Here is a 55,005-nt window from a genome sequence, read left to right as displayed (position 1 = left end):
ACATGTATGGCCCTCAGCTATGAGCACAACATATGTGTTAAGGAAAGCAACTTTATATTCCTGTTAAACCTTGAAAAATTGCAACAATTTTCTTTGCCATCATCCCTGGTCATCCCTATGATAAATCTTGCATTGCTGTCCATTGTTCTTGCAGAAAGATGTTTCAATCTTAGTTATAATGCACCCTTTGGCCGTGGGGAAAATAATACCAAGTTTCATTAGTATCCAAGTCATTAAAAAGGTCTAAACTGGATCAGACTTTGCCTATCCTAAGCCAGGAACCTGTAATCCAGTGGCTGTCAGTGGTTGCTGTCTGCCATATTGCGGTATTTTCTTCATTTTTGTAGCATAATTCAAGCTGTTGGCCATCATTTTTCAATTGTTCTACATTTTCTCATGGTGGTGGCTTAACGCTGTATGGTATAGGGTTTGCTCATTGTTGAAGACTGCATGGTTACCTGTTATTGTTTAAACCTTAGTCCTTTGGACCAAGAATAGTGGTGTCAATGGCAAACTGTCTTTAATTTTGCATAATTGCTAATAATGCCCCCATCCATGCATCTGGAAATTGATTTCCGTTATCTAACTTCCTTAACCAAATGTTATTAAAGTTATACAAAATGCTTATTTACACAAAACTCAGATCCTCTTTTTTGCTGTTCTTGAGTTATGTCCCTTTATAACATTATACATGTATGCAAGTGGATACTTTCCCAGTTTTTTTTGGTATGCAAAACATACAAACCTGCTATTATGGATTCATTATTATTCATCAAATACAAATTTGTGGTTTTCATGGATACAGGTGAACGACAAATTCAAATATTTAACAAATTACAAAAGTTTTTATCGGGTTGTATGCAGATTTGGGCAAAACCATGCAATCTCATATCTATGAAAAGGCAAGTTTTACGCTATCTACAAAAATTGGTTTCCACGAAAATGAATGAATCCACAGCATTTGCGAAATATCCTCTTGTGGCTCTTATAACAATGATATACAGTGTAACCTGCATTATCCGACACAATTAGAGACCAGAAAAAAATGTTGGATTAAGCATGGTGTCAGAATACTCAGATGTTTTCTACAAGGATAGGCATATTTGGGACCTTGAAAATGTGTTGGTTAAAGCATGATTTTGGAAAACACAGCTGTCGGAATAGACAAATTACACTGTACATGTACAAGTCTCATTTATATCATTCATGGCATTCAAAAGTTTTGGACACAACTTTCACAGACTAACAGAGCTTTTACAGGGGACTTAACTATCATACCTTTTTCCTAAGGTTGTGAGACGCAAATTACCCAACATGTCAGAAAATAACACAAATAAATTAAAATATTTAATGTCATGTTAGACAACGTTGATAATGCATTTTATTTACAGTTTATATAAAATTAATATGGTTAAAAAGAAGGTAAAACATTAAAACATATCTTATATGCTATTATACAGTACTATACATCACAGTAAAAACTAAACAAAATGTAATAAATGTATCACATTGTAGCAACCATTTGTATTGGACTACAGTAAAATCCATTGTTCTTAGTAAATATACAAAAAATAGCTTTTTTTAGATGATAATATTAATGCTTTTCTATGTTCATTCAACTGCAAAATGCAACCCTAAATTAGAATATATTAACGCTACAAACATTTCAGCTTTTTGTTCTAATTCAAAGATGTTGAGAAAAAAAATCAAATGTTGGTAGATAAAGAGCTTTACTTGGCCATAGTACAGGTAACATTAATAAGCGGTCAAGTTATCTCTTAGAACATATGAAATTCAATTGGAGGTCATATGACCTTAGTACAGATGACCTCAAGTCCTGGTCAGATGACCTAAGTACAGATGACCTCAAGTAGTGGTCAGATGATCTTAGGACAGATGACACCAATGGGATGTCAATTGACCTAAGGAATGATTAAATTAAAGGGATGTCGAAATAAAATATACAAACAAAGATAAATGAAATGAAATGAAATTGAAATAAAAGTGAAAGTGAAAGTAACATAAGATATAAACTATATTCCTGAAATAATGCCATACTCTTTATGAGGGAATAATCAAAACAAATATGTTATATGGTAAATAAAAACCCTGATTTGATCAGAAATGTAAAAATATCTATGCATAAAATAATAATAATTCTTAATATAATCTGCTGCCATTTCTCATTTCTAAACTTTTATTAATAAAAAATCATTAAAATCTTTTTAATAAAATATCATTAAAATCATTTTGATAAAATATCATTAAAATCATTTTGATAAAATATCATTAAAATTATTTTGAAAAAATATCATTAAAATCGTTTTGATAAAATATCATTAAAATCATTTTGGTAAAACATCAATAAAACTAAATTTGCATTGAAGATAATCACAATAATAATACAATTGTGACTGCAAAAAAAAAATCTTTAAATCTAGCAATATTCAAGTCTATGCAAAACTTAAAAGATAAAGTTTTCATCTTATGATAACTCAAATGGCTCCATTATATAGCATGCTTAAAATTTTACATCAAAATTATATTTAGCTAAATAAAAACAAAGTGCATCCACATATGTGACTAAACTTTATCTATCTATGTGATCCACGGTTATCCTGTTTTAAATTGTCTATGATGATCAATGATCAGGACATATTTTCACACAATTTCAGTCATTTTGATGATCCTATCGTGTAAATGAATTGCATAGTTGAAATGTATTAATGTAATATGGATTTTGGGCGTCTATGTATGTTCTTTTTTAATCCTGAGTTAACGACTCTTTCAAAATTCTTCTCAAGATTTTACCACTTGGTGCTTTGGGAATAAGATCAATGAACTGGACTCCTCCTCGTAGCTTCTTATAATAAGCAGCATTATCTAGAAGAAAAGATAAAGAATATTTATAGGTCTTTATTAAAGAAACAATAAACATGTGACTTTTAATGTTAGAGATAACTATTTACCTCCCTTTTTAAGTCAGTTGATTTCTCAGTAAGTAATGCTTGCATGCAAATAAAAATAATAATAATAATTCAAAAGTGCCCAAGACATGATCATTGATGAAAATGGTAAAAAAAATCTCGGTTATTCATATAATGTTGATCAATCTGTTGTATTTCAATGTAAAGTAAAATTCAAACTAAACAGTCAAGGGATACAAAACTGAAGAATCATTTGTTGACCTCATTGAATAAATTGAAGATTTTTTTTATGGTTGCTAAATGTAGGAAAACATTGCTTGATGGACCCAATTTATCAAATTCTGTATCCACCACATTGTTTGATAATGCTACAAGGAGCAAGAATGTTTCCAAAGTACAAGGATGCCTGTCATACCAGTGGCGGATCCAGCCATTCGAAAAAGGGGGGGGAGGGGTCCCAATCCAGGACAAAAGGGGGGGTCCAACTATATGTCCCATTTAAATGCATTGATCGTCCAAAAAAAAGGGGGGTTCCAACCCCTGGAACCCTCCCCCTGGATCTGTCACTGCAAACTATCATTTCTATGTTCATTAAACATGAAATTGAGGTCAAAACTATAATTTGGCATTAAAATTATCAAAATCATATCATAGGGAACAGAGCATAAATTAGAAAACATAATTGGCAGTTAAGTGTGGCATAAAAACCTACCTTCTACATATTGAGATATCTCTCCAGCTGATACATCAGAGTTTGGTTTCTTGACAATGTATGCTCTCGGTACTTCTCCAGCCTCATCATCAGGCATACCTATCACTGCAACATCTTGTACTGCTGGGTGATTGAGGAGCAGATCTTCTAACTCGGCTGGAGCAACCTAAAACAAAGAGTACATTACTAGAGTTTGATCTTCATCTTCAGAGTTTTCTGCTATGTTTTAAGTCTGGTTAAGCAGCAGTAAGTAAAATATTAGAGTTCAACTTTGTTCTCCTGAATATATTTTTAGACTCAAGAGAAATTGACATATTTTATATATACCATGTACATTGTTTTTTGGCCAACAAATTGTCTTTTGAATTAATGTCGCATTGCTCACATTCCATTTGACGTATACTCCACATCTCTATATGTGATGGTCCTCTAAAATCAATATAAAATGTCTTTATTTTTTTTATTGATTAATTGTTTGTGTTTGTACACCACTTTTAAATGGTGGAATCCAGAATGCCTGGAGAAATCCACCAAATTCAATAGGAAAACTGACAATCCTAGTCAATTAAGAATGGAGTCAAGTGCACCCAAACCCATAGTGGTTGAAACTCTTTTGTTTGAAGTTCACATATATTTAAAGTATCTAAATAATATATAAGTGTATTTACTTACTTGATAACCCTTATATTTAATTAATTCTTTCAGTCTGTCTGTAATTACAAAACTTCCATTGTCCTTCACATAACCAATATCTCCTGCAAATAAAAACAACAGATTTTTAAATAATGGAGGTAATTCATGAAATAAATGTCTTCTGTGTATTTTCTACGGGGTCTAATGGGGGGTTCTGATCCTGGATCCCGCTTTCCGTTTAGTCAGATTCCCATATCCTGCTTACACTATGTACGTAAGCAATTCTCATTTTTTTGTGATTTCCCGGGTCCCAAAGACCTTATTTCCCGTTTACACGCCACAATAATTTGACTTACACATGTCACGCTTACAAAAAAATCGTCAATCCCGTGTCACGCTTAGACCCAAATGAGACCCACTGTACTAATTTAATAAAAACCTTGTTTAATTATCTCCCCTGAAATGTATACTTTTAACCAAAATTTGTATTTGCCTCTTTCAAATAAACAAAACTAAGTTTATAGTTATATATTAACATAGCTTATACTATTTTTGTGAATTTATTATAAAAAAAATATGGAATTTGAAATAAAAGACACAAAAAAATGTTTTTGCAAATTTCATATTAAACCTCTTTCATTAAATTCCTTCCATATTACATGAGAATATTACACGTCTGCCATAGTCATGACTGAAAATAATGACTGAAAAATCAGTACTGTAATAAATAGAAAAAATAAATTTTAGCACCACAAAAGTGGTTATATCTGCCAAAAAATCTGCCATTACAAGGAGGACGCACACGTTCTCAATTCCTGTTTACTTCATACACCTCTACTCAGTTAAATTTTAGTTTTTTTATAACTAAATGAATAGTTTTCATTATACAACTTATGTACAACTACATATACATTTTTTCTGGGGAAAATTCTTTAATTTGTCCACATATAGAAGAAGTTTACTTATTTTTAATTGCTTGCTTCCAGGAAACAATTCGCCGACATATTTTCAGTATGCATAGTGACCCGAGCGTAACCCGAGCGTAACCCTCGTAGTAAAAATCTGGTGACCACAATACGCATTGAAATAGACAAATATCTGATTATACATGTTAAACACGTGCTCAATACCTATGCTTTGTGTGATTTGTTTACTATAAGGTGACAATCGGTAAAACTCGTCTTCAAAACACAGCATTTAATGAGAAAACCATATTTAGTCTCATTGGGGGGTTCTGATCCGGATCCCCCTTACTGTTTTGTCAGATTCCCGTATCCCGCTTACACTATTTACGTAAGCAATTCTCATTTTTTTGTCATTTCCTGGGTCCCGCAAGACCTCATTCCCCGTTTTCACAACACAATAATTTGACTTTGATGTGTCACGCTTACAAAAAATCAGCAATCCCACCTCACGCTTAGACCTCAATGAGACCCACTTTCTAGCATAGCAGTCTCATCATAGACATCTTTTATTCATATTTTATTCATCTTAATAAGAAAATTATTATCCTTGACCTTGCTGATCTACATTCCAAACTCATGCTTTGTTCAAAATAAATACAACATTCCAAACTCCTCCTTTGTTCAAAATAAATACAACATTCCAAACTCATGCTTTGTTCAAAATAAATAAACAGGACAGATAGACAGACAGACAGTCAGGACCAGACCAGCAGACAGACAGTCAGGACCAGACCAGCAGACAGACCAACAGACAGACAGAAGTGACATATATTTGGTTTAATTTAGGAATGACTCTCATATTTTTTTTGTCTATGAAGAAATATCATAAAAAATTTGGTGAACACTGAATAACGCGTGTAGCACGCTTGGAAAACACTTCCAACTTTAAAAAAAAAATCTGAAAAGTACAATAAGTTTTCACTCTAATTTATTACATGTATGTAAAACAAATTCAGAAATAAAACTTCTTACATCTAAAGCATAACCTAGTTTAACCTTATTTAAAATGATTAGATAACCAGAATTAATTTTGGTCTCAAGTAAATAGAACTATGGCTATGAAATGTGATATGTTTGTTACATGTCTCATGTTTTTAATTGATAAGTATTTGAATAAAAATACTACTATTGGTTTTCAAATGTAAACTCTTTCATTATAAACATATATTCGTCAGATATTTTAGTACTATAGACCTTATCAATTTTCAAGTTGATTTTGGAGTTCTTAGGTGGATGTTTTTCTTCTTTTTTTCATTTCTTTATTGGAAAATATTGTAAATTTGTAATATATTACATCAAGATATTTATAAAGACAACCTTGTAAAGGAACAAATATATGTATTTGAATGTACAGAAGTGAGGACAGAGATCTGAACTATCAAATCGGGATTACCATTCTTTGTGATATTTTCTGGACGTTAAGCAACCAACAATCAATCAATCAATCTTTGTGATATTTTCTGGACATAAAGCAACCAACAATCAATCAATCAATCTTTGTGATATTTTTACATGACATCAAACTGCTCGATCTACTAACGAATTAAATGAATTAAAAGACACATTTCCATATTTACAAACAAGATAACACTATGAAGATTATCTGAATTTTTCATACAAATTTTCGACAGAAATAAAAGATGTGAAGTGCTGGATAGCAGACAGGAAAAGAAAATAAGCAGTTAATCTGGATTTAATCAAACATAAATATTGTTGACAAAATAAAAGTAAGATAGCTGACCAATTTTGATGGGACTAAAATTTTAAAACCTACATGAGGCACCATATATATTTATCTAAATTCAATAGAATGGGAAACTTGTTCTGCAAGAAAGTTCCTGTGTCAAGTGCAAGTATTGAACCTGAACATGAACCTGTTCTTCCGTGTCAACTCTGTGAACAATTTCTACTGATCAAATGGAAATGTATGAACTGTAATATTGTTATGTGTGATAATTGTGCCTATCTACATTTCAGTTCTAAAGTTGGAACAGATGCCACTCATCAAATTGTAAATACATAATAGATAAATTATATTTAAAAAAAGATTGAATATTATGTTGTATTTCCAAAAGAGGAACAAAAGGTACAGAAAAGATATTCAAACTTGTATGTTGTATGTTGAAAACAAAAGCTGTTAATTTCTGTGTCATTTTGTCTCTTGTGGAGAGTTGTCACATTGGCAATCATACCACATCTTCTTTTTTATATTGAATACAACTTATGAATACATGGCAAATGAAGAAGAGACAAACAATTATGCACAAAACACAACAAAGAAAACTAAAGACTGAGTGACCAGAACATTTGGTACCAAATCTATGAGATATATTACACATCCTTGTCTTTCACAAGTTTTTGAGTTAGAGCATTCATAATGGATGTATATCCAGAAAAGCGCTTCAGACGCCCTAAATTAATAGTATTATTTTCATTTAAACAATAAAATTATTTTTGCTTGAAGACATCAATACTCACTGTTTTAAAGGGTTAATTGTTTCTGTTGAAAAAGAAGTACTTCAAATATGAATATTAGATGATGTGGACAGTGACATATCCAGGGTGGTCCCCCTTTATGTGGATGATAAATGCATTTGAATGGGGACATATAGTTTAAACCCCCCTTTTAAAAAATGGCTGGATCCACCAAATTAGGATATAAAGTCAATGAGACAGAAACTTGAAAAAAAGCTACTGTAGAGGTTATTATTCATATTTTAATTTCCAGCCTACGTGTGTACCCTGTACAAAATCAGTAATTTTTTCATTTGGAAATAAAAAAAATAGCTCATCATACTGCTGTCAAAAATGAAATATTCAAAGGATTAACCTGTATGAAGCCATCCATCTCTTATAATATCTTCTGTAGCCTTTATATTATGGAGGTAGCCTTTCATAACTTGAGGACCTTTAACACATATTTCACCGACTTCTCCTACTTTATCTAACTGGGTGTCAGTATCTGGACAGACAATCTGTAAAACAAACATTCTTTCATTGATAAATTAGGTGACATGGCCATTTAATGATAAATTACTTGACATAGTTATAGGACATGTTTACAAACAGATAAATTATGTCACAAGTCATAATAAATCGAACTAGTTGCAGAAAATATATATAGTAAAAAAAAATAATATACTATATTAAGATAAATTGTTAACAAAATAAATTGATTGTAAATTAAGATGTTAAAAAAAAGGCAAGTCAAATAAAATTTTATTCATTTTGTATCCTAACTAAACTTTATATTTCCTTCTAGTCCTGTAGTCAAGTGGTTTTCTTTAGTTCATGTCTGTCATATTTGTTTTTAATAAATTGTTTTATTATAAAATAGGAAGTAAGTTTTCTCAATTGAATTGTTTCATATTTTTCATGTCTTTTATAACCGACTAAATGGAATGGGTTCACTGTTGTTTTCATGGTTGAAGGCAGTATCACTGTATGTTTGCCTTTAATTCCTTGCATCCATTTTATTTGAACTATGCAGATTGTTGTCTCATTGGCAACTATATAACATTTCCTTATTTTATATAGACATTTTCACAAATTCACACCCATAATATTATATAATTATCTTAATTTAAATGAAAAGAACGTAAAGATTACACTGTATTTCAAGGGGGACTGTCTATATAAAGTTCAAAAACATATGGTTTAGGCAATTAAGCAATCTCCCCATTTGCAAATGAACATAAATCATTAGTGAAAGTGACAAGGGTAAAGTTGATAATGCCTCCTTTGACAAGCAGCAGAGGCATAAAAATATTTAGTATTGTCAATGTTAAAAGAAAAAAGTAAACCTACTTTACAAAGTGTATTTGGGACAACTTTTCCCACAGATCCTCTGGTATTGGGTACTGTATCAACATGGATAACTGGACTCGTCTCTGTCATTCCGTAACCTAGGAAATAAGAAAAATAAATAAACTTCATGAGAGGATTGTCATTGGTCCTCATTTCTGTAAAATTTTTTCATTTATTCAAAATATTGAAGCACCCCATTGTTCTCTTATCTTTGCTTTTTCCTAATTTAACCCCATTTTCATCCTCCTACGTATAACATAAAACAAAGTGTAATTTAGTGTGTAGACATAAAGGTATTGAAACAAATCAGGAAATCCTGCAACAAATGATCGAAGCATATTTTCGAATAAATGTGAATTCATTTATTTTTATGGGTACTAATTTTGTAGACTGATGAACAATTGTATTTTTGTGGATACTTGATTTCATGGTTTTTCCCAGAGTCTGCTTACAAGTCTTTAGGATATGTATACTAGTTTAAAAATTTAAAGAAAATGTTCACCTATACCAATAGTTTCCACAAAAATTGGTAACCTACAAATGAATCTACCACTAAATAATGGGGGAGAACATCATATTTAAGGCTCATATATCCCTCTGAATCTTAAATCAGAGTTATAACTCACCTTGACAAACAGGTGCTTTGAGTCTCTCCATGACCTCTTCTGTCAGGGAATCTCCCAGTGGTGCTGCTCCACTGATCAACTTTGTAATACTGGACAAATCAAACTTACTCACAACCGGATGTTTGGCTAAAAACAGTATAATGGGAGGTACCAAATGTGCTTGTGTTACCTGTAGAAAAAGAATAACAGTATAATAGGTGGTACCAAATGTGCTTGTGTTACCTGAAGAAAAAGAAAAACAGTATAATGGGTGGTACCAAATGTGCTTGTGTTACCTGTAGAAAAAGAAAAACAGTATAATAGGTGGTACCAAATGTGCTTGTGTTACCTGAAGAAAAAGAAAAACAGTATAATGGGTGGTACCAAATGTGCTTGTGTTACCTGAAGAAAAAGAAAAACAGTATAATGGGTGGTACCAAATGTGCTTGTGTTACCTGAAGAAAAAGAAAAACAGTATAATAGGTGGTACCAAATGTGCTTGTGTTACCTGTAGAAATAAATATAGAATTTGCTGCATGAATATAATGTGTTAACTGTTGATATTTATAGCCTTTTACTTCTTTGCTGCGAATACCACTGTCTCTCTAATATAATTATAATCAAATTAACTATTGTCATTTCATTGTCTTAATTTTGTACGCCATAACCATTTAATGTAAATGTGTTTGTGCGAATAAAATATTGTCTATTGTCTATTGTCTATTAAAAGGGGGAGGGTTGAGAGATAAAAATAAAATAAATAAAGAATGTGTCCATGGGAAATTCTGCAGTTTTTTCAATTTACAAAGGGACATAACTCAAGACTGGTGAAATTAACACCACCCAAATTTGAACTTGATTTGTGTTTGGTAATAAGCAATGTGTATAAGTAATGAAAATTTTGATTGAGGCAAATTAAAGTTAGAGCGGAAATGGCAAATTTTGCAATTTTTCTGTTTATTAAGGGACATAACAAATGTCATGCCACCCAAATTCAAATTTATCAGTGTTAGGTGCAAATAAGTTTGCTGTTTGGTGTAAGTTAAGGCTCTGTGTTGAAAACCATACTTTGACCTATAATGACACACTCAAACCACATCTTCTTACATCTATTGTGTAGGAGCTTCATAGTATTTGAGTTAAGAGTAAAAGGACAGAAACTAATTCTGGTGACTAAAAATAAATAGTTACCAGCATAAAGAGTTTATCTTGATATCTTTTTTTTGTTAAAAAAAAAGTCTTGTCCTAGAGTTGGATTCTCTTAACAAAGGGAGAATTACACCCATTCAACTTTAAAAATCATAAAAATAGAAAAATAGGACAAGGCGATATCTGTCTACAATTGATAAAATTAAACCAAATATCAAAATATGTCATCTAAACCTTCAAATTCTAATTTGGGAATAAATAACTGATTAAAAACTAACCTTGTAACCTTGTAAAGCTTTCAGGAACATTTCCGGGTCAAATCTTGGTTGAGTGACAAGTTTACCTCCATCTTGAAGAACTCCCATCATCACAGGAGACAAACCATAGATATGGAAGAAAGGAAGAACTCCCAAACATGTATCTTCTTCATTCACACTTATTAATGGTCTGAAAAAAAATTGTTCCATATTTCAAGCCACTCTTAATTAATTCAAAGTTCTCAGGTAGATATTGGTTTTTTAAATAAATTGATTAATTTAGCTTCAACTCATAATTTCAATTTTTTTGAATATTTTTATTTTTCTTTTGTCTTCAATTGAAAAAACATAAAGCTGTAAATTTATATGTAAAATCTGAATATGCCTAAAAAAAGATTTTTTTTATATAAAATAAAACATTTTCCCCTCTAAATATCTAATTCTTGGCAGAAGATTAAATGCAATTTGAAAATAAATTTTCACTTCTTAACAATCTATGGTGAGATTAAAACTAGAACTTTTATCGAACACATAGATATATTTTAATAGGTAAAGCTGTTGCTCATAATAAATATCAATAGCAAGCTCCAAAATGAGGCTTATGTTGACAGTTTTTGATGATTTGCACTAAATGCAAAAAATTTTGTCTAAGGGAGCTACTTTTTAACTTCAAAGGGAGGGGGATATGTTCGGTTTTTATTTTGTTTGAGTCAGTAATTTTTCTCACACAATTTAAACATTTCTAAGGTTTTTGTTGCTATGAATCAAGCATGATTTGTCTCCCTTTTTTTAAGAGAATCAAATTATTTTTTTCAAAATTTAACACTACCTATCTGGATTCAGATATATTTTTTTTCTCATCTGCTTGACCACAATTTTTTTTTCTTCATTTTTGGGATCAGATTTTTTTTAAAGAAAAAACCATAAAGTTGAAGTTGAAGTTAAAAGGTCTAATTTCCATTATGAACATCTGAAGAATGTTTTATGGCAGATTTATGATACATTTTGATTTTCGAACTCAAGTGGCTAAAAAAGTGTCCAGACCTTCTCATTTTTTTCTTTAAATGTTTTTTCGTTTTAAATTTGAAATAATCTAAATGCAATATCATCATTTTTTAAATTTCAGTTGCACAGTTTATCAATTAGTACATGTAGTAACAAATAAATTTGTCCTTATTTGACTCCAATGACCTTGAATGTTGTTTCCTGATATGACAAGAATGCTGGTGATCTATTTCGTAATTCTGTTTATTTTAATGGGATGTTTATAAGATAAAGTATCAACCTTTGAGTCAATAGCTTACATATGCACTGGTTTATCTAAATATTAGTGCAAGTTCATTTGGAAAGGGAAACTAATGTATAGGGGTTGATATGACATTGTAAATTCAAAGATGAAAATTTTAATGATGCCATCTTATATTTTATTTTTCAAAATTTCGTTAAAAATTAGTGAATCTATATTAGAAACAACAATTATACTTTATTTGGGGCCCTTTATAGCTTGCTGTTCAGTGTGAGCCAAGGCTCCATGTTGAAGAAGTACTTTCAACTATAATGGTTTTCTTTTACGCATTGTGACTTGGATGCAGTGTTGTGTCATTGGCACTCATACCACATCTTCCTACATCTATTTTACAAGTGTTTTCTACACCTACCTGAACTGTAGAAGATTGGAAACTATATTACTGTGTGTCAACATAACCCCTTTAGGTAGACCAGTAGTACCACTTGAGTAAGGCAGAACCACAACATCTTCCATTGGATCAATACTGATGTTCTCTGGGAAGGCCTTCCCATCATCCTCTAACAAGGTGGAGAATGGTCGGTGACCGTCTGCTGTTCCAAACACTACTATGTTCTATAAAATAAAAAGAAAAAGTAGATAGAAGAAGATGCGGTATGAGTGCCAATGCAACGACTCTCCATCCAAGTCATAATTTATACAGTAAATCATTACAGGTCAAAGTAAGGTCTTCAACACAGAGAAGAATGAATATACCAAGAATAATTGAAGGAATAATTTAAGGGGCAGATCACAGGTCTTTAATAGTCCCTGTTACTTTTTCTAAGTTTTGGGGTGATGCAGCACAAGATATATATTATGGCTTTTTGTTGATTGCTGGAATCCTTATGCTGTTTTAATTTCTGGTTTTATTGTGTTTTGAGGTTGCTGTTTTATATCTTCTGCTTTTTGAATTCTGAGTTGAAAAATAATCTGTTGAGAACTTTTTCAGTTTCTAATGAATATCTAACAGTCCCAGTCCCAACTAATGGATAACATTACCTTAATAATACTTTTGAGAACTTTGTCAGTTTCAAGTGCATCTTTAACAGTCCCAACTAAAGCAGGAATTGTAAACAAACTGCTAGCTCCTGAGTGTTCTAAATGTCTAGCCAGTTCCCCTGTAACAAAAAACAACATTGTATACACAAGTTTAGTGAGAAAAAAAACAAGTATCAAACAATCATTTCTTATGAAAATTAAAGAGAGAAAAAATAACTGAAATTCCTGCTGTTACAAAAGGGGAAATCACTCTTATTCAACAAAAATTGCAAATTGAAAGATTTTTTATACTCCACAACAAATTTTGAGCCTGTTCCAAGTTAGGAGCCTCTGATCTTTGTTAGTCTTATATGATTTTTAATTCCAGTTTCTTGTGTATAATTTGGAGTTTAGTATGACGTCCATTATTACTGAACTAGTATATATATTTGTTTAGGGGCCAGCTGAAGGATGCCTCCCGGTGTGGGAGTTTCTTGCTGCATTAAAGACATATTGGTGACCTGCTGTTGTCTATTCTATGATCAGGTTTTTGTCTCTCTGACACATTCTCCATTTCCATTCTCAATTTTACAACATATAAAAGAAGAGTTACAGCATATTTTTTGTTATATAACCTCAAATTAATTTTTAGAGGATATTAAAATATCATAAAGACAAACCTGATGTGTAGGCTGGGTTCATTGTAGTGACAATAATGCCTGCAGCTGCGGCCCCTAACATCACCATGGTAAATTCAGGGCTGTTTGTAGAATATATGGCTAAAACATCTCCCTTCTTGTACCCCATCCTGGTTAAAGCACTGGCTACTTTAATAGCATTCTCTTTCAGTTCTGTATAAGTATAGGATTTCTCAGTGGTGCCATCTACCTGTAAAATTGTGACACAAGTGTAATATTTGAGTAATGGAGTCTTGTAAAATTTTGATATGCTTATGATATTAGGTAGAAAATAATCAGAAACAAGAATGTGTCCATAGTACACGGATGCCCTTCTCACACTATCATTTTCTGTGTTCAGTGGACTGTGAAAATTGGGGTCAGAACTTTAATTTGGAATTAAAATTAGAAATATCATGTCATAGGGAACATGTGTACTAAGTTTCAAGTTGATGTAACTTTAACTTCATCAAAAACTACCTTGACCAAAAACTTTAACCTGAACTTTGCACTATCATTTTCTATGTTCAGTGGACCAAGTAATTGGGGTCAAAACTATAATTTGGCATTAAAATAAGAAAGATCATACCATGGGGAACATGTGTACTAAGTTTCAAATTGATTGGACTTCAACTTCATCAAAAACTACCTCGACCAAAAACTTTAATCTGAATCGGGACGAACGGACGTACAGACGGACGCACAGACGAACGAATGAACGGACGAACGGAGGCACAGACCAGAAAACATAATGCCCCTCTACTATCGTAGGTGGGGCATAAAAAACCTGTAACAGTATTATTTGGGTTCAACTATGTGTAGATTCAGAGGAGGCTATAGAATTTATGCCCCTTATCTCCTTCTTAAAATAAAAAAAATACTTTGAAAAACTATAAAATAAACCTTCATTGTGTCAATATAAGCACATGTTTTTTTTCCCCTCCAGTTGTCACCAGTCCCTCATCTTCTATAGCTTGCTTATTGGTGTTGTTTATGCACATTGTTGAAGACCTATATGGTAGTTGCTAACTTTTAAACCATTTTGTCTCTGTTGGAGAGTTGTCTCATTGGCAATCATATCACATCTTCTTATTTTTACATTATCTCAGAGAAATATGTATGTATTAAAGTGGCATTTATATTCACTCACCATGGCAACATTTTTACTGAATTTGTCAAATCTTGGAAACAAGAAGTCTGTAAGAGAAACATTAGGGATGTCTATGTCTGGTATGAGACTTCTGTGTACTGCTCTTTGGTCTGATGTACTGAAGCTCTTCACACTGGTCTCCACACCAGTCCTGTCATTTCTGTTCCTTTTTGCAAGGTTAAGCAGAGGTCGACTTGACCGAAAAACTCTGTTTAAACAACTGTTAGAGGCCATGGCTATTTCTGTAAAAAAAAAATATGAAATAGTTCAACACTACATTGATTCAATAAGAGGATTCATAGGACCAAGAGTTGTAAAATTTACTAGTTTCCCTCTGGGAGTCTTCAAATCAACTTGGAACAAAAGATCTGATTGTGAGTAAATATTTCTTCAGTCAATAAGAAATACTGTTATATTCAAATCTTGAAAAGTTTTAAAATTTCAGAAATAATGTCTAGTCTTGGATTTTATTTTTAACTATTCTTCATTTTTATGAGAACCATTTAATGAAGCAGTTTTTAGGAAGATCAGGAAAATCTGAGTTGTCCAGAAATATAAGCAGATGATAAACTTCTTTGAAATAGAAGTTTTATAGAAACTTGCATTGCAACTAGCTCATTCACATTTCTGATGAGTTTTCATGAACAAATTCAAACGACCTAAAAAATATTTGAGTTATTTCCCTTCAATACATAAAATATTTGTAATGGTGGGGACATTAGAATGCTGTTCTTTTATTTGGAAATTAATGTATCTAAAAAAAAACACACATATAATAAGTTATTTTTCCCAAAATGATGGAATTTCTTTTCAAATTTTCAAGTAAATATTGTAATCAAAGGACCAATTGTCTCTTTAACAAAATTACATGATTTAATATAACTGATCCAGAAAAGAATTTGAGGGGAGAACCCATCCAAACCATCTCAAAAGTCAAATATTTCTTTCCCCATTTTGCCTCCAGTCTAGCTGAATCTACCAAGGAGCCAAGGTTTAACAGTGGTCAACTTTTTTTTTTATATATTTACACAAAATCCCCAGAGGCTATACCTTAAAAACTTTTTGATTAAAGTTTAGTTATAGCAGTCTTCTTACATTTAAAATCTTATAAAAATTTGCCCTTCACAGTATGAATTTGAAATACTGTGAGAGTGTCTTAAATCCATGTAATGTTATCTCAATGTTTATTTAATGTTTTATATGTCCTTTAAATGTCACAATTTAAATAACAATAAAGGTTTGATTGAATACAATATAAGTTATAAATATTATAGCTGTAATAATGTGTATAATGTTACCCTGAAATTAAATATTATTACATGTGTTAAATAATGATATAAATCTAAAATTTCAATGTCTTCCCTCTCCTTACAAATCAGTTGTTTATCCCATCACATTTCTTATGCTCTATTTGTTTTCTATTTTTAATAACAACGTAGTTAAATGGGTCTCAATATTTTCTAAGCTGAAGTTCACTTTAACTATAGGCTTTGGCCTTAAATAAAAAATAATATACTGAGTACATAAAGTTCAGCAAATCAATGTGTATTTCAAAAATACCTCTAAACGTAACAATTAATACATTACTGTAATAAGACATTTTATGTTAACAAAAAGTATTCATAAGTTTATTCTAGGACTTTTATATCCAATCCCAGGTTTATTTGCGCATCATTGGAAATATATCATCTAAATTTTTTTCAATCAAAAATATATGTTGCTTATCTTCCTTACTCTGTTACTCAGTATACATAAATAAACAAACAGAACTGTCAGTTCATTTTGTGTGAATAAATATATGTCAAAAGAAAATAAAAATAGGTAGACTTTCAAGTCGGATAGTTCTGAATATTCCATGTTATACTATAGTTTGTTCTATGCTTTAATAAAAAATATAAGAAGAAATCAAAACCCTTATCAAAACACACTTTCACACATAATTACCAAATGTCTGCAAATAATAAAACATAAGATTACAAATTACATGCCTAACTTACATTAAGATTAACCACACTGCAATTCTTTCATGCACTCAATGAATTTTTGTATTCAAATAAAATTTTCTGTAAAATCTAAAATCATGCATTTATAAACTTACCCAAGAAGGGTCTAATCCTCAACTAAAATTACCACAATAAAATAATGTTATAATAATAAGAGCATTCACCTGCAGGGCTATGACCGGCTGGATTGTTTATATCAACAAATTGGACTTTGACCTATTGATTTCTTCCATTTACTTAAGATTTGGTGGGAAATTTAAAATATGAAAGATCATTAGAGAATACTTTTGGTTAAATCAGTAATTATGTAAAGTATTAAACTTTTCTAATTATTCTTTTTTTAATTACGTTCTGAAGTTGAAGGTTGAAGACAATATTATAAACTGGCAATTTGACAAGTTAGACATCAGACTTGACAGTATTGCTTAAAGGAAAATATGCAATAATTCAAGTTATATAGTTATGGTCAATTGCAATATTTTACTTGTACGTAATAAAAAAAAATCTTGAAATTTTTCTCAGCATGTCTGCTTATAATTGATTATGCAGGGGAAATTTTCTACAAAGATACTTCACAATGAATTCTGATTATAATGGTAGGTCTTCTTTCAAAACATATAATTAATGTACAGCAGTATGAATGACTTTCTATATTTATCACAGACACTGCCAATAATTGCTCTGAAAATGTTGGAAAACATATTTGTATATTATTGATATATCTATATACTTGTATAACTATATCTATTTTATTGATACCACATGTTTACTTCGTTATATATATGTTTATGGAACACTATTATTAATGACCTCATGCTACACATGTATTCGTGTCCAAGTGGTGTTCAATTAAAATCTAGAAATGTTGAATATTGTCACTAAAGTGTGTGTCTTTAGTCCTTCTTTAATATGTTATGTTGTATCGACTCCATTTTAATAGACTCAAATTTAGATAGTTTATATTACATGTGGTATTTTATTTGTTGTTATTGGTAGAATGGGATTATTGCACAATCTAGAAATTGCCATTCAGTCAATTTCATAATGGAATCAAATTTTGAACCAGAGCTCAATTTATTCATGATACTTTTCATGGTGTTGTAATGAAAAAGCTATATACCAAATCATCTCAGTAAACCCAAATTTTTGTGTGTATTTTTACTTATACATCGATAATGGTTTTATTAAACCTAATAATAATTCGATAAAGGAGAGATAACTCAGAGATTTATAAGTATAGATTATTGGGTTTCACTTCACATTGATATTATAAATTATGAGCAGCTTTAAAACCTAAAAAGCTCAACATTGCGTCGAGAGGCTGATATTTTACAGTATCTATATGAAGAAATAAAGATTATCTGTTTATCCTTTTACTACTGGTCTCTTTCCCCTCCCTATGACAGTTTTACGCTTTGGGAAAGCAAGCTTGATAACATCTCCTTACACATTGTGATGTCACTGATAATATATAGCAGGACAAGAGTGCACTCTTTGAAATGTCTTGCATGTTTTGCTGATAATTGATATTACATTAAAAGTCTAAAAGATAAAAGTTTTACTACAAATTTCACATAAACTTAACATTTTTAAAAATCGATGATAATATAGTCAATGTGAGATAAATCTTGTAAGACAGAAATCTAAATCTTACAATCATTTCATACACCAAATACAGCTTATGGTATTTGAAAATCAGACCAAAACACAAAAACGTAACATTGATCCATAAATCATTACAATGAGGATAATGTAAGATAAATGTGACCAGGAAAAAAAGCAGCTTCCAATTTTTTAGTTTTTTTTAATTTAATGGTTTTTTTTATATATTTTATAATACACTTCACATAATTATTCTCTGTATAATATAATTCATTTATCTTATTTTATGTTTCTACTTACATTTCATATCCAATATATTTTTTTATTAATGTATGCTGATGATATGATTTTGATGTCAGAATCAATCCAAGGCTTACAAAATATGTTAAATACTTTATCTGGTTATACTGAGAAATGGGGTCTTTCAGTTAACACCAAAAAAACAAAGATATTCGTAAAGGTGGGAAAATTAGTCTTACTGAGACATGGATTTATAATGGTAAACCATTAGATATTGTAGATCATTTTTGTTATCTGGGTGTGTTATTTCATTATAATTGTAAATTTTATATTACTCAAAACCACTGTGCTGAACAAGGCAGGAAAGGCATTATCCTTATACCTGAACACTGTTACTTCTATAAGTTTATTTGACACTTATGTATGTAGTATTTTAATGTATGGTTGTGAAGTTTGGGGTGTTCATAGAGCACCAAATGTAGAAAAAGTTCATTTGGACTATTGTAAAACATTACTAGGTGTCAAGAGATCCACTTCTAATGTAATGGTATATTATGAATTAGGAAGATTTCCATTGTTATATGAGCGAAATTTTAGGATGCTCAAATTATGGACTAAAATTCACGGTAGTGAAAATTGTATTATAAAGTCTTGTTACAAAGAACTAGTAGCAAATAGCAATAAAAGTAAAAACTGGGCCACTTGTATTAAAACAATTTTATATGATCTTGGTATGAATTATTATTGGGACAACCAATGGGTACTTTGTTTGGATAGTTCATTTTTACAATTAACCAAACAACGAATATATGATCAAGCTAAACAAGAGTTGCATTTTACGCTTGAAACATCACCAAAGTGTAGATTATATAAGTTTATTGTGTCAATTGTAGAATTACAATTTTATTTACAAAAATGTATTCCTGTAATAGCTCGTAAATGGATAACGAGAATTCGCCTGTCCTCACATAATCTATGCATTGAAACTGGTCGTTTTTATGGAATAAGTATAAATAGTAGAATGTGTATTGTGTGTGATAAAAATGTAGTAGAGGGTGAATTTCATTTTATTTTACAATGTACAAATTATAATGATATACGTAAAAAGTTTATCAAGAAATATTATTGGACTAGACCGTCAACTTATAAATTAGTACAATTGCTTTCTGTTGAAAACACTAAGGAACTCTGTAATTTAGGAAAGTACTTACTCTATGCATTTAAGTGCAGGAATAATATTTAAGATCTATATGTTTATTATATGTAGTATGAAACTCACAAACTGTATAATATGTAACTGATATTTCTGACGTTTGTTATTTATGTGTATGTTAACGCTATACAACTTGTAAACTGTATATTTATGCATATTATACTGATAAACTGTATTGTTTAAAGTAAATAAAGAATTGAATTGATATGCAATTTAATTCTCAGCATGGATTTTGAGTAAAATGTTTAACCCTGTTAACTAATTCATGCCAATTTACTTAACATAAATGTATGTTCTTAATTATCATAATAAGTTTATCATTTCACATTTATTCTGCCAAAATCTAAAAACAATTTAATCTTTGTCAGAAAACAATATCACTAAAATTGAGCGTTGTTTGTCATGTTTCTTATGTTTATGATTGTCTTTTTTAACTTTGTATAAATTGCTGATAATTTTCATGAATAACATTTGGACTTTACACTGAACTCATAAGAGTATTCCATTCTGAATTATTGAACTATGTGTTCCAGAGTCTGAAGAGTTTTTTTCACAGTTTCAGTCCAAGAGTTGTCATTGCTATTCAGAGCATTCTTTTCGTTGTGTGATTGTGCTGTTTGGTGCATCACAGTTTCAGTAACAAGAGGTTATTTAGTCAGGCTCTTATTACACAATCCAGTACAAGTCACACAGTTCCCCAGTTACAGAAATCCTTTCAGACAGACATATAATGGTTTACTTTTTTTAAATTGTTATTTGAATGGAGAGTTGTCTCATTGGCAGTCACACCACATCTTCCTATATCTATGTACCTGGTACACCTAATAATTATTTCATACACCATATATGGTAGACATATTGATATAAGTATTTGAGAACCGGACCAAGACACCAAAACTTACCATGAAAATAAAGTCAAAATCAGATGATACCTGGCAGACAGACATGTATACACCTTAAAATTATTCCATGCACCAAATATTGATAACCTATTGCTTATTGTAATGAAAAACAGACCAAACCACCAAAACTTAACATTGATCAATAAACTATGAAAAAATAGTCAAGTTCATATGATAACTGCCAGACAGATATGTACTGTACTTTGACTCTAATGGTTCACTTTTACAAATTGTGATTTGGATGGAAAGGATGTCTCATTGTAACTCATACCACATCTTCTTATATCTATGTTCATGTTACAAGCAATCCATACACCAAATATAGCCGACATTTTGTTAATAGTACCTTTATAACAACAGACTAGAACTTGACCATGAAAATGAAAATGATCTATTCTGTAACTTCAATAATAGGAAAGACAATTATAAGAATTGATCTAATGATCAGATACCCTGCCATAACAAAACAATAAACTGTTACAGGAAATACCGGAGGTGTTTGAAAAGTTAATCACTCATTCCTGGCAGTAACTGATTCTTTTTTATTACTTATTTTACATTGAAATTCATTCAAAACTTAATGAACAGCTGGAAAGAAATGTGTACACTCTTTCACCTATGTGGTTGAATGACCAAGGAATATCTCAGTTCATAGTTAAAATGTGAAAGTTTTGGTTTGCTTTTATATATAATAGCTTATGTATATTTTGTCAAATTTTACGGACGCCATCACGAGTTGGTTGACCGTTATGGAATAACCGTTTCACAAATGATATCAGATATGTTCCTTACGTCGTAACTACAACCCCCTTCCCTTTCATGAATTTGACCTACCGAATTTGACTATTTACCGGATTTGTAATCACATAAGCAACACGACGGGTGCCGCATGTGGAGCAGGATCTGCTTACCCTTCCCTTCCGGAGCACCTGAGATCACCCCTAGTTTTGGTGGGGTTCGTGTTGTTTATTCTTTAGTTTTCTATGTTGTGTCATGTGTACTATTGTTTTTCTGTTTGTCTTTTTCATTTTTAGCCATGGCGTTGTCAGTTTGTTTTAGATTTACGAGTTTGACTGTCCCTTTGGTGTCTTTCGTCCCTCTTTTGTCAAGTGTTGTCCTTTCAGTTTTGGATAATCCAATATTATCTCCCTTGGTGTATGTATTTAGCTTCCAAATCTTTTGGTTGAGTGCTTTTAATGAAGGTTAGTTCAGAAACATGTGTTGTAAACATTGAAATTGATTGACATACCATCATATTGAGCAATTATTGCAAAACAATTATAATAGTATACAAGTCTGTCAGACAGTTTTCTTTTGAATTAAATATGCTAGCACAAACACTTACAAATAGTATTGCTTAGAATAGAAACATCTTATCTTATATTAACAGATACACTTTATAAATGAGCCAGTCTAAAAGTCTGTGATCTGGTCACTGAAGATAACTCTTGCATGGTTCATGGTCATTAGAGGCACTTTAAACTAAAGATTTCAGTTCAAAGGGAGATAATTTCTAAAATTGATATTACATTTTTTTTTTTAAAACTAAACTATGTAAACAAAACCACTTTAAATCATTACATAATTAGAGAAAGTAAACCTTATGCAAATCAGGCAATCATTAATATATTATTTTCATAAATATCATATACCAATGTCTGCTCTTCCAAAAAAAATAATGTTTTTATATAAATAACTTAAATTTATCAATAAATCATAAATGTATTCACCAAAAGAATGATATCGATAAAATATGATCTATATTTTTTTTTATATTTAGAAAATTTTGAAACCAATTTTTTTCTAAAATCAATCAGAGACTCATCTTTAAACATTTAGAAAGTCTTTGGTAAAGATGTTTTATAGGTATTTCTATTTTCTTTTAAGGTTTCAAAAAGTTCAATACTTGAGGACCATTAGCATGATTAAAATTGAGAATGGAAATATGGGGAATGTATCAAAAAGACAACAAGCTGATTAACATGAAGATTTCATTTCAACTTTTTAACAGGAAAGTAAAAAGGAAATCCAAAGTGTTTTGATGTAAATAATTGTTCTTATGCTATTTCAAAAATAACAAACACATTATTAAAAGTAATCAAAATTAAGTTGGTAAGTTTTTTATTGAATAAATAAATTGTATAATTTAAAAACATCCCTGGGATATGTCACATGTGTTGTATGAAAACATCAGAAATCACCAAGAGGCCCACCTGTACATCTCTCCAGAACAAAACATTCATCAGATTTAGTTAGGTTCCTTCATCATCAGAGTCCTATTGGTGCTTCTAAGGCTCATACAAAAACACACTGAAAAAAAAATAAAAAAAATAAAGAATTATATTTTAATCAATGATAATAGGTCATCCATTGAATGACAAAGAGAGAAGAAGATAATAGATTGACAGTTTATCAATATTAATCTTATTTCTTGGTGGGTTTTTTTTATTATCAAGATCTGCTTTGGACTACTATATCAATTGGTGTAATAGACCCAGGAATGATTTGGCAATTTTTTTATATAACTACTTGTCATTATTGTGTAAAACATTATTGAATCTACATTGTATCAGTGGTAACTTGAGATACATCCTAATCTCATATTAATTCACTGATTAAGAACTATATTTTGTTATTTATGTTAAAAAATCTCTTTAGATGTAGAAACACAATTCACTGCTAACAATTTACTGACCACAAGTCCTATCTTTGCAATCAAATTTTCTATAAAATTTTAACTTTTTTACATTTCAATTTTTATTCAATTAGATCTAATAGCAAAAAAAATCCTGTTCATTCCCAACCTATAAACCTGATTTTAGTACAACTGGTTGGCTTTTATTTTTTAAATGAAAATAAAACAAATCAGCTGAGTAATTACACAATAGCCTTGTGAAGAAAATTATAGTAAGCAATGACTCAAACATTTGCTGGGTTTCCTGTATAATTAGTTTTAAATGTAAATCCAAGGATGTTTTAATATCACTGTAGCATTTATTTCATTAAATTATCAAAAGTATTAGTACATGATTGTTTTGAAAATTTTGATTTTCCTTATCATTCCCCATTTTTATTTACCTGTGGGATTTGTAAATTACTAGTTGTCTCCCTTCTACTGATTTCAAAAGTGATTTGACTTCACTATGTGAGTTTAAGCAAATTTCAAAATATTTGGCAACTTAAATTATAACTAAATTGGCAAGATTATGCCTGGTCATCATTTCTGCAATGATCTGAAGTTTTTAATCTTTGCTATAAAACATATCTCTGTAACTTTTACTACCAGGCAAGATTTATACCCAGGACCACTTGCATAGCTCTATCTACTGACCTCAAAAGAGCATTCCATTAGCACGACTAATGAAGAGCACATAAGAAACTGCTACAAATAACTTACATGTTTGCTTTATGAGATTCTAATTCAAGACTAATTCAACGCAGATTTTACTGCATTATTTATTTTGTCCTTCTTCGCTCCTGAATCAACGTAACCATCACCATTCTGAAAATAAAACAAATATTACTGAATATTTTAAAGGAAATTCTGAAACACATTTTTATTGCCCTTGACCTTGGATTTATATAGCTTTCAACTAAAAAACAGTCTATATCACCCATGAAGTTTCTTATTTGTCCTTTCTTATAAGAAGTTTTTAAAAAAAAATTGTTAAAATTTGTTCTGCACCATTTCTTTTATTGAATAAATTAGGCCAACCAATAGCTATAAGCAAAAATGTCCAACTGCTCTGTGTTTTCATTAAATTATTAAACACATAATCTCTGACTATAATAAAGTTATCAGAGTTCTAGATAATTCCACCAAATAAAATTGCGAATGGAAATGGTGAATCTGTCAAATAGAGAAAACAACCCAACCAAAGAGCAGATAACAGCCGATGGTCACCAATGGGTCTTCAATGCAGTGAGAAAATCCTGCAGTCAGAGGCGTATATATATTCATTCTGTTCCAAGAACAAATCTACAGTATACAATACAATATTTTTATTTTCCAAATTAAAGGGCCCAATAAGAGTGTTGTGATCGTATTTCGGTACGTGATCGTTCTCCGGTATTTTGATAAACCCCGAGTTTTGAATAAACCTGTTATGTGTTTTCATTGTTGTTTAAATATGGTTAATATAGTAAGATAAGTATTGTATGAATTGATTACATTCGTCTGTGTATTATTTTAGTAACATTCAGTTCCTATGTAGAAATTCCGCGAGTCAATGTGTTTTACGGGAAAAGGGACGTGTTTTGACGTCAGCTGGAACTAGGAAAAACAAACTGGGGAGCTTAATTTTAAATGCCCAGCTGAAAGGATGTTTTTCGTAAAGCAAGCTTTATTCTAAATTGGGGATTGATTTAGATCTAGAATTTAATTATCGGAACATTATTTAAAAGTATGTATTTGAATTTTATGTACAGATTACCAGTTTTTATTTCGTCATAAAACGGTGAAATCCGTGACTGATATTTCCTGGATTCTGATTCGATGTTATTTTAAACTAGGGGGTTTCCACATTTATATTTGGCAATCTATTGATATTCTATTGATATTTATTACTATTTCAGCGTACTTAACGCAGATTATTTGATTATTTAACTATTATATTGAGATTGATTGTGATATTCTATGTTTTCATGAAGTCTGAAGAAATAATAACGTTTTAGAAAATTGAAGTACGTTCTTGACTTTTTATTGCATTTTGAATAGTTTTGACAAACCGCTCGCAAAACGCATACATTCAAAATACTGGTGGCAGCGGTATACTTACCTATACTCTTTTATTTTGGTATTTTTCAAAATTGTTTTTGAAATAAAAATAAGGGTTATTTCCAAAAAAGAATTGAAATATTCTAGGAAATAATAAAATTTTAGTTATGAAACTGTAGGAAGATAAAATTGTAATATATAGTTTTTTTTTTTAAAAAGGGAGAAAAGTAGCTGGTACATCTATAAGTAGTGAAAACTATAGATTACAATTTTAGTAGTGAAAACTATGGGTTACATTTTTTAGTAGTGAAAACTACGGGTTACATATATATAAGTAGTGAAAACTACAGGTTACATCTATAAGTAGTGAAAACTATAGATTACATTTTTAGTAGTGAAAACTACGAGTTGCAATTTAAGTAGTGAAAACTACTGGTTATAATTTTTGATATTGAAGAGATTTAACAGATTTGACTCGTAAGTTTGAGCAGTAGAATTGCTCAATTATTGAAATAATTGAAATGTCGAAAGGCGTAAATAGCAATTGGGACCTAAGACCCAGACCTTTTACCCGACCCCAATCTTTTAATGGGAGAAATAATATAATATCAGGCCAAACAAACAAAGTAAAATATCCTGGTAAATCAACAGATGAGAGTATGGATATTGATACACACTCTAATAGGTTTTTACATACTGATAACTTGGTAGCTAATGCTGAAATACATGTAGATAGTAATTTTCAGAGGAGGGGTGTTATTATATACAATAAATGTAGAAGTGAAAGTGAACTATATAAAACCGGACAAGAGCCTATGCAGGTAGAAATGCAAAATACAAGTGATTCTGAAATTCTCAAACTTAAACAAGATATAAAAGATTTAACATGCGCTCTTAGTAGAACTAGATTTGAGCTTGACCATACTGAAGAACAATTAGACAAAACTAGTGAAGAATTGCAAGTTTGTAATCAACAATTAGACAAAACTAGTGAAGAATTGCAAGTTCATAAGCACAAATTAGACAAAACTAGTGAAGAATTGCAAGTTAATAAGCAACAGTTAAATCAAGTTGAACATGAGTTGATTCAGACTAAACAAGCAATAAAAAATTATCAGAGAGAAGTTGCTGTTTCACAAAATGAATTAAATTTTGTTAAGGGTGAGCTCGAAAGCGTAAAAAATGCTGAGATTAGACAACAAAGATCGCAAATAAACAACTCTGACCAAGTAACATGTAACAGATCATTTCAAGGAAATACACGTAGTTGGGAACATGCAAATTCTGAGGAAGTGGCCAAGTTTGAATACAATCATGGGCTTGGGCAATACACAACAAACACTAGAATCAGAGATAATATGCAGATGCGCAAGTTTAATACACAAAGATGTCCTTCAAATTTTCAAAGTAATAAGTCGAATATTACTGCTTCCAATGCTGACGAACCAAAATTTAGACTTCCTTTATTCAACAGTAAAACAGATTTCAAAAGTTTTTGGACAGTTTTTCAAATCGGTGTGAGGAAATTTCAATGGGATAACGACAAGCAGATTGAACAGCTTATGTGTTGTTTGAAGGATGAAGCGTTGACATTTTCTACAGATTTACCGGATAAAATCCTATGTGATATTTTTGCATTTCACGCAGCCCTTGAGAAAAGATTTGGCGATTATGTATTACCCGAACAGCATCGTGAGTATCTTTTAAACATTAGAAAGAACTACAAGGAAACATTAGTTGAATATGCTACACGCATTGACAATTTAGTTCGCAAAGCATATCCTGGTATTGAGGATTCACATCTGTTAACAAGCTTAACTATAGAGAATTTACTTCGTGGTTTGCCGGATCAGAACTTAGCCTATGAGGTGAAAACAAAAAGTCCGACGTCCGTAGATGAGGCTATAAGGCTGGTAACTTGGCATGAATGTTGTAAAAATGGAACTAAGAAACGTGCTTCCGCCGATATTAGACAAGTGGAATATGCATACGAGAGCAATAAACTCGCCTCTGCAGAACACAAGGACGATTAAGGAAAATCCTACGAACTTTGATATGGCAATATCAGTTATTTTTGTGTAGACCTTAATTTTTATAATTTTTATAATGTAGATATGAAACTTGTGGTGATATTTTGTTATTGATGAATTGTAAAAAAAAAGTGATTTATTGTTTTATTGTGAAGAATAGTAATATGATTGTATACTAGGCACACACATGTGTAGAGTTGTGCACTTTGAGAAATACATTGAGTTATTGGAATTGTTTTGGAAGTAATATTTTTATCAAACAGGTGGAATTGGTTGGTCCTATTGGCGTTGTAATCCTTTTGTAGTAAAGCTGTCTTATACTATTTTGATGTGAAGCTGCTTTCGGTGGTGTATATTTGCAATATGGGATACTTTAGGTACCATGTGTTGTTTTGGTGCGATAATAAGTTTTAGGCGAAAGGATAGTCTAGATTGCAATATACATTTTGGTTACACCACGGGTATGCTGTCTGCACCATTTTAGATATTTTTCGGGAAATGCTGATGCCTATTTTTTATTAGTTGTACTTTTGTACTTATTTTTATACTTATGTTTTATGGTACATCAGTATCGAGGTTGGGTATATATTTATACTCGGCGGTACCCTTGATTGTGGTATAGAACTTGATAGGACGTTTGTCGGCTAAAAGGTTAGTCTGGCGTTTAGAAGAAGTTTAGAGGGCTTCTTGGTGTTTATAATTCCACTGTCTGATAGAATAGAGAATATAAGTGATTTTTATGTAGCGAGTGATTATATATTTGTACATATTTGTGTGTGTGTGTGTGTTTGTACTAAAAGAGGAGAAATCGTCAGTACAGTATACAAGTTTAGTTTATGTTAGTTATAAAATAATGTTATGTTTATACAATGAACATATAGTAATATTTTGGGGACAAAATACATTCTGAGAGGGAGGCAGTGTTGTGATCGTATTTCGGTACGTGATCGTTCTCCGGTATTTTGATAAACCCCGAGTTTTGAATAAACCTGTTATGTGTTTTCATTGTTGTTTAAATATGGTTAATATAGTAAGATAAGTATTGTATGAATTGATTACATTCGTCTGTGTATTATTTTAGTAACGTTCAGTTCCTATGTAGAAATTCCGCGAGTCAATGTGTTTGACGGGAAAAGGGACGTGTTTTGACATCAGCTGGAACTAGGAAAAACAAACTGGGGAGCTTAATTTTAAATGCCCAGCTGAACGGATGTTTTTTGTAAAGCAAGCTTTATTCTAAATTGGGGATTGATTTAGATCTAGAATTTAATTATCGGAACATTATTTAAAAGTATGTATTTGAATTTTATGTACAGATTACCAGTTTTTATTTCGTCATAAAACGGTGAAATCCGTGACTGATATTTCCTGGATTCTGATTCAATGTTATTTTAAACTAGGGGGTTTCCACATTTATATTTGGCAATCTATTGATATTCTATTGATATTTATTACTATTTCAGCGTACTTAACGCAGATCATTTGATTATTTAACTATTATATTGAGATTGATTGTGATATTCTATGTTTTCATGAAGTCTGAAGAAATAATAACGTTTTAGAAAATTGAAGTACGTTCTTGACTTTTTATTGCATTTTGAATAGTTTTGACAAACCGCTCGCAAAACGCATACATTCACAATAAGAGCATAACATTAATTTCAACATGACATAAACATTACAGAGTGATTAAAGAAACATAAATTAATAATTCAAATGCATGAGGAAAGAATCAGTGGTCAAGGGGAGATAATTTTGATATCTTTTAGAGTATTTTAGTTTACTAATTTTCTGATTTTCTAAGTTGCAGGCCTTTATCGATATAAGTATGTATCAAAATTTTGTTGAACTAAATGTGTTTGAAGACAGATTTGTTCCTTGCACAAGTTTGTAAACAAACAGAAAGACTTAATATCAACAATTTCTTTAAAACAAATTATGACATTTTTAAACTAAATCTAACCTTCTTGCTGTGTACAAGTTTTCCAGCAACCTCAACTTCGAAAAAGCCTGTTACACTTGGTGTCCCTTCTCCAGTCTAAACAATAAACAAAAACTTTTTTATAAACTTGTTATAGACATCAAGATCAGTGGTCAATAAAATAATAAAATGTAATGTAAGCTGATGATCAAACCTATTGCAACTTGCTTGACTTATAAATTGTTTTTAAAATTTGTATGCATTTAAAAAACACATATATATAATATAAAATGCATGATCAAGATGTGAATAAAATTATGTAGATTCAACAAAATTAGTGAGGATGAATTCAAATGTATAATATAAAAGACAGCTCCCCGTATACATGCATCTATCAGATTGAGCATATTACTGCATATGCCACTCTCCTTTTGGGTAAACCAGTTTTTTCGTATCATGTAAATGTATCTCTCTTAAGGCAACATTCATTTTGTAATTTAGTAATAATAAAACTTGTGTTTGTAAACATGTGCGGGAACTTCTTGCTGCATTGAAGACCTGTTTGTGACCTTCTGTTGTTGTTTTTTCTATGGTCGGGTTGTTGTCTCTATGACACATTCCCCATTTCCATTCTCAATGTTATCTACATTTAAATCCTACCTTTTAAAAGTTTCTAGTGTCTATATATCTTGAATCGGTCAAAATAGGCAATTCTTTTCAAGAAGGCGATAGAGTAAAGTTTTCTTCAATTCCTCTGTCCATATTGTAAATGTAGCTTTGGATATCATATGCTGGTTCATTTCAAAGCCAAGACATTTTCACATGTGATTCAATTTTTGGGTGGCATGTGATATTTCTTTCTTTCGCAAGATAGCAAACCGTAAATGACCCTTATGGTGTACATCTTCTTGGCTTTTCACAAATATAAAATTCTAACGAGATTCAATGCAAATATCTAATATTCTGCATTATTCAGGAAGCTCCTTGATATCTATTGAAATATTTCGTTTGACAGACCTACACTCAGATTTAAACAACATTAAATCTGTTCAAGCTTGTAATTAATATATGTTTAACAAATGTATTCTATGCATATATTTTTATATGAAAATGACATTAAGCAAACTGCATAACAAGCAAACAAATAAAAACTATTTGTATGATGATATACTTACGATTACAAGCTGGCCAGGATATGATCGCTCAAGCTCCGTCTTTAACTTACGGAACTGTAAAATAAAGCTTAAACATTAATAAAATAGACATACAGAATGAAACACTATCGAATTATATTACAGTTGTAATTATAAAATATAATTTTAAGTACAAATCTTTTTTTCTTTGTCTAGCCTTGAAAAAGTCACATTATTTTTTCATGAAAAGAACACTGCTGACCGCAGAGGAACAATTGAAATCTAACTTAAAGGGCAACATTTACGTATAAAGACTTGCATTGCTATTGTATTTATATCTTATCACATTATTTTAGGGAAAGCAGTTATAACAACAATACTTTACAGATTGCTGCAGTTATTTAATGAGATCGACATAAAATTGCAATCAAAATGTTTGTTGATATTCTTCTGCAAAATTTATTACTTTTAAACTAGTAATATGATCATTTGTATATACATGTAAAACTATGGCCATAATTTCATAAAAATTTGAACAAAACATTATACGGTTGAAAAAATGTAGGTTGACCTATAATTGCTTTAATCCACATTATTTGGACTATGTTGGAAATTCATCTCATTTGCAATCAAACCACGTCTCCTTATTATAAATAATTCATTTCAGCATTGTAACATTCAAAATTCATGTTAAACATATAATACAGCTCAACAATACTATTTTTTGTCTATTAAAAAAGTGTATTTCATATGATCGCTATATGATTATATTAAAATGTGCATATAAAGCAGTTTTACAAAAGAAATGTAAAAGTGTAAAATGTTTTATATAATGTAAGATAACATCTATTTAAAGGGAGATACATCCCCATGCATTTATAGGACCATAACCATATTAACATTTAAAATACTCTGATGTCATATTTCATTTGGTCTAAACTATATAAATATATATATATATACATGTAGCACTATGTAGAGTTAACCCTTGAATGAAGACTAATGTGTTTGATGACCTTTAATTTACTTTTTGTGGAATGTGTGTTGTTAGTCCAATACTTTTATTGAAATGTAAATTTGTATACCAATCTATTTATATTTATTTACCTTGGGTTCATATCCTCATGCTCCTCTGTAAAAGAAAAAAAATCTGTAAGTTAACAATAGTTTAAATAGAGAGAAACAAGAATGTGTCCCCAGTACACGGATGCCCAATCCCCACTAGTTATCATTTTCAATGTTCAGTGGACAGTGAAAATGGGAGAAAATCTCTAGTTTGGCATTGAAATTAGACAGATCACATCATGGGTACATGTTTACTAAGTTTCAAGTTGATTGGACTTCAACTTCATCAACAACTACCTCGACCAAAAACTTTAACATGAAGTGAAACAAACAGACAAACCAACAGACGGACAGAGGGACAGACGCACAGACCAGAAAACGTAATGCCCATAAATGGGGCATAAAAAACAAACAATTAGAATACATGTGTCAGAGAATGCTAGTCAATTCGTTCCAAATCCGATTCGTTCCAAACCAGTTCGTTCCAGATTTGGACAATTCGTACCAAGTCAATTGTCAATTCGTACCAACTGATTTATTTTATTATTAATCAGACTGAACAATTTGTTCCAACTGATTTAGTTCATTATTAATCAGAGTTAACAATTTGTTCCAACTTTATTATAATGTTTGTGTCCGTAAATCACTGTATTAGTGTAAATCAACCCACTGTGCATGGCAAAAATTGTCATTTCATGGTCAATTTTTTTATGTATATTTCATATAATAGATCGTTTTTCAATCAGTCTTAACAATTTTTTCCAACTTTCTTACACTGTTTATGTCCGTATATGGCACTGTTTTTGTGTAAATCAACCCATTGGCCCTGTGCATGGCAAAAATTGTCAATTCCTTGTCAATTTTTTTTATGTATTTTTCATATAATAGATCGTTTTTCAATCAGTCTTAACAATTTGTTCCAACTTTCTTTCACTGTTTATCTCCGTATATGGCACTGTTTTTGTGTAAATCGACCTATAGTTCACGTCAAAAATCATCAATTTCTTGTCAATTTTTATGGTTCATATTTGATATTTTCATATTAAAAGATCGTTTTTTTCAGCAATATCTTTGAAGGCTTTTATGGTTCGATTTTAACAAATATTTATGTTGAAAAACACAGATTTATACATTGTATGTACAATATTTGTTTATTTAGACATACATTTTTGGGATTTTCTCAGATCCCCAAACTTCACATCCATACAGAAGGATAGGTTTAACTATTATGTCGAACAGATCAATTTGGCATTTTATTGAAAGGTTAAATAAACGGCTTTTTTGTATAACACCATACATGGCTTTCGTTGCTTTTTCTGCAATTTTTTTCTTTGCTTTTGTAAATGTTCCTGTCCTGGCAAGATTTATACCCAAATAATTAAACTCGTTTACTATGTCTAGTTTGTTTCCTTTATACAAGAAATGTACGTTACTCGGTGGTCTTCCCTTTGAAAATATCATAACTTTTGTTTTTGCCACATTTACTTTTAGTTTCCAAATATCACAGTATTCACTAAATATATCTAATTGGTTTTGAAGATCGTCTTTATTCTCTGACATAAGGACGGTGTCATCATTTACATTATATATATTAGTACAGCATTATAAATTGAAATAATAAGGCTATGAAAAAGGTTAATATTGTTTAATACTGTTCTTGAATAAGTTGGAACGAACTGACAAATTTTGGAAAAAGTTGGTACGAATTGTCCAAGCAACTTGGGACGAATTTGTTGGGACGAATCGGAGTTGGAACGAATCATCCAGATACCGTGTCAGATAGTCATAAGAGAGAATAAACAAATCACCTAACATTAAAGCTAGTTTTTAGGTGATAAATTTGTCTTCCTTTTTTTCTATTTCTTCACAATTTGCTTTTATTTCCCTTTCTTTTTGGAATGAATTAGGTTGGATCAACTTTCAATAGTATTTAGTCCCTTTATATGATAAGAACTTTTAAAAAACCCTAACATCTGTTTCATAAGACTGCATTATTCAAAAAAAAAATATTATAGATTGATATTGTATTTTTTTGTCATGATCGATGATCATAAATGGAAAAGTTATAAACACACTCAGTGACATACACATATCAAGTCATCAGTCCTTCATGTCCTTCGTTCTAAATGATTTTTTATATATATATATATAAAGAACATATTTTAATAAATTCTGATAGTGTTGTATAGTTCACCTTTTAATACTTGAAAAAGGTTTATTTAAATTATACAAATGAAAAAAGTTAAAAAAAAAATTAAATTACAATTTATTATATTATCAGAGCATGAAGATCTTTTCTATCAAAATGGACAGTTATGCAGTCCAATTACAAATTTTAAAGTATTTATCATCAGAGCATGAAGATGTTTTTTTTCAACTATATTCAAAACAAGTTTAAAATGTACTGAGCTGTACATGTACATGTGAGGTACAGGTGGCAAGATTTGAATCTCTAACATGGTTGAATAATCTGAATCCCTACCCAATTTCAATATTCGTCAGGTTTTTTACTTTAAAATGATTTCAAAATAAAGTTTTTACCACTCGATACGATTGATATTTTAGATATCATTTAAGGCAGCAATAATCATGAAGTATATCGATCTGGCCCAAGTCAATCGTTTTCTTACAATATGTTCAGCCAACTTGGGGCCGGATTGACTTGCATAGGGGCGAATCGGTTTAGGGCCGACTGAACAACTGTACGTGATAGACTGTATCACTGGTCTATTTCGATATAGAAATTTTGTTCACGAATATTAAAACTTGTCTCTCCCACCAAGGATTTGTATGTAGAATCTGGGACTTTTAGTATAATAGTTCCAGATAGACTATAGCACTATACAAATATTTGCTCCCACATAACATTCCTTGCAGTCTTACCGGTTTCTGGTTTCAAGATTTATTAAAAAAAAGTTGCAAAGGCAACTGAATGAAAGGCAATCGTAACATATATTCTATAAATGGTAAATGTTTATTATATTGACCCTTACCAGTATACTATGTGAATCTGGTACCTGTGAATCTTTACTGTCATGTTGATTGCTGACAAAATATATCTTCTTAGTGTTTCTCTTTTCAACGCTAAACTGATTCAAGTGAAACGGTCAGAGGAAACCGAACGGACAAATTGTTCTTGAACGACTATAAAGTATTCCCTTCATGGAAAGAGTATTTATTTGTGCCAAATGAATATTCTATGAAATTGATTTTCTTCCCCACATATGACATGTATGAAGAACTTGATATAAATTGATTTTTTTTGGTTATTTATCATTTAATCTGATTCCCTTTCGGATTGTTTTGGGACTTTTCATTACTCTGTGACGAATGAGATTTGGCGCTTGTTTTCGCGGTGTTTACAAAACTGCGGACAATGAATGAGACAGAAATTTACAGTATTACTGATCTGAACTCCCCTCCAGCTAAATTACAGAGGTATTTGTGCATGTACAATAGTAAAAATCAGTTTATATGACACACATATGCCTGCAATAATTACTTTTTAATATTTTGGCTTTTTTTTTTGCTTTGTAAAAAAATTATTTGCAAGAGGGAAAAGGGTGAGGCTGTGTATTTTATTTAAGCATTTTTTTAATTTTCAAGAGTATGAGTAGTTATAATTTACATTGCTCGTCAACAAAGTAGTCTAGAATGAACCACATAAAAAATTATATTTCTATCATGTCGAGTAAATTTCAGTCCAGTGGTAGTACAAATAATTTATATAACATCTTTGAAGGCTATTTTAAATTTTTTTTCTTTGACGCCTTCCTGTCAATGTAAGGCGTCAAAGAAAAAAAATATAATTACCTTTCAAGACGTCATAATTACTTGAACTACTCAGCCGGTATAGGAGCTGTTCATCCAGAGGTCCTTGAGGGAGGATACAACAATTTCCCAAGAAATACAAGAACAACGTAATATCCCATAAGAAAACTGATATATCCTGATATGTAACAAGATTTTTGTATGGTGTTTTACTGCTTAAATTAGTTTAACAGCATACAATTATAAGGTTTAAGGCGTTCATAATTAATAATTTAGGCAAACACAATCTTCAGAAAATCTTGTATGCAAATTCCTTGTTGAAAACAATATGCTGGACTTTATAATTTGTATACAAGACATACAAAAATCGAACTCTTGAAGTGAAATGCACTATTATTGAGTGAAAACACCATAAAAAGTAGCATAACACCATAAAAAAGAAGCATAAAAATCTTGCTATCAGGATATATCAGTTTGTTTTGGGGATATTTTAAAGGTTCTTGTATTTCTCAGGAAATCGTGGTACTGCTTGAGGGAGAGTCTTTACAGGTTAACCTTCATGACAAATAACTTTAAAAAAATCTTGTCAAATGAAGTAAATGATAAGTTTTGGTGCATGACGGTAAAAAGTACACTTTCTTTTTTAGACGATAACAAAAGAATGGATGGATTTTCACAATTAAATCATGTTAAATATTTTCCATAATTGATGGTATTAACAATAATTATTTGAGAGATCTGATGAAACACCACAAGCTTATTTTGACGATTCACAGTAAATGTATGTATTTGGCCTAATTTATATGATTTTACATTGTATTTATATTTTCAAAACAGGAGAGAAGATGGTAATAGCCACTACCAGTTTATACCTCTGCCCTTACCAGATCAGATCTTCATTTTTACATTGGGAGAATGGACAAAATCACAGCAATGTATAGAGGCTACCATTACCTACAAAGATGAACCACTACAGCTTGGCAAAATAACCAGAAACCAAAGGTATTTATTTGGATTCATTATTACTAGTCGGATATTAATTTCAGTGATTTTACCGAATGACCAACGCAAATAATAAATGTGGACCTAAACACAAATTTCCTATAGGGTTGTATGTTGAGTTAATTTGAGAATCAAAGATACATTGTATCAAGAAATTTATTAGTTCAACACATATACATGTACATAGATATTGGAAGATGTGGTGTGAGTGCCAATGAGTCAACTCTCAATCCAAATAACCAAAAAAAAAAGGTAAACCATTATAGGTCAATATATGGCCTTCAACACTGAGCCTTGTCTCACACTGAACAACAAGCTATAAAAGGCCCCAAAATTACTAGTGTAAAACCATTCAAACAGGAAAACACAACGATCTAATCTATACAAAAAATGAGAAATGAGAAACACATATACATGTATGTACTGCAATATAGAATACTTAATTTGGGGTCAACTTCTATTAAATGTGAAGAATTAATGGAGGGTTGATATCATTTATTCACTCTTGTTGATTTATCAAGCTTCTAGGAAAGTACTTTTTCCCCACTGAAAACCAATCAACATTGATAAACTTAAAAAACTTATGAATCCACAGTATTTAGGCAGACACAGTGTAAGTGTGATGGGGGATCAGAACCCCCCAATGAGACCCCCATATAACAGCAGAGCCAAATATGAATTACATTAATTTTATAATGTAAGTGTTATCTCCCTTTTGGTATTTTGTAAGATATACTTCTTGCTACTTTAATTTTTGTTTGTTTGATTAATTTCTACTTTTGATACTTTAATTATAATAAAAATTGAGAATGGAAATGGGGAATGTGTCAAAGAGACAACAACCCAACCAAATAAAAAAACAACAGCAGAAGGTCACCAACAGGTCTTCAATGTAGCGAGAAATTCCCGCACCCGGAGGCGTCCTTCAGCTGGCCCCTAATCAAATATATACTAGTTCAGTGATAATGAACGCCATACTAATTTCCAAATTGTACACAAGAAACTAAAATTTAAATAATACAAGACTAACAAAGGCCAGAGGCTCCTGACTTGGGACAGGCGCAAAAATGTGGCGGGGTTAAACATGTTTGTGAGATCTCAACCCTCCCCCTATACCTCTAACCAATGTAGAAAAGTAAAAGCATAACAATACGCACATTAAAATTCAGTTCAAGTGAAGTCTGAGTCTGATGTCAGAAGATGTAACCAAAGAAAATAAACAAAATGACAATAATACATAAATAACAACAGACTACTAGCAGTTAACTGACATGCCAGCTCCAGACTTCAATTAAACTGACTGAAAGATTATGATTTCATCATATGAACATATAAGTACTGATGAAGCTATAAACACACACTAGGGTATTCAGTTTGAAATCTCCTGGTAAAATTATAAAAACAGTGAAATAACAAATGTTGGTGATAAGCTTTGAAATACCTGTTCAATAAGATGGAGAATGGAAATGGGGAATGTATCAAAGAGACAACAACTCAACCATAGAAAAAACAACAGTAGAAGGCCACCAACAGGTCTTCAATGTAGCAAGAAATTCCCGCACTCGGAGGCGTCCTTCAGCTGGCCCCATAACAAATATATACTAGTTCAGCGATAATGAACGCCATACTAATTTCCAAATTGTACACAAGAAACTAAAATTAAAATAATACAAGACTAACAAAGGCCAGAGGCTCCTGACTTGGGACAGGTGCAAAAATGCGGCAGGCTTAAACATGTTTGTGAGATCTCAATCCATACATGTACATGTAGGTAGTGAAAAATGCTGTAAAAAATAGTTTATAAAATATACATTACAGGTTTTCTTATACATTGTAGATGTTTGTGCTGGGAAAGAAGAATGATGAAGAAAGGTAGCAGTAATGTATTCTCATCTGAACAGAATGGTCTAGCTAAACTAGTGTTGGAAGTTCAGAATCGACAGACCAGTTTAGAATCAGCAGATGATTCTATCATAAAACAGGAAGAAAATGAAGATACGCCAAAAGTTCATGTAATTATATATTTTGTTACAGTAGTTACATTGTAAAAATTTGACAGGGAATATGTCAAAAAGAAAATAACACAACCAATGAGCCTTCTATGCAGTGGACTAGTGAGAAAATCTTGCACCTGGAGGTTGGCTTCAGCTGGCTACTAAATTAAAATGTGTACTAGTAAAGTGACAATGGGCATTATACTAAACTTCTTAAAACATAAATGAACTAAAATAAAAAAAAGATGCAAGACTAACAAAGGCTCCTGACCTGAGACAGGTACAAATATGTTGCATGGTACATGTATGTATCAGAATATAATTGGGAAGGAATTAAAATTTTAATGTACATGATAGGTGCTTGCAGGACTGTATTAAATGTGTAATTTTTTGTATAATGATTATTCTTGCTTATTTCACCATTATTAAAAATGTGCAAATTGATGACCAGGGCATACACAAATCCTTTACTGTGCAAATAAAACACATTTTCAAATAGTTAAATGCATTAAAATTTCAAATTATCAATAATTACAATGTTTCAAATTATCAACAATTACAGTGTTTCAAATTTATCAAAAATTACAGTGTTTCATCTGTATTTAATATTTCTTTGATAGGTTTATAATTTTTATTTTTTATTTTTTTAGGTAAATCATAATAATGAAGAAAACAACAAACCGGTGAAACAGAAACGTAGATCAAGTCTGACAAAATCTGACCAAACACCAACAGGACCCTCATCAAAGAAGCCAAAGACAAGAACAAGAAATCTCAAAACCAAGTTAAACAGCTCAGTTACTGAAGTCAATATGGAAGAGAAGGAAAATATTTCACAGACCAGAATACCTTCTCCACTTAAACTGAGTCTTTCTCCGATTAGTAAACCAGTTGTTACCAGTAAACCCACACTGGCAACTTGTAAAGATGTTACTAGTCGAGGTATGAAATATATTAGTGAAATAATAAGTAGGTTTCGTGGGAACAGGCGCTAGATATACAACAAATTTAAATGTTCAATGATTTACAAATTTACAATTGCATTTTAAGTAGACATTGGCAATTTAAGTATCCACAATTTTTTTTTTTATTAAATCCAAATAAAAATTGTATATTCACAAAAATAAATGATTCCACAGTGTGAATTTAAACTCCTGTTTAATTGGTGCAACATTTTTAGGTTGTGAAACACACAGTTAAGGGAGTTCGTCTCTCAGATTCAAAGTAATTAACTTTTCAAAACACTAGTTTATATAGATAGGGGATTAATAAAGGATTCCAAAGAGCAAAAATAAATATAGGTCACTTTGCTTGTTTTTGAGATATTAGCCATTGAAATTTTGGAGGGAAAATAATTTCTCATTGACAAGTTGTAGTTCTCAAAAACTGTAAAAAAGTAATTAAAATTTTATAAGACTTTTACAGATGGCTTGTCATCATACATGTAAAAGTTTTACAGAAAGAAAAATGGGGGTCACGGGGCAAATTTTTTCAAGGCATTCAAATGGATAAAACGAGAGGATTCCTTAAATCTGACAAAAAATCTAAAACATGACAAGCCAGCTTCCTTAACTTATCAATTATCTATATTGTAGCACCACACCCCAGTAGTAGATGGGGCCACAGTTTCTGTATGGTACATGACAACATGGGCGTTTTGATTGGTGGACAAGGTGAACGGCAGCAAACCAGCAAAGATTCAGTGTGGTCTTTAGATCCAGGTAAAATGATATCAATTACTACACAAGGGCTATTCGAGAAAAAAAATGTATGGGGGGGTTGGAAGACAGTTTTTGTCAGCACCCGCCACCCAGACAATTGTTATTGAGAATTATAGTGTATTATAATGTGAAAAGTTGCTCTGCTACCCATCACCCATGTATTATTAATATAATGTGCCTTCCAACCCCCATATATTTTTTTCTGGAATAGCCCTAATACAAACAAATCTGGTTTTATCTTTCTCATTTAGTTTATATCTTAACACTTTAATTTGATATGATTCCAATTAAGAATAGTAAGGTTCAATGTATGCAGTAAAACAAATCATGGGTTGGATTCCTGGCCACTGAAACCAGTGATTTAGTATTTGCCACTTCTCAAAATTTACAGCACTTACATCTAGGAGTGAGAGCAAGCATCTGTTAGGCCAGGATTTTTTAATTTGTTGGTTTACAGATCCGCCGACCCGATTTTGCCGATTTCCAAAATAAAAATAAAATCGAATTTTCAGGCTTTTTTTTATTCTTGCCGACCCTAACAAATGCACTATCCCTGAAAAATAATTAAAATATCCTTTTTTATGATATGAAATGCATTAAACACTAACAGATGAGATGACACTTTCTGTTGTGAAAAATGAAACTTTCAGTTTACGTTTCTAAAAATAGACAAATCAATAATTAATGACCTTGAAATGTTGTTTGCGCAAATAACTTTGCGGAACGAAACCTGTGTTTAAAACCAATTACACAATAAGTTCGTTTCCCTTATTTGTCACCAGTCTGTAAGATGCATGTTCTCATATAAATAGACTTGTCCAAATGTGGACAGGTGGAAGTTCAAGACATCAAGTTAAAATACTGAATTTTAACAAATCATTTGATATTTTCTTGTTTTATAGATAATAAAAAAATATCGTCGTCCATTTGGATAAAAAAAGTGAATGCATGACAACAGATTATTTAACCTGATATTCTCGTTTTTCCAGTGGACGAGTCTATTACGTTTTTGGCACGTGTGTTGGAACTTATTTTCGTACGACGTTTTTACTTTTTTCTTTCTTTATCAGTTTTCGTGCTTATAATTTTTCACCAAGTTTTGATTAAAAGCTAAGTCAAATAACTGACGTGAATCTTTTTCTTGTTTGCGAAATGACGATTTAATTTCGTCTTTGTCAGTGTATCCCCCCCTTTTTTTTACGGGAAATTATTAGACAATGTCATGTGATGTTTACAGCTGAGCAATAATATTTCATCAAACTAAAATTTAAGAACGATAAAAAATAGTATGACAAACATATTATTACAAAGGTGAAATATATTTTTATTTTGCATATCAGTTTTCTGTCTTGAAAGATCTTTTTTTTATATTTTTTTTCCAAATGAAATCCAAATAATAAACTGCCATAAACAAATTGAAATAACATTCATAGGAAAACACAATAACATAAAGACGAACGGCAAATACAGCAAATATAGTTAGTGCTGTAAACGTCAATAATTACAAAGAAAAAATAGCTTTTACAAAAAGCTTATTTATAGATTAAAAAATGGCAGCCAAGTGACCATGTATACACTATTAGTGCTTATATATAAATGTATCGTCTACCAAATATTAAAAATAAGAATATAAATAAATATAATTCTTACAATTGGTATTTGCCACTTCTCAAAATTTACAGCATTTACATCTAGGAGTAAGAGCAAACACTAGCTAGCTTGGTTTTTAAAATATATTGTTTCTGTTACAGTGACGAGAAAATGGAGAGACCAGGAAATTACCAGTGAGATACCAAACCAAAAACCAGAATATAGAATGGGACATACTGCAACCTATGACCCTACACTCAGATGTGTATATGTGTATGGTGGATCTAAAAACCTCAAATGGTTCCATGATGTCCACATGTTAGATGTAGATGAATTTAAATGGCAGCTTTTAAAGGTAATTTTTACAAGTGTAAAATAAAATCTTATAATCTGTTTATACCCCCACCAAAGATAGTTTATAGGGCCTTTTAGTTTTATTGTCTGTCTGTCCATTTCATATCATTAGATTTAAAGTTTTTTGTAATGGTAAATTATTATGAAGATGTGTTCACATCAACTTGGAACTGTGTATACATGTTCAATGAAGTTGTAAAATTATTAGAGTTTTGACCCAATTTTCACAGTTCTCTGTTTACACTAGATAACACTGAATCCATTCAAAGACTTTCAATATCCACATGCTCCATAAAATACAAAGTGCACTCATAAGTTTCTGAATTAAGTCATATTTTTTTTGTTACTGGTCAAGACAATTTGTAATTTTTAAATACAAATTAAAACTAATGATTTTGAATAAATTAAATAAATAAGAAACTAGTAATTTTACAGTTATTCCAGAAGAACAATTTACCCTACATTCTTATATTCACATATAAATATATATATGTAGGATTAAATAGTGTCCCTCATGAAATGATGTCCCATGGACAGATATTCACGGATATGACCTGTGAAAATTAGTCCAGGACAGAATTTTATTATGAAATATTGTCCACTACTGTGAAAAAGTGTCCCTTGAAAAGATATTCTATTTTGACCTTTGTTGGATATTTTTTTCATAGTGAAATCATGTCCAAATTGCATAAAAGTTTTGTCTAATACCCTGTTTCAGTTTGTCCTTATAAACAACAAGTTTTAATGATTTCTCCTGTGTTTTTTTGTCAACATGTATACATGGTATACAAAACATTTCATTGTTTTTAATTTCAAATTGCTTGGCCTTCTTTCTAAATGATCTTCTTTCGTTATTTTTAAACACTGGAGGGTATTGACCATCACACAAAAAGCCTCTACCAAGTAAGGAATATGACAGTTGTTGTCCATTCGTTTGATGTGTTTTGTCATTGGATTTTGCACTGTGCTTAGGAACTTTCTAATTGAATATTCCTCAGAGTTCAGTACTTTTGTGATTTAACTTTATTTTCATATAGCTGTTTATATTCACCACTTCCTATTTTTGTTTACATCTGTGTTGTCTTGATTTAAATTTTTATCATCATTTAACTAATTGATTAAAACATTTCTATGATTGCTAAATTATTTCCCATCTTTAGGGACAGAAAAAATAGCTACAATATGAAAAATTGTCTCTTGTGATATATTTTTATAAAACATCCATGAAATTATGTCGAAGTACTAGGGACAATTTTTCACAACAGGAGACACTATTTTATGGTTTACAAATGTGATATTCTGTCCTCTTTTGCCAAAATAATATATTTTTCACCACTTTATTATTTTTTCTCTAAGTAACATAACTATATTTTTCGTTTAAAATTTACCTTTTTTTCTTTTGTAAATGACAAATTTTTATCGCCACAATTATTATTTTTTGGCAAATTGCGAAAAATGGTGACCGCCAGTGGAAACCCCATATATATATAATGCTTTGTATTAAAGGTGGCAGGAAAAGCACCAACAAGAGCTTATCATAGTGCTACTCTGTATCGTAATGAGTTATGGATATTTGGTGGAGTATACCCCCGACCAGACCCTCAGCCTGATGGTTGCAGTAATGAAGTACACATCTTCAGTCCCGTTCTTGAAAACTGGTATGCACCTATAGTCAATGGAGAGAAGCCACTACCAAGATCAGGGTAAGATAAGAATTTTTATAGATGTAAATTGATAGAAAAAACAAAGGCCAGCTTGAAAAAAAATATCCATGTAGGCTTTGCCTTGTCAGAGTAAAATGTACCACATTAAATTATTGCATGCTAATTATTTTTAAATCACTTCGAGTTCTGAAATTGTGCCATAATCATTCACAACTACAAGAATACATACAAGAATGCATTTCACTTACATGGAAGAACTCCATAATTTATAATCAGTCAAAATGTTTTTGTGGAACTTACACACCCAGATTACTTCTATAATTGTATCACATTCAGCTTATTTATACATGTATGTGATAGCAACGATCACTAGACTGTTTAAATTATAAATATTTTAATTTAAATTTTAGACATTCAGCAACTTTAATTGATGACCAGCTAGTCATGTTTGGAGGTTGGGATGCCCCATACTGCTACAATGATCTTTATATACTAGATATGAGTAAGTATAATTTGTGAAGGAATAACACTTCAGTATTAGTTTCTATATTATCTGATTCTCAACTTTAACTGAAAAATCAGAATGCAATATATGTATGCATGTATTTTATTTCATAAGAAAACTAATACTGATATATTTCCACTTCACAAATTCTTTTGTATATTATAACAGAAAAGTTAGTGATTGCAATTCACAATTTCAGGAAAAATAAATGAAAGTCAAATTATTATGACATATAAATTAGATTTTTGCAATATTGTGATATATTTTTTTTAATTATGCACTTCTTTTTTAGGTATTGTGGAATGGGCGAAACCAAAAGTTAATGGAACACCCCCATCACCAAGAAGGTAAAGTTCAAAATCAGTTTAATACAAAAATTTATACAATGTAGAATATGATTGTCTGCTATCATTTTCAAAATATACATTTATTTGCATTTTTAAATGGTTGAAGATTAATAATTTTGAGTTAATATTTGAGATAAAGATATTTATTATAAACTTAATTCTATGATTTGCTTGAAAGAGGTATAAAGTGATGCACAATTTTGGTGTTTTGTGGTGGGTTTTTTTTAAATTTGAAGGACTGCCTGACCAAATCTTGAAATTTTAAACCAGTGTGATGTATCATAAAATTTTGATGAGTTTGGCATAATTTATTTCCCTTTGTTGCCTTAAAGGAAATAAATATTAATTACTTGATAGAGGTCATAACAAGAAGTGAAGGTCAAGGTACTGCTTGCCTCCACAATTTATACTTTAGCAGAAGGTTATGAAGCTTAAAATACAGGTAGCTTTCAATTTAGACTGGTTTTGGCAGTCACTGTTTGAAAGTTTTACTGTAAGCAGGATACTTTGTGAAAACTTGATAACATTATAACTTTTCTAGTTTTCATGACATTTTTATGCCCCCCACCTACGATAGAAGAGGGGCATTATGTTTTCTGGTTTGTGTGTCCGTCCGTCTGTCCCGCTTCAGGTTAAAGTTTTTGGTCAAGGTAGTTTTTGATGAAGTTGAAGTCCAATCAACTTGAAACTTAGTACACATGTTTCTTTGATATGATCTTTCTAATCTTAAAGCCAAATTAAACTTTTGACCCCAATTTCACGGTCCACTGAACATAGAAAATGAAAGTGCATGTTTCAGGTTAAAGTTTTTGGTCAAGGTAGTTTTTGATGAAGTTGAAGTCCAATCAACTTAAAACTTAGTACACATGTTCCCTATGATATTATCTTTCTAATTTTAATGCCTAATTATATTTTTAATCCAATTTCACGGTCCATTGAACATGGAAAATGATAGTGCGAGTGGGGCATCTGTGTACTTTGGGCACATTCTTGTTTTTTCTCATATAATTAGTATTGCTGTATGACTTAATATCATTACTAGCTTTTAAAATATATCTCTTAATTACAGTTGGCATGCTTCCTGTGCTTTGAAAGGAAACAGAATAATGATACATGGTGGCTATGATGGTGATCTGGCACTGGATGATTTACATATCTTCACACTTGGTGAGTATTTGATCTAAATATCTTTACACTTTGCAGGTATTAAATTGCTTAACATATTTTTACACTTGGTGATTAATTGATCACACTTGATTAGTAATTGATTTAGACGTCATCACACTTGGTTAGTTATTGATTAAGACATCTTCAAACTTGGTTAGTAATTGAGAAACACATCATCACACTTGGTCAGTGATTGATTAAGACATCATCACACTTGGTTTGTAATTGATTAAAACGTTGTCACACTTTTTGGTTAGTAATTGATAAAGACATCCTCACACTTGGTTAGTAATTGATTAAGACATCTTCAAAATTGGTTAATAATTGATTAAGACATCATTACACTTGGTTAGTAATTGATTTAGACATCATCACACTTGGTTAGTAATTGATTAAGACATCATCACACTTGGTTTGTAATTGACTAAGACATCTTCACACTTGTTTTGTAATTGATTAAGACATCATCACACTTGGTTAGTAATTGATTAAGATATCATACTTGGTTAGTTATTGATTTAGACATCATCACACTTGGTTAGTGATTGATTTAGACATTTTCACACTTGGTTTGTAATTGATTAAGACATCTTCACACTTGGTTAGTAATTGATTGAGACATCATCACACTTGGTTAGTAATGGATTAAGACATCATCACACTAGGTTTGTAATTGATTTAGACATCATCACACTAGGTTTGTAATTGATTTAGACATCATCACACTTGGTTAGTAATTGATTAAGACATCATCACACTTGGTTTGTAATTGACTAAGACATCTTCACACTTGTTTTGTAATTGATTAAGACATCATCACAATTGGTTAGTAATTGATTAAGATATCATACTTGGTTAGTTATTGATTTAGACATCATCACACTTGGTTAGTGATTGATTTAGACATTTTCACACTTGGTTTGTAATTGATTAAGACATCTTCACACTTGGTTAGTAATTGATTGAGACATCATCACACTTGGTTAGTAATGGATTAAGACATCATCACACTTGGTTTGTAATTGATTTAGACATCATCACACTAGGTTTGTAATTAATTGAGACCTCATCACACTCAGCCAGTAATCGATTTAGACATCATCACACTTGGTTAGTAATTGATTTAGACATTTTCACACTTGGTAAGTAATTGAAAGAAATATTTATCTGATGTTATAAGAATTCAACCCAGTCAGAGGGCAAAATCTTATCCTTGAGTCCTTATGTGGTACAAGTTTCCCAAAGAGTAAAATCCATATGAATCTTTTTGAAGATTTGATCTTCTTCAGCTATTCTATCCACAAAATTAAATATAACATGGAAAAAAAATGAAATAGATCATACATCATCAGCATTAAACAAATTCTTAATACAAATGACAATGATAGATTATTCTTTCGTTTTCAGCTACATCATCCTGGATGAAGATAAAACTGGAACCCAGTCCAATACCTCGAGCTGGTCACCAGGCCATATGTCTGCCATACAATCATGAGAATGAAGAACAGGATGAGGTACTGATATTCGGAGGAGGAAACAATGACGGGAACTTCTTCCACGATCTGTTGTCGGCTAACATTCCATTCAATCCTATAGAAGATCAGTCAGTCCTAACCGATGCCATTCAGAATTCATAAAGTAACTGTATTTATTTGTGTTTATATGCAGTAATTGCGTATTTTATCCATTTGTATATAAAGAAATTATGTATATGAATCAGATGCTGTATTATTTTAACCTTAGATATTATTATTGAAATTAATCAGGAGTTGTTATTAGGCCATGCAATAAAGTTATATGTTAAAAATAGCAATACTAAGTAAAATGAAATTGAATTTACAATAAATTTTGTTATCGATTGTAGATTTTGGTTTTCAGAGAATGACATTATGACATTGTTCTTTCATGACTTTATGTGTCAGTGTTTTGGTATAAGTTGTGTTCGTTAAAGGAACACTATGTCATCATATGTTTTGTGCATGTTTATCTATGTAAGTACCAATGACACTGGAACTCAAATAGAAAAGTTGATGATTGATGACAAAAATTTCAGAGTCGAAAATTTAATTGAAACTTTGAATAGATTTTAGAATCATTATCATGAATTTGAAAATATTGTATAATTATTTATTTTGAAGTGTTTTGATCTTCCTGAACCTATTATGTTGAAATATTAATAACATCATCATTATTAACCATATGATCTTATGATCTGTCTTCCTTGTTAGTATATTTCAGTAGTAATAAAATCTGTTAAACATTTCTAGTCTTTATTGATATCTGACCTGAGGTCAGGTAAAACAATTTACAGAATCTGCCATCTGGTGTTAAATTATTGAATGTCGTGAGATTGGACTACTCTTGTATTTGACTTTAATTTTAATTGACTGGAATTGCAGGGTTTTTTTCTGCAGAAAGTTTGTGGTTCTCTCCAGGTACTCTACCTAACTCCACCAATAAATATTGGCTGTCATATAATAGCCAAGGGTGCTGAAACTGAAATTAAGCATTAACAAACAATTTTTATTCCCCATTTATGGGCATTATGTTTTCTGGTCTGTGTGTCCGGACTTTGTCAATTTGTCTGTCTGTCCCGCTTCAGGTTCAAGTTTTTGGTCAAGGTAGTTTTTGATGAAATAACCTGAAACTTAATACACATGTTCTTTATGATATGATCTTTTTAATTTTAATGCCAAACTAGAGATTTTATCCCATTTTCACGGTCCACTGAACATAGAAAATGACAATGTGGATACATCCCTGTATTTGGGACACATTCTTGTTTTTAACTTTTTTTACTGCTGTATTGTGGTGTGAAATCAGGCTGTTTTAACTTTCTATTCGATTTCTTCAAGTGTGAACGTTCAATGAATGGAAAATCATCTTATTTCATCATGGTACATACAATATAATGTCTAATTTATGGAGAATACCATATAAAAAAGAAGATGTGGTATGATTGCCAATGAGACAACTATCCACAGAAGACCAAAATGACACAAATATTGCTCTCTTCACATTAAGGAAGTTCGCTTTTCATGTTATAGATTTTTGCTACATTTTTTGAAATCCTCTGGTTTTATCCATTTGAATGCCTTAAAAAAATTGGATATATGATTACATTATTATATGTTAAAGATCCATGATGGTAAATTTTTACAAAGGTCACATCAATTTGAAACTTACTAAACATTTTCTTATTTTCGCAAAAGGACCAAAATCACCAAAATAAATTCCACTAATTTAAAAGTCCACATTCAAAGGTATTGATAAAAGTTTTGAATTTACCAAAATAATAACGGGGGAAATATTTTGTATACCTTATTCAATAAAATAGTGAAATTTTACACACACCAAAAAAATAACCCGCTATATGGTATGTCTTATTGAGATTGTAAGTTTGATCACAAGCATATGGTAGGGGCATTTAACTTCAATGTTAATCAACTAAGATTTTTAGTTTTTTTGCCAAAAGTCCATGGTTCTCTCCAGGCATTTTTACATCTTCAACTAATAAAAACTGACAGCCAACAATCCTGAAAAGTGGCGTTAAAACACCCACAATCTTAAGGGTCAAAATTTTCATTTTTCATTACCAATTTTGTTGTCTAGTAAACACAAGATCAAGGCAAATATGGAGAAATTATTGACTATATTTTATTAGTCTTTACACAATCTATGTAAAGATCAATAAGGTCTAGTCAATAATCATTGCAAGGTCATTGCAGATGTTACCTGACCTTGACCTGGATTTCCATAATAAGATTCAGTTCTCAATGCACATGATATAATATGTTGAAGATGAGGTTCATAGTAAAAAACGGAATTCTTCATGGTAAAATGTCAGTGCCGCAGCAGCTAAGCAACACAGGCAAACCAATGAAAAGATGATTGGATTAAATAAAAAAAAAGATCTATCAATTTATTTTTATCCAGTTGCAAATTTAAACATATATTTGGATTTCATAAACTTTTATCCTTTTGAAATAAAATATATCTTAAGTACATTCAAGAGCAGATATTTAAGATATAATCTTACAAAAGTAAGTAAAGTGGGTATACTTAAAATATCAATCTTTTTTTATGAGAAGCAATTACTGTCAATTCAGAAAGTAATTGCAATTTTTGAAAATTGGATAGAAGTGCAAGATCAATTAGCAGTTTTGCAATTTCAGGAAAAGTTGAAAACAGATATTGTGAGTTCTCAGTATGGATCAAGCCATAAATAAAAGGGGGGTTCCTATCCAAAGATAAAGGCGGTTTCCAACTATATGTCTCATTTCAGACGCATTGATTGTCAAAAAAAAAAAGGAGGGGCGCTTCAGCACCTGGATCCTATTATTGTGAACATTAATTTCAGAATTAACAGTAAATAAACCTCATAATATAGAAAAAGAAGATTTGGTATGATTGCCAATGAAACAACTCTCCACAAGATGCAAAAATGACACAGAAATTAACACTTCTAGGTGACTATGGCCTTCAACAATGAACAATGCCCATACCACATAGTTCGCTATACAAGGCTCCGAAATAAAGTTTACCATTCTAGGTAAAAATGTCACAGATCTACCTTAGTTAGAAAGGGAAAAAGTGTTGCATGGCATCCCAAAGCAGACATGAAATTGTGGTTGAAATCAAAATAAAAACATGCAGGACTAATTCCATTTATAAATAAGGACCATGCCCACTTTTTTATTTTTGAAAATAAAAAATACTTTTCGCCAATGATATTCCTTAAAGATTAGGAGGTTAAGTTAAATTTTCATACGTCTATTTAGCTATCCATTCTAGAGGTTGAGATATATCATGGAGATTTTGAAAAAAAATATTTGAACAAATGTTCTTTTATAGGAAAAATCTTTATTTGGATAAGAAAACTTTTCCATAGTATATATATTGGGTTTTTTTTAGGATAAATTGTTTCATTTTCTAACAAATTGTCTTGTTTTCTTGCTATTAGATGTACAGCTCTTTTTTATTGCTTAAGTAAAATATACCTTTTATTAAAGGGAAATAATTGTACAGCATGTAATTATAAAATTCTAAGGCAACTGTGATTATCTCCCTTTCATATGTTCAACCTTTTTACAATAATTTGATTAACTTAAAAGTTAGCTTAAGGTTTCTTTTCAGGACACTCAATTTAAGATCAAATTGTTTATAAACTCACTATCATGGAATACTGTAAATTCATTTTTTCACAGATTTTAAATTTTGTGATTTAGCCCTGTTTGTGTAATATGGCTTCAAAAATTTAAATGTTTTTCTCGCCTTTCATTTTTTTATTCATAACCGGTTAAATTTCGAGAGAGACAATTTTTGAATCTTATCTTATAAAATAAAGGAAAATGAATAACTTACAAAACATTTCACTTTCAAACAGTATCTAGCACTATGGTGCAGCAATTAATAGGATTACTGTCTTACTACACATTTGGGTTTATTGTCGAGCCTGAAAAATTATTTTGTGAAAGAGAGACAAAGTGATCATTGATTCCATCATCAACATTTAGGCTCAGTCTGTGGTTAAAGGTTGTAAAGTTATCTGTCATAGGTGTTCTTTTATGTAAAAGTTTTGAAAGTGAATTTTATATATTGAAAAAATATTTTATTTTAGAAAATATGTAATTATCAAATAATTATTTGACAAATTTTAATTTGATTACTCAGGTAAATTTTGTGAAATATGTCACTTGTCAAAAATTACTCAGAGCAACACTTCGGTATCTTGTCAATTGTCATTAATTAATCTGAGCAATATCAGGGGTGGATCCAGCCATTTTAAAAAGGTGAATCCCAACCCAGTACAAAAGGTGGGTTCCAAGATAATCTGTCCCCATTCAAATGCATTGATCATCAAAAAAAGGAGGGTTTCAACCCCCAGAACCCTTCCCCTGGATCTGCCACTGAATATTATGTTTTGATTAGGATTATTAATGTAATTAACTTGTATCTCTCTAATTGACATTGTTAATACTCTAATTATCTCAATTATCAAAATTATCAATGTTTGCATTTTATTAGAAGTTTTCAGCATTCGCCTTAAATATCAAACAGTTATTCGTCAGTCTAGCCTAGTCCGTGTCTTCCAGAAAGGAGTGCTTCCAAAGCCAACCAGGCTCAGCTACTTCAGGAGAAACACTTACTCAAAAGACAGCTCAACACAACTGTAACTGCTCAAGCAAGACAACTCTTACTGGACTTAACTAGCTGTCAGTAACTGCGAGTACTCTCAAATCGTATTTTCTTGTTAATTCGACCTGTTGATACTGTTTATAATGCTTTTTTGTCATTTTTTATTTATATGGATCTTGGCTGTATACCAGCTTTGATTATTTGTAATATCTTCAATTTTTCACTTATTCTTACAACATTTGTATAAACTTCAAGATTATAAAAAACCGGTTTTTTTCTAAAGTGAACATTGATTGGTTAAATATTTCTCAGTGTGTTTGAATTTATTTGATAGCCTTTTGGTCATGACTGTTTGTCTCTAATATTTAATTAACTGTGCATTTGTATTCAGATATCGCAGATCAAATTTATTCGTTCTTTGTGTAATCATACGTTTTTTGATTGAGTTAAGTCTGCTAATTGATATTTTATCGTATGTTTTTATATGTTGTGATGTTATGCTATTGTTTCAGAAAAAGGGAGAAGGTTTGGGCCCATTAAAACGTTTAATCCCGCTGCAAATGTTTGCACCTGTCCTAAGTCAGGAATCTGATGTACAGTAGTTGTCGTTTGTTTATGTAATATATACGTGTTTCTCGTTTCTCGTTTTGTTTATATAGATTAGACCGTTGGTTTTCCCGTTTGAATGGTTTTACACTAGTAATTTTGGGGCCCTTTATAGCTTGTTGTTCGGTGTGAGCCAAGGCTCCGTGTTGAAGGCCGTACTTTAACCTATAATGGTTTAATTTTTAAATTGTTATTTGGATGGAGAGTTGTCTCATTGGCACTCACACCACATCTTCCTATATCTATTTAAACTTATACTGTGAATGAATTAGTGAAATTAGTGACTTTGTCATATTTAACAATTTGAACTTTATTTATTTATTTGTAAATTGTTTTGGCATCATTATCATCATTTAGACCTGTTACTATATAAAATTGTTACAACTTGCTGCTTGCTTTACAGTTTTGCCTGCCATTGCTCAAGTCTTAGGGAAGACTGACCCCCTGTACCTTGGGCTGTTCCTGTTTGATAGTCCCCCTTACACTCGATGTGTATTGGCTCTTGGTGACATATCAATAACTTTGTAAAACATTCAATAGTGTAATTTTATAAAATTTAAACAGAAGCTTGTTTATGATCAAAATACAGTATCCTTTATAGCAAAATTTTGATTTTTTTCCCCAGAAAAATGTTTATTTTAAAGTTAAAATTACCACTTTTGCATTTTTTATACATAAAGCATATCGTGTAAACTAGTTCTAAGAGTACTGATACAACCTTTATATCTTGATCAGTAAAGGAACAATGGCACTGTGAAAATACAATGGAACTTGTGTACAATGTTGGTGAATAGTTTCATCATAATAAAAATATCAGTTTCATTATTAATATCATTATATTGTAGATCCAATATACTAATCAATTTATTATACAACAAGCTTATTGATAAAAATTGATTTATGATATCAGAGATGCGACAGATTAATAAAATGATGAGAGTTTTTTGTTAAAAAATATGGGATTTTTTTTTTATCACCTAGTTATTTATATATAGTGTACTAATATCAACAAACTGAAACAGGATTCTTTCTTTATTGTTGACAAAAATTATTTCAAAATTTGCTAAATGTAATTAAGGTTGACCTCCAAAAATGTCAAATAGAATTGAGAAGAATTGTGCTATTTTATAAAATTATCTGTGGTCTCTCTATCAATATAAAACTAGCTACACAATCATTTATATTTTGAAAATTCTAAGGTCCTACAGTAAAACCTCTTTGTTATATCAGGCTTTTACTGTTAAAAAATTTCAACAAAAAATCAGCTGCTAGTGATTGATTACTAAATTCTTAAAGCAAAAGAAACCGATGGTAGAAATAGATTTTTATATTAAGATATCCAATGCTGTCCATCTTCTTCAATGTTTATATGATATCTGCATCTTATCTTTAAAATCAATGATCTAAATCAACAGAGGATTATTAGTCTTAGTAAAACATCTTTTTCAAAATCACTGTTGATGATATCATTGCCTCTCAAGATCTTAGTTCTATTATGTCAAATAATCCGTTGCCACGATATAGCTGTGCTAATAAAGCGTAAAGCAAACAACAATCAATCAATCAAATGATCAGGATGAGCATTATACTCATGGGAGCCTCTTTTTTTAAAGTGAAAGATTTGTGAAAAGATATTCTATTGCATATTTAACCTTTATGTGCCTCTATCTGTGAAAGTTATATAACATACTAGTAAATCTCAGAAGTATTTCAAATTTGAAAATATATTTTTTAAAATCATTGCCATGATATGTCTCAAGATCTATTATACCACTAGCAATGTCAATTATGTCAAATATACAAAACAAATATTACTGGCTCATAGGAGCTTCTTTTTAATTTAAACATTCTCAGACTGACATTCTGTTATGTATTCAGCCTATGTGTTTCTATATGTGAAAGTTGAATAAATAACTAGTATTAAAATCAGAAGTATTTCAGATGTGAAAACAGATTTTTCAAAATCAATGCTGATGATATCATCTCTCAAGATCTATAGTAACAGTATCATTATCTATTATGTCAAATATATGAAGGATGATCATTACGACTCATGGGGGCCTCTTTTACAGTGAAATGTTTTGTTGCATATTTAACCTTTATGTGCCTCTATCTGTGAAAGTTTGTATAAAATACTAGTAAATCAGAGGTATTTCAGATGTGAAAACAGAT

General features: G+C 30.9%; 2 protein-coding genes across 6 annotated transcripts; one reads left to right on the top strand and one right to left on the bottom strand.

Moving 5' to 3' along the window:
• Positions 1–1,334: 1,334 nt before the first annotated feature.
• Positions 1,335–34,987, bottom strand: LOC134710116 (uncharacterized). 5 transcript variants are annotated; one of them, XM_063570320.1, is made up of 14 exons: positions 34,968–34,986; positions 32,017–32,041; positions 30,952–31,005; positions 15,149–15,390; positions 14,002–14,209; positions 13,343–13,461; positions 12,714–12,916; positions 11,077–11,245; positions 9,671–9,839; positions 9,045–9,142; positions 8,068–8,212; positions 4,312–4,394; positions 3,640–3,805; positions 1,335–2,883 (listed from the first exon to the last, which is right to left on the bottom strand). In XM_063570320.1, the coding sequence occupies exons 4-14, from the start codon at positions 15,380–15,382 to the stop codon at positions 2,765–2,767; spliced, it is 1,713 nt and encodes a 570-aa protein (XP_063426390.1). In that variant the 5' UTR covers positions 15,383–15,390; positions 30,952–31,005; positions 32,017–32,041; positions 34,968–34,986; the 3' UTR covers positions 1,335–2,764. The 5 variants fall into 5 exon arrangements, 4 of the variants coding, with proteins under 4 accessions (XP_063426390.1, XP_063426393.1, XP_063426391.1 ...); XM_063570323.1 differs by lacking the exons at positions 30,952–31,005; positions 32,017–32,041; positions 34,968–34,986 and adding an exon at positions 17,316–17,374; XM_063570321.1 differs by lacking the exons at positions 30,952–31,005; positions 32,017–32,041; positions 34,968–34,986 and adding an exon at positions 17,247–17,346.
• A 276-nt stretch (positions 34,988–35,263) lies between these two features.
• LOC134710114 (uncharacterized) lies at positions 35,264–48,351 on the top strand. Its single transcript, XM_063570313.1, has 11 exons — positions 35,264–35,412; positions 36,583–36,747; positions 38,585–38,759; positions 39,392–39,683; positions 40,337–40,462; positions 42,214–42,407; positions 43,913–44,109; positions 44,481–44,572; positions 44,868–44,922; positions 45,992–46,089; positions 47,497–48,351. The coding sequence occupies exons 1-11, from the start codon at positions 35,351–35,353 to the stop codon at positions 47,724–47,726; spliced, it is 1,686 nt and encodes a 561-aa protein (XP_063426383.1). The 5' UTR covers positions 35,264–35,350; the 3' UTR covers positions 47,727–48,351.
• Positions 48,352–55,005: the final 6,654 nt, after the last annotated feature.

Source organism: Mytilus trossulus, chromosome 3 (genome assembly GCF_036588685.1).
Source record: "Mytilus trossulus isolate FHL-02 chromosome 3, PNRI_Mtr1.1.1.hap1, whole genome shotgun sequence".
In the NCBI taxonomy this organism is placed as follows: domain Eukaryota; kingdom Metazoa; phylum Mollusca; class Bivalvia; order Mytilida; family Mytilidae; genus Mytilus; species Mytilus trossulus.
This window is presented reverse-complemented; position numbering and strand designations above follow the sequence as displayed.

Excerpts from the sequence above, each read along its gene's own strand:
- LOC134710116 (XM_063570320.1), bottom strand. The coding sequence starts at position 15,382 with ATGGCCTCTAACAGTTGTTTAAACAGAGTTTTTCGGTCAAGTCGACCT. Across the intron at positions 9,840-11,076 it reads AAGCTTTACAAGGTTACAAG|GTAACACAAGCACATTTGGT; the intron begins GTTAGTTTTTAA and ends CTTTTTCTACAG. Across the intron at positions 8,213-9,044 it reads TCCCAAATACACTTTGTAAA|ATTGTCTGTCCAGATACTGA; the intron begins GTAGGTTTACTT and ends TTTGTTTTACAG.
- LOC134710114 (XM_063570313.1), top strand. The coding sequence starts at position 35,351 with ATGAATGAGACAGAAATTTACAGTATTACTGATCTGAACTCCCCTCCA. Across the intron at positions 40,463-42,213 it reads AGTGTGGTCTTTAGATCCAG|TGACGAGAAAATGGAGAGAC; the intron begins GTAAAATGATAT and ends TTTCTGTTACAG. Across the intron at positions 44,573-44,867 it reads TCTTTATATACTAGATATGA|GTATTGTGGAATGGGCGAAA; the intron begins GTAAGTATAATT and ends CTTCTTTTTTAG.